This window comes from Hylobates moloch, unplaced genomic scaffold (genome assembly GCF_009828535.3).
Source record: "Hylobates moloch isolate HMO894 unplaced genomic scaffold, HMol_V3 SCAFFOLD_9, whole genome shotgun sequence".
NCBI classification, from domain to species: Eukaryota; Metazoa; Chordata; class Mammalia; order Primates; family Hylobatidae; genus Hylobates; species Hylobates moloch.
In genome coordinates this window covers 110087014-110159102 of record NW_026652284.1, presented here as the reverse complement: position 1 = coordinate 110159102, position 72089 = coordinate 110087014, and the positions used below count along the sequence as shown (strand labels likewise).

The 72089-nt window shown below is 40.3% G+C and overlaps 1 protein-coding gene across 1 annotated transcript; it reads left to right on the top strand.

Annotated features, from left to right (window-relative positions):
- The first annotated feature begins 22286 nt into the window (after positions 1–22286).
- GSDMC (gasdermin C) lies at positions 22287–71670 on the top strand. Its single transcript, XM_032758502.2, has 14 exons — positions 22287–22905; positions 35737–35960; positions 37025–37208; positions 47987–48152; positions 51060–51165; positions 59307–59351; positions 67087–67209; positions 67760–67801; positions 68016–68045; positions 68337–68363; positions 69325–69464; positions 69775–69904; positions 70361–70434; positions 71144–71670. Exons 2-14 carry the CDS (start codon positions 35741–35743, stop codon positions 71381–71383), a joined length of 1527 nt encoding a protein of 508 aa, XP_032614393.1. The 5' UTR covers positions 22287–22905; positions 35737–35740; the 3' UTR covers positions 71384–71670.
- The last annotated feature ends 419 nt before the right edge of the window (positions 71671–72089 follow it).

Genomic DNA, 72089 nt, shown 5'->3' with positions numbered 1-72089 from the left:
TTTCTAATCCCAGCTACTTAGGAGGCTGAGGGGGATTGCTGGAGATCAAGATTGTTCAAAAACAATCCGGTCAACATAGCAAGACCCTGTGTTAGTCCATTTTGCACTGCTGTAAAGGAAAACCTGAGACTGGGTAATTTGTAAAGAAAATTGTTTTATTTGTCTCACGGTTCATGCATGGGACAAGCATCTGCTTGTCTTCTGGTGAGGTGTCAGGGAGCTTTTTATCAAGTTGGAAGGTGAAAAGGGAGCAGGTGTGTCACATGGCTAGAGAGGGACCAAGAAATATGCCAAGCTCCTTTAAACAACCAGCTCTTGAATGAACTAATACAAGGAGAACTCACTCATCACCAAGGGGATGGCACTAAGCCATTCGTGAGGGATCCGTCCTCCTAATCCAACATTTCTCACCAGGCCCCACCTTCAACATTGAGGGTCACATTTCAACATAAGATTCGGAGGGGACACACATCCAAACCATATCATTCCACCCCTCATTCCCCAAATCACACATCCTTCTATGGCAAAATACAATAATCTCTTCCCAGTAGTCCTCAAAAGTGTCAACTTGTTTCAGCATCAACTCAAAAGTCCAGAATCTCATCTGAAACTCAAGGCATGTGCCTTCCACCTATGAGCCTCTAAGATCAAAACCAAGTTATCTTCTCCCAAGATACAATGGTGGCACAGGCATTGGGTAAACATTTCCATTCTAAAGGGAGAAATCAATCAAAAGAAAGGGGCAATAGGCCCCACACAAATTTGAAATCCAACAGGGCGGGCTTTAAACCCTAAAGCTCCAAAATAATCCTTGACTCCATGGCGTGCATCATAGTGTGAGGGGTGAGCTCCCAAGGGTTTGGCCAGCTCTGCTCCTGTGGCTTTTCCAGACTGATGTCAGAAGCTGCCAGCAGCTCTACCATCCTAGAGTCTGGAGGGCAGTGGCTCTGTTCCTACAGCTGCACTAAGCAGTGTTCCAGTATGGACTCTCTGTGGGGGTTCCAACCCCACATCTCCCCTTGGCACTGCCCTAGCTGAGTCATTCTGCAGGGGCTTTGCCCCTGTGCCAGGCTTCTGTCTGAGCACCTAGGCTTTCTCATACATCCTCTGAAATCTAGGTGGAAGCTGCCAAGCCTCCTTTACTCTTGTATTGTCTGATCCTGCAGACTTAACACGCCATGGAAGCTAACAAGGCTTACAGCATCTTGCATTCTCCAAAGTGGCAGTCTAAGCTGTATCAGGAGCCCTTTGAGCCAAGGCTGGAGCTGGAGGAGTGGGGATGGGGGGGGGGAACAAGTTTCCCAAGGTGGCACAGCACATTGGGGCCCTGGGCCTGGCCCCTGAAACCATTCAGTCCTTTTAGGCCTCTGGACTTGTGATTGAGGGCAGTCTAGAAGATTCTGAAAATGTCTTACGGTCTTTTTCCCCATCATCTTGGCTAGTAACACTTGGCTCCCTTTTAGTCATGCAAATCTCTCTAGCAAGTGGTTGTTCTGCAACCTTCTTAGATTTCTGTCTTGCAAATCCTATTTCCTTCTCTAACACAGCCTGGTGGCAAATTTTCCAAACTTTTATCCCCTGTTTCCCTTTTAAATGTAAGTTCCAACTTTAAGTCACTCATTTGCTCCCATACTTGATCATTGGCTGTTAGAGGCAGCTGGGCTACATCTCGAATACTCCCTGCTTAGAAATCCCTAGGACATGTACATAATGTAGCCAAGTTCTTTGCTAGGGCATAACAAGGTGACCTTTGCTTCAGTTCTCATTAAGTTTCTAATTTCCATCTGAGACCTCATCAGCCTAGCCTTCACTGTCCATCAGCATTCTGGTCACAACCACTTAACAAGTCTTTAAGAAGTTCCAAATTTTTCCTTGTCTTTCTTTCTTCTTCTGAGCCCTCCAAACTTGTGTAATCTCTGCCCACTACCCAGTTTCAAGGCTACTTTCACATTTTCAAATATTTTTATAGCAATGTCCCATCCCTCAACGTCAATTTCCTGTGTTAGTCCATTTTACATTGTTATAAAGAAATAACTGTAATTTATAAATAAAAAGGGTTTATTTGGCGCATGATTCTGCAGGCTGTATAAGCATGGCACCAGCTTCTGCTTGGCTTCTAGTGAGGCCTCAGGAAGCTTTTATTCATGGCAGGAGGTAAAAGGGGAGCAGGTGTGTCACATGGTGAGAGAGGGAGTGAGAGGAAGAGAGAGGAAGAGGTGCCAGGCTTTTTTAAACAAGTAGCACTCATGTAAACAAATAGTGAGGACTCAATCATCATCAACCTGGTGACACTAAGCCATTCACAAGGGATCCACCTTCATTATCCAATACCTCCCACTAAGTTCCACCTCCAAATTAGGGATCACAGTTCAACATTTGGAGGGGATGTGTATCCAAACCATATCAGACCCCACTTCTGAAAAATTCTTTTAAAATTAACCGGTGTGGTGGTGTGTACCCATAATTCCTGCTACTGTGGATCCTGAGGCAGGAGGATCACTGGATCCCAAGAGTTCAAGGCTGCAGTGAGCTCTGATTGTGCCGCTGCACTCCAGCCTGAGTGACAAAGATGTTATATCTTAAAAAGACGTAAACTCTGACACGAAGAATGTAAAGTGTGGTGATGAGAGGTAAGTGTCAAGTTTTATTATCCAATTAAAGTTATATTGTTACCAGCCTATAATCCACAGTTATAGTTATAAAATGTTTTATGTGATCCTTGTGGTAATAACCACAAAGAAAATACCTATACAATACTATGCAGCCATAAAAAATGATGAGTTCGTGTCCTTTGTAGGGACATGGATGAAGCTGGAAACCATCATTCTCAGCAAACTATCGCAGGGACAAAAAACCAAACACTGCATGTTCTCACTCATAGGTGGGAATTGAACAATGAGAACACATGGACACAGGAAGGGGAACATCACACACTGCCTATTGTGGGGTGGGGGGAGCGGGGAGGGATAGCATTAGGAGATATTATGTTAAATGATGAGTTAATGGGTGCAGCACACCAACATGTCACATGTATACGTACGTAACAAACCTGCACATTGTGCACATGTGCCCTAAAACTTAAAGTATAATAAAAAAAAAGAAAATACCTATAGAAAATATACACAGAAGAGAAAAGAACCAAAGTATACCACTTCAGCTGAGCAGCTGCCCTGTGTGAAAGAATACAGGGCTTCTGCCTCCTTCTCACAAAGCCCAGTCCACCATTTCAAGGAGGTGGAAACCTAAAGCTAAATATCAAAATAATCTCAAACGAGAGTAATGTTTTATTTGGCTTAAGTGCCTTTGTTTATGGGGCTTGGAATTAAAAGACCTCAGTGGGGCTTGTGCCTCTTGCAGGACTAACTCACCAACCTTTTCGAGTCCTCTTCTAGGAGTAACTCACCAACTAACCTTGGGAAGGTCATTTCACTTCCCAGTTACTTTTCTTTCGTTTCTAAAGCTCTTAAGTGTGGACAAATGACACATAAAATACATTGTGTAGTATTTAATATTATAACACACACACATACACACACACACACACACTCTCACAAACTTTCTATGTCCCTAGCACACTCTTTAAGTGAATACATATTTGATAAATGAATTTGGTTAAGTTAATTTAAAGTATTATAGTTGGTTATTGTGAGTGACTTAGGTAAATCACATGTGCTTGAAGATTTTTCAGTCTCATGCCATAAAACATTTCTGCTCAGGATGTTATAGCATTTGGGGTACTTTAACTGCAGAGGTTTGTTGCTGGTGGTTCCTTATTTTTTTTTTCCAGCTATAAAACCAAACATGTACGTAGTATAGCAGCCACCCCTTTAGATCTTCTGGAATCCATTATTTACCCAAAGCAAAATGTAGTATCACATAATTAAAATTTCAATTTTATCAATACTGAATAATCTCATATATTAAAGCACTCTAAATGAGAATGTTAGAATATAGTCTCAGGACAGGAGTCAGGTTTTCATGGCACCCAAGAAGTGGGAAATAATTACCCCACCCCTCTGACCTCCCAGAAACAGGTCCTGATGAGGATCCAGTCCCTGCTTGGAAGTGAGGCTGGGCTGGCTTGCCCTTGGTGTCCCCATTCCTCTTTAGGGTGGCTCTGTGTTTTTCTTTTTTGAAACAGAATTTTGTTCTCTCTCCCAGGCTGGAGTACAGTGGCACTACCACAGCTTACTGCAGCCTTGATCTTCTGGGCTCAAGGGATCCTCCCACCTCAGCCTCTTGAGTAGCTGGGACCACAGGGATGTACCACCATGCCGGGCTAATTAAAAAAAAATTGTAGAGACGGAGTCTTGCCACATTTGATCAGGCTCATCTTGAACTCCTGGGCCCCAGCAATCCTCTCACCTTGACCTCCCAAATTACTGGGATTACAGGTGTGAGCCACCACACTTGGTCAGTGGCTCTGTATCTTGACATAAGTATTCCAAGGATGGACATTTGCTGAAATCAATCATACTGCTCTTGGCATTTAGTACAAGAGTGCTGATCAGTTCTGTGGCCTCTGTTACCACATACAGGTTCTCCCTTCTCTTATGCACTGCTCCAGAAAAAATGGTTCTTGGTCCATCAATCCAGCAGTTTCCTGGGATATAAGGCAGGAGGAAAAGAGTACGAGTTGAGGAAGAACACCTTCTTATTTGTTCTGAATTACACATCTCCTCAGGTGCTGGACATTGCGCAGTGCCTTTGGAAGTTGACAGGTGAACCCTCAATAGGTAGGAAAATCAATTAACTTTGTAACTGGCTGAAAAACATTACATCTCCTGCATCCCGTTTACTAAAAGAATCTCATGCCTTATTTTTTTCATATTTAAAGTTTTGACCTCAGGGTTACTTATTTCTTTTAGTGCTAGCTAATAAAATTTATCATATAAATTGAGCCTCTTTCAATATTAAGAAAAATCTAAAAGAAATCTTGTGGATGACCAGTGAGCACCAGGTGAATTTGTTGGAAGTGGCAAAGAGAAGGAGAATTTTCCTTCCAACAGGTAAACATATGCCTGTCTAATGCCACTGTAGTTAAGATCAAGCTGGCCAAACTGTCTGATTTGTATTCATCAACTAGAAGACTGCTTTATATATGTGTGTAAATTGCCTGCTTGGTGCTGCAAAACCCATGCTTTTCAAGCATTTATGCAAAGTTGCTGTGACTGATATAGGACAAGGCTATAACCTTCACGAAGATGGGCATGAAATGGTTAAATATAAAAACCCAGAAGCCTCACTGTTGTGCCAACTAGACCATAATCCTCTGGAAACATCAGCACAGGACTGAAGAGATGTAGACATGATCATCAGTAGTTGGGATGGGCAGGAGAGCCAAGGCCCTGGGGAACGCCTCTGAATTCCTTCCACGTGGAGCTCTGTGTACCAGGAATTAACTGCACAGATTATGGAATCCAGTCTTGCAACAACCTTTATTTTAAAGATAAAGAGAAAGGAGATTTGTAAAAAGGACAACTTACCCAAACCCATGTTTTCTCAGTTGTTCCCCTTAGCCTTATGGAGTAAGTGAAGTTCCCCTAAGACGGGAAACTGTAGGACAGGAAGGTCACAACTGTAAGTTTTCTGGAAAATCCTCTAACTTGACACTCAAATGGCAACATTCATTCACTGACAGTGTTTCAAACCATTTTTATTTCACTTTCGTGCTCTGTCTTGTTCCTTCCCATTAGTAGCTGGAATAAGTCCTAAGTCCTAAGCTGCGTCCTAGCAGGATGGTCTCTAGGGAACAGAGATGAGATAACTAGGCTGTGAGTCCTTGCCAGGATCAAGGCAGACCAGTGAGCACCTAGTGAATTTACTGGAAGTGGCAAAGAGAAGGAGGAAGGCCCAGCCTTCCTGGCTCCTGCTTGTCTCTTCATCCTCTTTCTGTTCCCTAACGACCAACCACGTTGCTCTTCTTCCTGCCCCTTACCAGGCCAGGCTTGTGCCCATCTGAGGCCTTTTCCACTCGCTTTTCTTCACTGGGGAATGCTGTTTGCCAGTTTTTGTCATGCCTGTCTTCTTATCATTCATGTCCTACTCAAACTTAGAGGTGAGCACCTTGTGATAGTACCCTCACTGCCAACTCTCTCTTTACCATTTAATTTTATGTATTTTGTCAACAACTTTTTTTTTTCTTCTAAAGATGGGGTCTTTCTCTTCCTCTGTCACCCAGACTGGAGTCCAGCAGTGGCAAGATCATAGCTCACTGTAACCTCAACTCCTGGGCTCAAACAATCCTGCCAAGCAGCTAGGACTTACAGGAGGATGACACTACACCCAGCTAATTTTTCTGTGTTTATTTTTAGAGATGGCATCTCACTGTGTTGCTCAGGCTGGTCTTGAACTCCTGGCTTCAATCAATCCTTTTGCCTTGGCCTCCTAAAGCACCAGAATTATAGGTGTGAGCCACCACACTCAGCCTATAACTCTTATTAGTCCTTGAAACTGTCATATTTATTCTTTTTTAAAAAACATGTGGCTTGTCTGGCTCCCATACTAAAAGGCAAGCTTTTTGGGTCTGGGATTCTGTCTCATTAACCTCTATATCTAGACAAAGACTACCTCCTTGACCACACTTTAGGCAGGTTCCTCTGAGCCCTCTTCTCAAGTAGACCTCAACTTTGGGCTTCTGTGTTGTCCTGTATTGCCCAGTTTTAGAAAAAGAAAATCCTGTTGAGTGGGTTTAGCCAGAATTCCCACCCTAAATACCTGATCACCCTCAAATCTGATCAGATTCCTTATTCTCCCACCATTCCCCAGGTGATATTTGATCACCTTGGCCTGCCTGCAGCAAGAATTCTCCAAGGTCAGTTTACCAAAAATTACCCTACCTTCATAGTAATTTTCCATTCACTGACCCACCATGCTGCTTTGGTTAACTCCCTACTTTTCCTTGTTGTGTTCAGTATTGAGCAGAGTTCTATCTATCTTACCTCTTACTGCACTAGTTCCTAAATAAATTACTTTTGCTGCCCCTTTAACTGCTGTCCAGTTCTGATTTTCTTTGACGATGCCAAATAGGCTTGCCAGGAGTGAAGCAGAGGCTGTTGTAGAGATAAATAACAAGAGGGTGCTATTTATACACTTAGCATGATTCCTTGCAGAAGAAACTTGGAGTTTTCTTCTCATGCTTTCCAAGAGTGCTGTTTCCTTAACAAGATGCTGTGTCCCAAATAGGAGAATCAGACATTCTTAGCTGCTGCTACATGTTTAGTTTCCCATATATTATCCTTTATACCCATCCTCTGGGATGTTGTAGGATGCTTTGGGGTGGAGAATAAGAAAATGTGTCAGTAACTTTCTTGGCTATTTATTATGATGATCATAATACTAAACCTCTTTTGTTCTAAGCCTAATCAAAAAGTACTGATGGTTTGTTGGACTGTGAAATTTTTCAGAATAAAAATGGAGTCACTTGCATTAAAAACTCTGACAAATGGAGCAGGAAAAGGCCATGACAGGAGGGATTCATGCAGGAATGCCTGATAACAAGAACTGTCACAAAAGACTCTGCAAAACCACAACCTGGGGAGGCAGAGAAAGATGGCAGAACAGAAGCCTCCACCAATTGTACTCCCTGCAGGAACACCAAATTTAACAGCTATATACATAAACAAGCACCTTTATAAGAACCAAAATTCAGGTGAGCAATCACAGTACCTGGTTTTAACATCATATTGCTAAAAGATGCACTGAAGAGAATAGGAAAGACAGTCTTGAATTGCTGACACCACCCCTTCTCCATCACCCCAGCAATGGCAGGCTGTGTGGTACAGAGAGAGAATCTGTGCTTGGAGGAGGGAGACTGCAGCGATCGTGGGGCTTTGCACTGGAAAGCAGTGCTGTCAACACTAGGCAGAATTCGGTCAGTGTTCTCAGAGGGAGCATTTAGACCTGCCTTAGCCAGAGGGGGATCACCCATCCCAGCAGTCAGAACTTGAGTTTCAGCAAGGCTCACCATGGTCTAAAATGCTCTGGGGTTCTACATAAACTTTAAAAGCTGAAGGGGTCACAAGGACTGCAATTCCTAGGTAAGTCCTGGTGCTGAGTGTGTTTCAGAGCCAGTGGACTTGGGGGAGCATGTGACCTAGTGAGACGCCAGCCAGGGAACCTAATGGAATGCTTATGTCCCTCCTCCCCCAACCCCAGGCAGTGCAACTTGTAGCTCTAAAAGAGACCCCTTCCTTCCACTTGAGGGGAGGAAAGAGTAAAGAGGACTTTGTCTTGCAACTTGGATACCACCTCAGCCACAGACGGATAGGGCACCGGGCAGAGTTGTGGGGCCCCCATTCAAGACGCTAGCTCACGGACAACATTTCTAGACACACCCTGGCACAGAAGGGAAACTGCTCCCTTGAAAGGAAGGACCCAGTCCTGGCAAGATTTATCACTAAATGACTAAAGATCCCTTGGGTCCTGAATAATATAATCAGCAGCAGTAACCAGTTAGTACATGCTGTGGGCCTTGGGTGAGACTCTGAGATGTGCTAGGTTCAGGTGTGACTCAGTACATTTACAGTTATAGTAGCTATGAGGAGAGACCCCCTTCTGCTTGAGAAAAGCAAAAAGAAGAGTAAAGATGACTTTGTCTTGAGCTTAGGTACCAGCTTGGCTGCAGTGGAGAAGAGCACCAAGCAGGCTCTTTAGGTCCCTAAGTACAGATCTTGGCTGTTGGATGAGATCTCTGAACCTACCAGAGGGGAGCCCACTGCCCTGAAGAGTAAGGCCCAGGCCTGGCAGCATTCACCATGAGCTTACTGAAGAACTCTTGGGCCTTAAGTGAACATTGACAGTACCCTGGCAGTATTCTCTGGGGCCTGTGGTGGTAGACATGGGGAGAAACTCCTCTGTCTATGGAAAGAGAAGGGAAGAGTGGGAAGGATAGGGTGGTTTCCGCTCCAGCTCAGCTGCAGTAGAATAGAGCACCAGGTAGATTTCTTCAGGCCCTGGCTTCTGGATAGCATCTCTGGGCCTGGATAGGGCTCTGGGCAAGACCCAGTGCAGTCCCAGTGGTGGTAGCCACAGAGGTGATTGTGTGGTATGGTTTGGATCTGTGTCCGCCTCCCAAATCTCATGTTGAATTGTAATCCCCAGTATTGGAGGATGGGTCTGGTGGGAGGTGAGTGGATTATGAGGGCAGATTTCCCCATTGCTTTTCTCCTGATAGTGAGTTCTCACAATATCTGGTTGTTTAGAAGTGTGTAGCACCTCCTCCTCCTCTCTCTTCCTCCTGCTCTGGCCATGTAAGATATGCCTCCTTCCTCTTTGCCTTCTGCCATGATTGTAGGTTTCCTGAGGCATTCCCTAGCCATGCTTCCTGTGAAGTCTGTGAAACTGTGAGTCAATTAAACCTCTTTTCTTTATAAATTACCCAGTCTCAAGTAGTTATAGCAATGAGAGAATGGACTAATACAGAAAATTGTTACATAGGAGTGGGGCATTGCTATAAAGATACCTGAAAATGTGGAAGTGACATTAGAACTGGGTAACAGGCAGAGGGTGGAACAGTTTGGAGGGCTCAGAAGAAGAAAGAAAGATGAGGGAAAGTTCAGAACTTCCTAGAGACTTATTAAATTGTTGTGACCAAAATGCTGATAGTACTGATAGTGATATGAACAATGAAGTCCAGGCTAAGGTGGTCTTAGATGGAGATGAGGAACTTATTGGGAACTAGAACAAAGGTCAGTTTTGTTATGTATTAGCAAAGAGGTTAGAGGTATTGTGCCCCTGCCCTAAAGATTTGAACTTGAAAGATGATTTAGGGTATCTGGTGGAAGAAATTTTTAAGCTGCAAAGTGTTCAAGATGTGGCCTGGCTGCATCTAATAGCATTTGCTTTTATGTATGAGCAAACAGATGATCTGAAACTGGAAGTTATATTTGAAAGGAAGCACAGCATAAAAGTTTGGGAAATTTGCAGCCTAACCATGTGATAGAAAAGAAAAATCCATTTTCAGGGGAGGTGATCAAGCTGGCTGCAGAAATTTGCATAAGTAAAGAGGAGCAGGAATGTTAGTAGCCAACATAATGGAGAAAAGGCCTGCAAGGTATTTCAGAGACCTCCGTGGCAGCCCCTCCCATTACAGGCCTGGAGGCCTAGAAAAGAAGAATGGTTTCATGGGCCAGGACCAGGGTTCTGCTGCCCTGCACAACCTCAGGATGCTGCTCCCTGTGTCCCAGCTGTTCCAGCTCCAGCCTTAGCTAAAGGGGTCCCAGATATGTCTCAGGCCACTGCTCCAAAGGGTTCAAGCTGTAAGCCTTAGCAGCTTCCGTGTGGTGTTGTCTACAGGTGTGCAGAAGGCAATGGTTAAGGCTTGGGAGACTCCACCTAGATTTCAGAGAAGGTGTGGAAATGCCTGAATGTCCAAGCAGAAGTCTGCTGCAGGGGTGGCGCCCTCATGGAGAACTTCTATTACAGGAGTGCAGAAGGGAAATGTGGGGTTGAGGCCCTCACACAAAGTCCCCACTGGGGCACTGCCTAGTGGACCTGTGAGGAGAGGACAACCATCCTCCAGAACCCAGAATGGTGGATCCACTGATAGCTTGCACTGTGCACCTGGAAAAGCAGCAGGCACTGCACTCAATGCCATGAAAGCACCCATGGGGGCTGTACCCTGCAGAGCCACAGGGGCAGAGCTGCCCAAGGCCTTGGGAGCCCCCCCTTACATCACTGTGGCCTGGATTAGAGACATGGAGTCAAAGGAGATTCTTTTGGAGCTTTAAGATTTAATGCCTGCCCTACTGGGTTTTGGTCTTGCATGGGGGCCTTTAGCCCCTTTGTTCTGGTCAATTTCTACCTTTTGTAATGGGAGTATTTAGCCAATGCCTGCACCCCCATTTTATCTTGGCAGTAAATAACCTGCTTTTTATTTCATTGGCTCATAGGTGGAAGGGATTTGCCTTGTCTCAGATGAGACTTTGGACTATGGACTTGGGGGATTGTTGAGAAGGAAGGATTGTATTTTGCAATGTGAGAAGGATATGAGATTTGGGAGGCATCAGGGACAGAATAATATGGTTTGGATTTGTGTCCCTGCCCAAATCTCATGTCTAATTTTAATTCCCAGCATTGGAGGAGGGGCCTTGTGGGAGGTAATTGGGTCATGGGGGTAGAATTTCCCCTTGCTGTTCTCATGTTAGTGAGTGAGTTGAGTTATGAGATTTGGTTGTTTATAAGTGTGTATCACCTCCCCCTTCTCTCTCTTCCCACTGCTCTGGCCATGTAAGACTTTATCTCACAGGGTTCTTTGGGGAGGGCTGCCAGTGGGATTGTGGAAGGACCACAGGGTAAAGGAAACTTCCAGCTGAACTTTGTAATAATTTTGGCTGAGCATGAATTTTCCAGGGTAAAATCCAGGGGTGGGGGGCAAACAGGAAGTGCAGATTTGAGCACAGAAGCCATGGCATGTGGGTAGGGGTGAAGCCTGAAAGCCCCACTTGCTTTCTCAGCAGGAAGGCTTGTAGCCTGAGGCAAGAACTCAACCCTGCACACAGACTGCCTGGATATAAACCTGGTGATTTGGTGGGGCACGGTGAGAGTGAGACTGACCTTGCTGGCTGCATGAGAGCTGGCTGAGGCCCATCATGGCTGGCTTTCCCCCACTTCTCTGGTGACATGTATGATGCAGCAGAGGCAGCCATAATCCCCCTGGGAACATAACCTCATTGGCCTGAGAACCACCAACCCCACAGTGGCTGCAGCAAGTCCTGCCCAAGGAGAGTCTGAACTCAGACATGCTTAACCCTGCCCCCAACTGATGGTCTTTCTCTACCTGCCCTGGGAGCCAAACACAAAAGATATAATCTCTTGGAAGCTCTATGGCTCTGCTCATTGCCTGAGAAACCCAAATGCTTATCCAGACAGGCTTGTATCCCTGCTATACTACCACAGTTGATGCTGTCTTAAAAGCACCACCTCCTCGCTGGTGGTCAACCAACTCAAGACTTTAGAGCAACTCATAAAAGAAAACTCCTGCTCCAAGAAAGGAGAAAACAACACCTAATTCCACTACCTGCAACATCCTGGATAACCACATGTCCTGAGTCTGTCCATGTGACAGCTTCACTGCTAGCACAACCTCCATTTGAGAAAACCAGCACACTAAAAAAACTACAACCAAGGACCCTCACAGAGTTAACTTCACTCCCCTGTTACCTCCACCAGAGCAGGTGCTGGTACCCATGGCTGAGAGACCTAAAGACAAATCACATCCCAGGACTCTTTGCGCACACTCCCCAGTACCAGCCCGGAGCCTAGTAGCCCCATTGGGTGGCTAGACCCAGAAGAGCAATACTAATCACTGCAGTCTGGCTCTTAAGAAGCCCCATCCCTAGGGGAAGAGGGAGAGCACCAAATCAAAGTATTACTCTATGGGACAAAAGAATCTGAACAGCAGCCCTTGAGCCTCAGATCTTTCCTCTGATATAGTCCTAGAAAAACAGTTCTGGTAATATGACAGAACAAGGATCTTTACCACCACCAAATGGTCACATGAGCTCCTCAGCAATGAATCCAAACCAAGAAGATATCTCCGAATTGCCAGAAAAGAAATTCAGAAGGTTGATTATTAAGCTACTCAAGGAGGCACCAGAGAAAGGTGAAAGCCAACTTAAATAAATTAAAAAGGCCGAGCACGGTGGCACACACGTGCATTCCCAACACTTTGGGAGGCCAAAGTGGGTGGATCACCTGATATCAGGAGTTCGCAACCAGCCTGACTAACATGATGAAACCCCATCTCTACTTAATACAAAAAAATTAGCCAGGTGTGGTGGTGCATGTGTGTAATTTGAGCTACTTGGGAGGCTGAGACAGGAGAATCGCTTGTACCTGGGGGACAGAAATTGCAGTGAGCCGAGATCATGCCATTACACTCCAGCCTGGGCAAAAAGAGTGAAAGTCCAAAACTCCATCTCAAAAAAAAAAAAAAGAAATTAAAAAAAAATTATAGGATACGGATTTAAAAACTCCAGAGAAATAGATTGCATAAAAAAGAATCACAACTTCTGGAAATGAAAAACACACTTACAAAAATGCAAAATACACTGGAAAGTTTCAACAATAGAATCAAACAAGTGGAAGGAAGAACTTCAGAGCTTGAAGACAAGGCTTTCAAATGAACCCAATTCAACAGAGACAAAGAAAAAAGAATAAAAAAAAGAACAAAGACTCCAAGAAGTTTAAGATTACGTTAAGTGACCAAACCTAAGAATAATTGGTGTTCCTGAGGAAGAAGAAAAATCTAAAAGTTTGGGAAACTTATTTGAGGGAATAATTGAAAAAGCTTCTCTGGCCTTGCTAGAGATCTAGACATCTAAATACAACAAGCCCAAAGAACACCCAGGAAATTCATTGCAAAAAGATCATCACCTAGGCACATATTCATCAGGTTATCTAAAATCAAGATGAAGGAAAGAACCTTAAAATCTGTGAGGAAAAAGCATCAGGTTACCTATAAAGGAAAGCCTATCAGATTAACAGCAGATTTCTCAGCAGAAACCCTACAATCTAGAACAGATTGGGGTCCTATCTTCAGCCTCCTTAAACAAAACAATTATCAGCCAAGAGTTTCTTTTTTTTTTTTTTTGAGACAGAGTCTCACTCTGTTGCCCAGATTGGAGTGCAGTGGTGTGATCTTGGCTCACTGCAACCTCTGCCTCCTGGGTTCAAGTGATTCTCCTGCCTTAGCCTCCTGAGTAGCTGAGATTACAGGCATGCACCACCATGCCTAGCTAAGTTTTGTATTTTTAGTAGAGATGGGGTTTTGCCATGTTGGCCAGGCTGGTCTCAAACTCTTGACCTCAGGTGATCCTCCTGCCTCAGCCTCCCAAAGTGCTGGGATTACAAGGGTGAGCCACGTGCCCAGCCCAGCCAAGAGTTTTATATTCCATGAAACTAAGTTTCATAAATGAAGGAAAGATACAGTCTTTTCCAGACAAACAAATGCTGAGAGAACTCACCACTACCAAGCCAGCACTGTAAGAACAGCTAAAAGCAGCCCTAAATCTTGAAACAAATCCTCAAAATATACCAAAATAGAACCTCCTTAAAGCATAAATCTCACAGGACCTATACAACAATAACATAATGAAGAAAAGAGGTATTCAGTCAAAAACTAGCATGATGAATCGAACAGTACCTCACATCTCCATACTAATGTTGAATACAAATGGACTAAATGCTTCACTTAAAAAATACAGAATGGCAGATGGATAAGAATTCACCAACCAAATATCTGCTGTCTTCAACAGACTCACCTAACAGATAAGGACTCACATAAACTTAAGGTAAAGGGGTGGAAAAAGATATTCCATGCAAATGAACAGCAAAAACAAGCAGCAGTAGGTTATCAGACAAAACAAACTTTAAAGCAATAGCAGTTAAAAAAGACAAAGAGGGACATTATATAATGATAAAAGAACTAGTCCAACAGGAAATTATCACAGTCTTAAATATATATGCATCTAACACTGGAGCTTCCAAATATATAAAACAATTACCACTAGACCTAAGAAATGAGATAGAAGGCAATACAATACTAGTGGGTGACTTCAATACTCTACTGACATCACTAGATGGGTCATCAAGACAGAAAGTCAACAAAGAAACAATGGACTTACACTATAACTTGGAACAAATGGACTTAACAGATATTTACAGAACATTTTACCCAACACTGCAGAATATACATTCTATTCATCAACACATGGAACATTCTCCAAGATAGACCATGTGATAAGCCACAAGTCTCAATACATTTAAGAAAAATCGAAATTATATCAAGTAGTTACTCAGACCACAGTGGAATAAAATTGGAAATCCACTCCAAAAGGAACCCTCAAAACCATGCAAATGCATGGAAATTAAAAAAATTCTAAACAAACTAATACAGAAGGGTGGGAGGGAGTGTGGGGCAAAAGAGTACACACTGGATACAGTGGACACTGCTCAGGTGTCTTAAAGTGACTCACCTAACACATAAGGACTCACATAAACTTAAGGTAAAGGGGTGAAAAAAGATATTCCATGTGAATGAACAGCAAAAGCAAGCAAAAGTAGCTATTCTTTTATTAGAAAAAACAAACTTTAAAGCAACAGCAGTTGCTTTTGGGTGCACCAAAATTTCAGAAATCACACTAAATTTCAGAAACTACCACTAAAGAATTTATTCATGTAACCAAACACCACCTATTCCCCAAAAACAATAGAAATAATAAAAAACCTCAAAGGGATATCAGAGAACTTCCCAGATCTAGGAAAGTTAACAATATTCACGTACAAGAAAGTTATAGAAAATCTAGCAGATTTAATCCAAAAAAGACTACCTTAAGTCATCTCATAATCAAACTCCCAAAGGTCAAGTATAAAGAAAGCAAAGTTAAAGCAGCAAGAGAAAAGAAAAAAAATAACATAACTATGGTGCTCCAATACTCCAATACATCTGGAAGCAGACTTTTCATTGGAAACCTTACAGGCCAGTAGAGAGTGACATGACATTAAAAGTGCTGAAGGAAAAACACTTTTACGCTAGAATAGTATATCCAGCAAAAATATCCTTCAAGGATGAAGGAGAATTGAAAACTTTCCCAGACAAACAAAAGCTGAGGGATTTCACCAACACCAGACCTGTCCTACAAGAAAAATTAAAGAGGGTTCTTCAATCTAAAAGAAAACGATGTTAATGAGCAAGAAGAAATCATCTGAAGGTACAAAACTCAATGGTAGTAGTAAGTACACATAAAAACACAGAATATTATAACTGTAATTGTGGCGTGTAAACTATTCATATCTTAAGTAGGAAAACAAAAGATCAACTGATCAAAAATTACTACAACAACTTTTCAAGATAGAGTATAATAGGACATAAAGAGACACAAAAAAAGTTAAAAAGTGGGGAGACAAAGTTAAAGTGTATAGTTTTCATTGGTTTTATTTTTGCTTGTTTGTTTATGCAATCAGTGTTGTCATCAGTTTAAAATAATGGGTTGTAAGATAGTATTTGGAAGCCTCAGGGTAACTTCAAATCTAAAAACATACAATGGATATTCTAAAAAAAAAAAGAGCAAGAAACTAAAACATACCATTAGAGAAAATCACCTTCACTAAAAATAAGAGAGGAAGGAAGGAAAGAAGGAACAGAATTTCACGAAACAAGCAGAAAACAAATAACAAAATGGCATGAGTAAGTCTGTACTTATCACTAATAACACTGAATGTAAATGATCTAAACTCCCCAGTGAGAAGATGTAGATTAGCTGAATGGATTTAAAAACAAAACAACAACAACAAAAAGTCTGGGCATGGTGGCTTACGCCTGTAATCCAAGCACTTTGGGAGGCTGAGGTGGGTGGATCACTTGAGGTCAGGAGTTTGAGGCTAGCCTGGCCAACATGGTGAAACCCTGTATCTACTAAAAATACAAAAATTAGCCGGGTGTGCTGGTGCAAGCCTGTAACCCCAGCTACTTGGGAGGCTGAGGTACGAAAATCACTTGAACCCAGGAGGTGGAGGTTGCAGTGAGCTGAGATCACACCACTGCACTCCAGCCTGGGCAACAGAGTGAGACTCTGTCTCAAAACAACAACAACAACAACAACAACAACAACAACAACAACAACAAAAAACAAAAACCCCCAAAAACCAAAAAACCAAGCACCAATGATCTGTTGCCTTCAGGAAACACACTTCACCTATAAAGACACACCTAGAGGGAAAATAAAGGTTGGAAAAAGATATACCATGCCAGTGGAAACCAAAAAAGGTCAGGAATAGCTATCCTATATCAGACAAAATAGATTTCAAGACACATACTGTATCAAGAGACAAATAAGGTCAGTATACAATGACAAAGGGGTCAATTCACCAGGAAGATATAACAATTCCAAATATATATGCACTCAACATGGGAGTACCCTGATATGTAAAGGAAATATTATTAGCACCAAAGAGAGAGTTACACCCTAGTACAATAACAGCTGGAGACTTCAACCCACAACTTTTAATATTGGACAGATTTCCTAGACAGAAACTCAACAAAGAAACATTAGACTTCATCTGCACTGTAGAACAAATGAACCTAATAGGTATTTACAGAATACCTATCATTCAGTGGCTGCAGAATACACGTTTTTCTCCTCATCAAATGGCTCATTCTCAAGAAAAGACCATATATTAGGTCACAAAACAAGTTGTAAACCATTAAAAGAAGTTGAAATAATATCAAGTGTCTTCTCTGACCACAATGGAATAAAACTAGAATTCCATAACAAGAAGAATTTTGGAAACTATACAAACACATGGAAATTAAACAATGTGCTCCTGAATGACTAGTAAGTCAATAAAGGGATTAAGAAGGAAATTGAAAATTTTTTTGAAATGAATGATAATGGAAACACAATATACCCAAAGCTATGGGATATGGTAAAAGAAGTAATAAGAGAAAAATGTATAGCTATAAGGGCCTACATCAAAAAATAAGAGAAACTTTAGATAAACTACCTAATGATACATCTTAAAGAACTAGAAAAGCAAGAGCAAACCCAACCCAAAGTTAGTAGAAGAATTGAAATATTAAATATCAAATTGGAAAGAAATTATATTGAAAAGAAGAAAACAATACAAAAGATTAAAAAATGAAAAGTCATTTTTTTAAGAAGATAAAATTGACCCATTTTCTATTATTATAATTAATATTTTTTGAGATGGAGTCTTGCTCTGTTGCCCAGGCTGAAGTGCAGTGGTGTGATCTTGGCTCACTGCAACCTCCACCTCTTAGGTTCAAGTGATTCTCCTGCCTCAGCCTCCTGAGTAGCTGGGATTACAGGTGCATGCCACCATACCTGGCTAATTTTTGTATTTTTAGTAGAGATGGGGTTTCACCACTTTGGCCAGGCTGGTCTCGAACTCCTGACCTCAAGTGATCTGCCCGCCTTGGCCTCCCAAAGTGCTAGGACTACAGGTGTGAGCCACCACACCTGGCCAAACTTGACCCATTTTTAGCCAGACTAACTGAAAAAAAGAGAGAAGACCAAAATAAATGGAATCGGAAATCAAAAATGAGACATTACAACTGATACCACAGAAATTCAAAGGATCATTAGAGGCTACTATAAGCAACTATATGCCAATAAATTGGAAAACCTAGAAGCAATTGATACATTCCTAGACTCATACAACCTAGCAAGATCGAACCAGGAAGAAATCCAAAACCTGAGTAGGCCAATAATAAGTAATGTGATCAAAGCTATAATAAAAAGTCTCTCAGCAAAAAAAGCCCAGGACCCATCAGCTTCCCTCCTGATTTTTTTTTCAAATTAATATCAATTCTTTCAAACTATTTCAAAAAATAGAGGAGGCGGGAATATGTCTAAACCTATTCTATGAGGCCAGTAATACCCTGATACCAAAATCAGACAGAGATTCATCAAAAAAAAAAAAAAAAGAAAACTACAAGCCAACAGCTTTGATGAATATTGACGGAAACATCAACAAAACATGAGCAAACTGAATTCACCAACACATTAGAAAGATCATTCATCAAGACCAAGTGGGATTTAGCCTAGGGATGTAAGGATGGTTCAATGAACACAAATCAATCAATGTGATACATCATATCCATAGAATAAAGGACAAAAACCACATGATCATTTCAATTGGCATTGAAAAACAATTTGAATAAATAAATTCAATAGCTCTTCATGATAAAAATTCTAAAAAACTGGATGTAGAAAAAACATACTTCAACATAATAAAATCCATATACTACAGACTCATACCTAGTATTATACTGAATGGGGAAAAACTGAAAGCCTTTTCTGTAAGATCGGGAACACAAGAAGGATGTCCACTTTTACCACTATTATTCAACATACTACTGGAACTACTAGTTAGAGCAATCAGACAAGAGAAAAAAGTAAAGGGCATCCAAATTGGAAAGGAAGAAGTCAAATTATCCTTGTTTGTGGATGATGTGGTCTTATATATGGAACAACCTAAAGATTCCAACAAAAAACGCTGTTAGAAGTGATAAATAAATTAAAGTTGCCAGATAAAAAATCAACATCCAAAAATCAGTAGCACTTCTATATGCCAACAGAGAAGAATCTGAAAAAGAAATCAAGAAAGTAATCCCATTTACAAGAGCTACAAATAAAATTAAATTCCTGGGAATTAATTTAACTGAAGAAGTGAAAAATCTCTTCAATGAAAACTATAAAACAATTGATGGAAGAGACTGAAGAGGATACAAAAAATGGAAAGGTATTCCATGTCCATGGATTGGAAGAATCAATATTGTTAAAATGTCTATACTACCCAAAGCAATCTTCAGATTCTATACAATCTCTATCAAACTACCATGACATTCTTCACAGAAAGAGAAAAATCAATCCTAAAATTTATATGGAAACACAAAAGGCCCAGAATAACCGAAACTGTCCTGAGCAAAAAGAACACAACTCAAGGAATCACATTACTTGACTTCAAATTATACTACAGAGTTATAGTAACAAAAAGAGCATGGTATTGCCACAAAAACAGACACATAGACCAATGAAAAAAGAATAGAGAACCCAGAAACAAATCCCTACACCTACAGTGAACTCATTTTTTTACAAAGTTGCCAAGACTATACATTGGGGAAAAGACAGTCTCTTCAATAAATGGTGTTGCAAAAACTAGATATCCACATGCAGAAGACTGAAACGAGACCCTTATCTCTCACTATATACAATAATTAAATTAAAATAAATTAAAGAATTGAATCTAAGGACTAAAATTATGAAACTCCTACAATAAAACACTGGGGAAACTCTCCAGGACATTGGAATGGGCAAACATTTCTTGAGTAATACCCCACAAGCACAAGCAGCCAAAGCAAAAATGGACAAATGCAACCACATCAAAGTAAAAAGCTTCCTTCCAGCAAAGAACAATCAACAACAGAAGAAGAAAACTCAAAGAATGGGAGAAAATATTTGCATACTAAACATCTGATAAAGGATTTGTAAGCAGAACACACAAGGAGCTCAAACAACTCTATAGGAAAAAATCTAATAAACCAATTAAAATATGGGCAAAAGTTCCAAATAGACATTTCTTGAAAGATGACATACAAATGGCAAACATGCATATGAAAAGGTGCACGACATTATTGATCATCAGAGAAATGCCAATCAAAACTACAATGAGATGTCATCTCACATCTGTTAAAATGGATTTTATCCAAAAGACAGGCAATAACAGGCTGGAGAGGATGTGGAGAAAAGGGGACCCTTGGACAGTGTTTGTGGGAATGTAAATTAGTACAACTACTATGGAGAACAGTTTGGGCCTTCCTCAAAAAAAACTGAAAATAGAACTATCTCATGGTGCAGCAAATCTACTGCTAAGTATATACCCCCACAATAGGTAATCAGTATATCGAAGAGATATCTGCACTCCCATGTTTATTGCAGTTCCGTTCACAATAGCCAAGATTTGGAAGCAATCCAAGTGTCCATCAACAAATGAATGAATTAAAAAATGGTACGTGTACATAATGGAGTACTATTCAGCTATAAAAAGAATGAGATCCTGTCATTTGCAACAACATAGATGGAACTGGAGGTCATTATGTCAAGTGAAATGAGCCAAGCACAGAAAGACAAACTTTACATGTTCTTATTTGTGAAAGCTAAAAATTAAAACAACTGAACTTATGGAGATAGAGAATAGAATGATGGTTACCAGGGGCTGGGATGGGTAGTGGGGTGGGTGTGCAGGGGTAGGGGGAATGGTTAATGAATCCAAAATTTTAGAATGAATAAGATCTAATGTCTGATAGCACAACAGGGTGACTATAGTCAATAATAATTTAATTGCACATTTAAAAATAACTAAAAGAGTATAATTATATTGTAAAACAAGAAATAAATATCCGAGATGAGGGATACCTCATTTACCCTGGTGTGATTATTATACATTGTATGCCTGTATTAAAATCTCCCATATATCCCATAAATAAATGTATACATCTATGTACCCACAAAAATTAAAGACAAAACAAAACCAAAAACTACAGCCTTGCACAAAGGCTATTGCAACCTTAAACAAAAAATACTTCTGCCAGGACATCTGCCCACCAACTGCCTGTCTAACCTTGGACTGGTGCCACCTTTTTTACTGATCCTTGTAACCAAAGATAATTGATTCAAAACAGTTGTGTAGTCCTTCTTATTTTTCTTTTTAAAACTTTTTTCTTCCTTTACCTGTCTGAATACACACATAGTTTGTGATGGCATGCATTTTCCCATTGCAATGCTCATTCTTGAATAAATATCACTTTATTTTAGAGAGCTTTTCTTTATCTGTTATTTAGGTTGATGTGACTCATATAACTGTTCCCAAACAGCTAAGGTACTTTTCTCTGACTTCTGGAATACCCAATAGCAGGTTGGGGCCTGTAGAATGTTGGTACACAGAAGGGTTATGTATGTAATTATAATTTTATATTTCAAGTCTATAGTTTTTACAATGAAAATTATAGAATGTGAAAGTTAATTTGGTACATCATGTCAGGTGGTGATATGCAGAAGTGCAGTCAGAGCTCTGTCCCAAGTGAAGTGCATATCAGGCTCTTATAGTGGAAAGGGAAGGTATAAGACTTTTATGAATATTAAAAGAAAACAAAAGTAAAGTAAATGCATTGTGAAATACTGTCAGCTGAAAGGAATGTTGCTGTATTGAGTGTCAGTTCCAGGAAGTTACTCAAAACTTAAAGGTGTAGCAATCCTGTTTATACAGTTTCTCCTTCTATAGGCACTCTAATTCATCTTGAAACCCATAGGGAGTAACTGGAAAGGACGTGGGTTTCAGGCAAGTTTTTAATTCTTTTCACAAATCCCCTTTTTATTTATCTTTAAAATAAAGATTGTTGTAAGATTGGATTTAGATAATACATCCAGTAATACATTGGATTTAGATAGTACTTAACACAGAGGAGGCATTAAGCACAGTAATTCCTGTTGTACAGAGCTCCACATGTAGGCAGTTCAGAGGTGCTTCCCAGGGCCCTGGCACTAGTGCCTGTCCCTCCTGCTGAAGTTGCCTTTCCTGGTGTCCAATGATTGAATTCTAAATTCAGCACATATACCAGAGGAATATGAGCCAAAGAAGTTGTTCCAGCTATAGTTGCTGGGAATCCATGAATCAAAGACTTGCTCAGCTAGTTCTGTATGTGAAAGGAAATGGGTGTGACTCTGAAGAAGCCTTTTTAATTCTGATTCAGGAGATACATAATTAGATGCCACTTGATTTTGTTCCACAGACTTTTTGCTGAGAAGGACTTGAGAGCTAAGGTTCTGTGATCCAGAACTAGTTCCAGACTCACTCTTCTGGAGATGAAGAGGGCCCTCCTGTGCTTATTTTTCCAGGATACTGCATTGGAAATTGAGTCAGGGACCCTTTGGTGAGAAGAGAACAGTGAGCAGAATCACATTGATCTGGTCCTGGAGTTTGTCTGACGATTTCTGCTTGACAGCAGGAGGTCTGAAGATTGGAAGGGGCTCTACTCAATCGTGCTATTTCTCTCTCTCTCTTTTTTTTTTTTGAGACAGAGTTGCCCAGGCTGGAGTGCAGTGGCGCGATCTCAGCTCACTGCAGCCTCTGCCTCCCGGGTTCGAGCAATTCTCTGCCTCAGCCTCCCAAGTAGCTGGGATTACAGGTGCCCTCCACCATTCCTGGCTAATTTTTGTATTTTCAGTAGAGACGGGGTTTCACCATCTTGGCCAGGCTGATCTTGAACTCCAGACTTTGTGATCCATTGGCCTCAGCTTCTCAAAGTGCTGGGATTACAGACGTGAGCCACCGCGCCCGGCCAGTCGTGCTATTTCTCTGCAGGACAAAAGGATATATAATCTGGTAAGTCCTAATGGGATCAGGGGATGAAAAAGAAACGATACTATCATCAGCGACAAAAATGTTCAGGATGGGTTTGTGAAATGAGTTGAATATTTTTTTTTCCTACATAGTTTGACTGAAAAGGAAGTTAAGTTCTTCTTAATAATGGAGAATTCCTGATAGCATGGAAGGCTAAGGAATGTATCTTTGATACATTATTATATAGGTCCAGTCTTAGAGAAGCTTCTTATGTTCTCATTATTCTCTGTTGTCCAGTGACCTCTTACGTGGCCCATATCAGACAAAATTGAAATGGTCACATCAGGACTTTTACATGAACTGTTGAAAATTCTGTCTCTCTTCATTATTGAACATATTTAGAATGTTCAGAAACTGAATTCCATGTAATTAGGAAGTCCTATTCCTATTTGTTATAATTGTAACAATACAATTATACTGTTTTAGTTATTTTTAACTGTACAATTATTGACTATAGTCACCTTGTGCTATCAAATACTAGATCTTATTCAGAAATACTTGATCCTTGGGTTCATGCCATTCTCCTGTCTCAGCCTCCCGAGTAGCTGGGACTACAGGCGCCCGCCACCACATCCAGCTAATTTTTTTGTATTTTTAGTAGAGATAGGGTTTCACCATGTTAGCCAGGATGGTCTCGATCTCCTGACCTCGTGATCCCCCCACCTTGGCCTCCCAAAGTTCTGGGATTACAAGCGTGAGCCATCGCGTTCGGCCTGAAGTCTCTAGCTATTATTGATTGCATTGGGGTCTAACCTCTAATGTGAATCTAAATCTATTTTGTCTGATATAAGTATAGCTATTCCTGCTCTTTTTTGGTTTCCATTGACACGAATATATTTTCCATTCCTATGTTTTTATTCCATGTGTATCTTTATAGGAGAAGTGTATTTCTTGTAGGTAACAGATCATTGGGTCTTGTTTTTTTAATTAATTCAACCACTCTATGTCTTTAGATTGGACAGTTTAGTTCATTTACATTTAATGTTATTACTAATAAATGAGGACTTTAGGCATTTTATTTTTTGTTTTCTGGTTGTTTTGTGATCTTCTGTTTCTTCTTCATTTTCCTCTTCCTTTTAGTGAAGGTAATCCTCACTGATGGTATATTTTAATTTCTCGCTTTTCATTTTTTGCTTATTCATTGTATGTTTTTAGATTTGAAATTACTATGAGACTTGCAAATGCTGTCTTATAACTCATTATTTTAAATGGATGACAACTTAACAGTGATTGCATAAACAAACACAAACAGAAAACTAATAAAAACTCTACACTTTAACTTCATCTGCCTGCTTTTTAACTGTTTGTTGTTTCTCTTTATGTCCTATGGTACTATGTCTTGAAAGCTGTAGTTGTTTTTGATTGGTTTATCGTTTGGCCTTTCTACTTAAGGTAAGAGTAGTTTACACACCACAATTACAGTGTTATAATATTCTGTGTTTTTCTGTGTGCTTCCTACTACCATTGAGTTTAGTACCTTCAGATGATTTCTTCTTGCTCATTAACATCCTTTTCTTTCAGACCGAACAACTCCCTTTAGTATTTCTTGTAAGACAGGTTTGGTGTTGATGAAATCTCTCAGTTTTTGTCTGTCTGGGAAGGTCTTTATTTCTCTTTCATCCTTGAAGCATATATATATTTTTATTTTGCCAGATATATTATTCTAGGGTAAAAGTTTCTTTTTCCCTTCAGCACTTTAAATATGTCATGCCACTGTCTCTTGGCCTATAAGGTTTCCAGTGAAAAGTCCGCTACTAGACGTATTGGAATTTTATTGTTTGTTATTTTTTCTTTTCTTTCGCCACTTTAGGATTCTTACTTTATACTTAATATTTGGGAGTTTGATTATCAAATGCCTGAGGTAGTCTTCTTTGGGTTAAATCTGCTGGGTGTTCTATTACCTTCTTGTACCTTGTACTTGAATATTGGTATTTTACTCTAGGTTTGGGAAGTTCTCCCTTTGCATAAACTTTCTATACGTATCTGTTTCTCAATCTTCTCTTTAAGGCCAGTAACTCTTAGATTTGCCCTTTTGAGGCTATTTTCTACATCTTGTAGCTTGCTTCATTCTTTTTTCTTTTGCCTCCTTTGACTGTATATTTTCAAATAGCCTGTTTTCAAGATCACAAATTCTTCCTTCCGTTTGATCAATTCTGTTATTAAGAGAGGCTTGTGCATTCTTCTGTAGGTCAATGTATTTTTCAACTCCAGAATTTCTGCTTCTTTTTAATTATTTCAATTTCCTTAAAAAATTTATCTGATAGAATTCTGAATTCCTTTTATGTGTTATCTTGAATTCCTTTGAGTGTCCTCAAAACAGCTATTTTGAATTCTTTGTTTGAATTATTACATATTTCTGTCCCTCTGGGATTGGTCCCTGGTGCCTTATTTAGTCCATTTGGTAAGGTGATGTTTTCCTGAATAGTCTTTTTTTAAATTCAAAATTACGTTTCATTGCAGAATTTAAAAATAATTTTCCTTATAGCCTTCCTGGACTGGAGACTTACATTTTCTTTCTTTCTTTTTTAAATTATATATACATTTTCTTTTTTTATATTTTTATTTTAAGTTCAGGGGTACATGTGTAGGTTTGTGGTATAGGTAAACTTGTGTCACGGGAGTTTGTTGTACAAATTATTTTATCACCCAAGTATTAAGCCTAGTACCCATTCATTATTTTTCCTGATCCTCTCCCTCCTCCCACCCTCCATACTCTACCTTCCAGTAGGCCCCTGTGTGTGTTGGTCCCCTCCATGAGTCTATGTGTTCTCATCATTTAGCTCCCACTTATAAGTGAAAACATGTGGTATTTGGTTTTCTGTTTCTGTGTTAGTTTACTAAGGATAATGGCCGCCAGCTCCATTGGGAGCTGTTCTTGATCTTATTCTTTTTTTGGCTACATAGTATTCCATGAGGTATATGTACCACATTTTCTTTATCCAGTCCACAATTGATGGGCAGTTAGGTTTATTCCATGTCTTTGCTATTGTGAATAGTCCTGCAGTGAACACACGCACGCATGTGGCTTCATTATAAAACGGCATCTATTCCTTTGGGTATATACCCAGCAATGAGCTTGCTGGGTCAGATGGTATTTCTGTCTTTAGGACTTTGAGGAATCACCAAACTGTCTTTCACAGTGGTTGAACTAATTTACATTCCCATCAACAGTGTATAAGCATTCCTTTTTCTCCACAACCTTGCCAGCATCTGTTATTTTTTGACTTTTTATTAATAGCCATTCAGACTTGTGTGAGATGATATCTCATTGTGGTTTTGATTTGCATTTCTCTAACGATCAGTGATGTTGAGCTTTTTTCTTAATATGATTGTTGGCCACATGTATGTCTTCTTTTGGAAGGTGCCTCTTCATGTCATTTGCCCACTTTTTAATGCTTTTTTTTCTTGTAAATTGGCTCAAGTTCCTTATAGATGCTGGATATTAGAACTTGTCAGATGCATAGTTTGCAAAAATTTTCTCCCTTTCTGTAGGTTACCTGTTCACTCTGTTCATAGCTTCTTTTGCTGTGCAGAAGCTTTTAAGTTTAATCAGATCTCATTTATCAATTTTTGCTTTTATTGCAATTGCTTTTGGCATCATCATGAAATCTTTGCCAGTTCCTATGTCCAGAATGGTATTGCCTAGATTGTCTTCTAGTGTTTTATTTTTATAGTTTTGGGTTTTACATTTCAGTCTTTTATTCATCTTGAGTTGATTTTTATATATGGTGTAAGGAAATGGTCCATTTTCACTCTTCTGCGTATGGCTAGCCAGGTATCCCAGCACCATTTATTGAATGAAGAAGACATATATGCAGCCAGCAATGCAATCTTTCCCCATTGCTTGTCTTTTACATCCATCTGATCTGTGAAAACCCCAACAAAAGCGAGCAATGGGGAAAGACTGCATTGTTGGCTGCATGTGTGTCTTTTTCATTCAATAAATTGTGCTGGGATACCTGGCTAAACATACGCAGAAGAGTGAAACTGTACCATTTCCTTACACCATATACAAAAATCAACTCAAGATGAATAAAATACTTAAATGTAAACCCCAAAACTATAAAAATAAAACACTAGAAGACAATCTAGGCAATATCATTCTGGACATAGGAACTGGCAAAGATTTCTTGATGATGTCAAAAGCAATTGCAGCAAAAGCAAAAATTGATAAATGAGATCTAATTAAACTTAAGAGCTTCTGCACAGCAAAAGAAGCTATGAACAGAGTGAACAGGTAACCTACAGAATGGGAGAAAATTTTTGCAAACTATGCATCTGACAAAGGTCTAATATCCAGCATCTATAAGGAACTTGAGCCAATTTACAAGAAAAAGAAAACATTAAAAAGTGGGCAAACGACATGAAGAGGCACCTTCCAAAAAGAAGACATACATGTGGCCAACAATCATATTAAAAAAAAAGCTCAACATCACTGATCGTTAGAGAAATGCAAATCAAAACCACAATGAGATATCATCTCACACAAGTCTGAATGACTATTAATAAAAAGTCAAAAAATAACAGATGCTGGCAAGGTTGTGGAGAAAAAGGAATGCTTATACACTGTTGATGGGAATGTAAATTAGTTCAACCACTGTGAAAGACAGTTTGGTGGTTCCTCAAAGTCCTAAAGACAGAAATACCATCTGACCCAGCAAGCTCATTGCTGGGTGTATACCCAAAGGAATAGATGCCGTTTTATAATGAAGACACATGCGTGCGTGTGTTCACTGCAGGACTATTCACAATAGCAAAGACATGGAATAAATCTAACTGCCCATCAATTGTGGACTGGATAAAGAAATTGTGGTACGTATACCTCATGGAATACTATGTAGCCAAAAAAAGAACAAGATCAAGAACAGCTCCCAATGGAGCTGGCGGCCATTATCCTTAGTAAACTAACACAGAAACAGAAAACCAAATACCACATGTTTTCACTTATAAGTGGGAACTAAATGATGAGAATACATAGACTCATGGAAGGGACCAACACACACTGGGGCCTACTGGAAGGTAGAGTATGGAGGGTGGGAGGAGGGAGAGGATCAGGAAAAATAATGAGTAGGTACTAGGCTTAATACCTGGTGAAGAAATAATCTGTACAAGAAACCTCAGTGACAGGAGTTTACCTGTATAACAAACCTGCACATGTGTGCCTGAGCATAAAATAACAGTTAAAAAAATAAAATAATTGCTCTCTCTAAAAGAAAGAAAAACTTCCCTGACCTTTTAGTTGTCATGATCAAAAACCAAAATCTTTTTACCACAGGTTTTGACAGCATCAGGCACCATTCATTTATGGTATCACTCATGATTTATGAATATGCATGGGTTTATTAGTAAAATCATTTAGTGAATATTTGTCTTTATCACTATGCTGTAAGCCCCAAGAAATTAGAGACGATTCTTACTTTGCTCACCACTGTATTGCCAATCCTGAGAGAGGGCCTACCATGTAATGGGTGCTTATTAAATGTTTGCTGAATGAATGAATAAACAGATGAATCAACAAACCGATTAGCAAGTAACCAGTTTCCCTGGAATTGTAGCAAACCATCCTTTTCTTTTCTTTTTAAAAATCTTTTTTTTAGCATTTTATTAGATAATTTCACATCTGCACAGCTATCCTATTTTTTTTAAATTTTGCTTTAGTTCTAGGGTACATGTGCACAGCGTGCAGGTTTGTTACATATGTATACATGCGCCATGTTGGTGTGCTGCACCCATTAGCTCGTCATCTACATTAGGTATTTCTCTTAATGCTATCCCTCCCACTCTCCCCCCACCCCACGACAGGCCCCAGTGTGTGATGTTCCCTGCCCTGTGTCCAACTGTTCTCATTGTTCAATTCCCACCTATGAGTGAGAACATGCAGTGTTTGGTTTTCTGTCCTTTGAATAGTTTGCTCAGAATGATGGTTTACAGCTTCATCCATGTCCCTACAAAGGACATGAACTCATTCGTTTTTATGGCTGCATAGTATTCCATGGTGTATATGTGCCACATTTTCTTTATGCAGTCTATCATTGATGGACATTTGGGTTGGTTCCAAGTCTTTGCTATTGTGAATAGTGCCACAATAAACATACGTATGCATGTGTCTTTATAGCAGCATGATTTATAATCCTTTGGGTATATACCCAGTAATGGGATCAGGGGGTCAAATGGTATTTCTAGTTCTAGATCCTTGTGGAATTGCCACACTGTCTTCCACAATGGTTGAACTAATTTACACTCACACCAACAGTGTAAAAGCATTCCTATTTCTCCACATCCTCTCCAGCACCTGTTGTTTCCTGACTTTTTAATGATCACCATTCTAACTAGTATGAAATGGTATCTCATTGTGGTTTTGATTTACATTTCTCTGATGACCAGTGATGATGAGCATTTTTTCATGTGTCTGTTGGCTGCATAAATGTCTTCTTTTGAGAAGTGTCTGTTCACATCCTTTGCCCACTTTTTGATGGGGTTGTTTGATTTTTTCTTGTAAATTTGTTTAAGTTCTTTGTAGGTTGTGGACATTAGCCCTTTGTCAGATGGGTAGATTGCAAAAATTTTCTCCCATTCTGTAGGTTGCCTGTTCACTCTGATGGTAGTTTCTTTTGCTGTGCAGAAGCTCTTTAGTTTAATTAGATCCCATTTGTTTCTTTTGGCTTTTGTTGCCATTGCTTTTGGTGTTTTAGTCATAAAGTCCTTGCCCATGCCTGTGTCCTGAATGGTGTTGCCTAGGTTTTCTTCTAGGGTTTTTATGGTTTTAGGTCTAACATTTAAGTCTTTAATCCATCTTGAATTAATTTTTGTATAAGGTGTAAGGAAGGGATGCAGTTTCAGCTTTTTACATATAGCTAGCTAATCAGTTTTCCCAGCACCATTTATTAAATAGGGAATCCTTTCCCCATTGCTTGTTTTTGTCAGGTTTGTCAAAGATCAGATCTTTGTAGATGTGTGGTGTTATTGCTGAGGCCTCTGTTCTGTTCCATTGGTCTATATCTCTGTTTTGGTACCAGTACCATGCTGTTTTGATTACTGTAGACTTGTAGTATAGTTTGAAGTCAGGTAGTGTGATGCCTCCAGCTTTGTTCTTTTGGCTTAGGATTGTCTTGGAAATGCAGGCTCTTTTTTGGTTCCATATGAACTTTATAGTAGTTTTTTCCAAGTCGGTGAAGAAAGTCATTGGTAGCTTGATGGGGATGGCATTGAAGCTATAAATTACCTTGGGCAGTATGGCCATTTTCACGATATTGATTCTTCCTATCCATGAGCATGGAATGTTCTTCCATTTGTTTGTGTCCTCTTTTATTTCATTGAGCAGTGGTTTGTAGTTCTCCTTGAAGAGGTCCTTCACATCCCTTGTAAGTTGAATTCCTAGGTATTTTATTTTCTTTGAAGCAATTGTGAATGGGAGTTCACTCATGATTTGGCTCTCTGTTTGTCTGTTATTGGTGTATAGGAATGCTTTTGATTTTTGCACACTGATTTTGTATCTTGAGATTTTGCTGAAGTTGCTTATCAGCTTAAGGAGATTTTGGGCTGAGACAATGGAGTTTTCTAAATACACAATCATGTGATCTGCAAACAGGGACAATTTGACGTCCTCTTTTCCTAACTGAATACCCTTTATTTCTTTCTCCTGCCTGATTCGCCTGGCCAGAACTTCCAACATTATGCTGAATGGGAGTGGTGAGAGAGGGCGTACCTGTCTTATGCCAGTTTTCAAAGGGAATGCTTCTAGTTTTTGCCCATTCAGTATGATATTGGCTGTGGGACTGTCATAAACAGCTCCTATTATTTTGAGATACGTCCCATCAATACCTAGTTTATTGAGAGTTTTTAACATGAAGGCCTGTTAAATTTTGTCGAAAGCCTTTTCTGCATCTATTGAGATAATCATGTGGTTTTGTCTTTGGTTCTGTTTATGTGGTGGATTACCTTTATTGATTTGCCGGTGTTGAAACAGCCTTGCATCCCAGGGATGAAACCAACTTGATCATGGTGGATAAGCTTTTTCATGTGCTGCTGGATTCGGTTTGCCAGTATTTTACTGAGGATTTTCACATCGATGTTCATCAGGGATATTGGTCTAAAATTCTCTTTTTTTGTTGTGTCTCTGCCAGGCTTTGGTATCAGGGTGATGCTGGCCTCATAAAATGAGTTAGGGAGGATTCTATCTTTTTCTATTGATTGTAATAGTTTCAGAAGGAGTGGCATGAGCTCCTCTTTGTACCTCTGGTAGAATTTGGCTGTGAATCCGCCTGGTCCTGGACTTTTTTTTGGTTGATAGGCTATTAATTATTGCCTCGATTTCAGAGCCTGTTATTGGTCTATTCAAGGATTCAACTTCTTCCTGGTTTAGTCTTGGGAGGGTGTATGTGTCCAGGAATTTATCCATTTCTTCTAGATTTTCTAGTTTACTTGTGTAGAGGTGTTTACAGTATTCTCTGATGGTAGTTTGTATTTCTGTGGGATCGGTGGTAATATCACCTTTATCATTTTTTATTGCATCTATTTGATTCTTCTCTCCTTTCTTCTTTATTAGTCTTGCTAGCAGTTATCTATTCTGTTGATCTTTTCAAAAAACCAGCTCCTGGATTCACTGATTTTTTTTGAAGGGTTTTTTGTATCTCTATCTCCTTCAGTTCTGCTCTGATCTTAGTTATTTCTTGCCTTCTGCTAGCTTTTGAATTTGTTTGCTCTTGCTTCTCTAGTTTTTTTAATTGTGATGTTAGGGTGTTGATTTTAGATCTTTCCTGCTTTCTCTTGTGGGCATTTAGTGCTATAAATTTCCCTCTACACACTGCTTTGTGTCCCAGAGATTCTGATATGTTGTGTCTTTTTTCTCATTGGTTTCAAAGAACATCTTTATTTCTGCCTTCATTTCATTATTTACCCAGTAGTCATTCAGGAGCAGGTTGTTCAGTTTCCATGTAGTTGTGCGGTTTTGGGTGAGTTTCTTAATCCTGAGTTCTAATTTGATTGCACTGTGGTCTGAGAGACAGTTTGTTGTGATTTCTGTTCTTTTACATTTGCTGAGGAGTGCTTTACTTCCAACTACGTGGTCAATTTTGGAATAAGTGCGATGTGGTGCTGAGAAGAATGTCTGTTCTGTTGATTTGGGGTGGAGAGTTCTGTGGATGTCTATTAGGTCTGCTTGGTGCAGAGCTGAGTTCAAGTCCTGGATATTCTTGTTAACCTTCTGTCTCATTGATCTGTCTAATATTGACAGTGGGGTGTTAAAGTCTCCCATTATTGTTGTGTGGGAGTCTAAGTCTCTTTTTAGGTCTCTGAGGACTTGCCTTATGAGTCTGGGTGCTCCTGTATTGGGTGCATATATATTTAGGATAGTTAGCTCTTCTTGTTGAATTGATCCCTTTACCATTATGTAATGTCCTTCTTTGTCTCTTTTGATCATTGTTGGTTTAAAGTCTGTGTTATCAGAGACTAGGATTGCAACCCCTGCTTTTTTTTTGTTTTCCATTTGCTGGGTAGATCTTCCTCCTTCTTTTATTTTGAGCCTATGTGTGTCCCTGCACATGAGATGGGTCTCCTGAATACAGCACACTGATGGATCTTGACTCTTTATCCAATTTGCCAGTGTGTGTCTTTTAATTGGCACATTTAGCCCATTTACATTTAAGGTTAATATTGTTATGTGTGAATTTTATCCTGTCATTATGATGTCAGCTGGTTATTTTGCTCATTAGTTTATGCAGTTTCTTCCTAGTATTGGTGGTCTTTACAAGTTGGCATGTTTTTGCAGTGGCTGGTACCAGTTGTTCCTTTCCATGTTTAGTGCTTCCTTCAGGAGCTCTTGGAAGGCAGGCCTGGTGGTGACAAAATCTCTCTCAGCATTTGCTTGTCTATAAAGGATTTTATTTCTCCTTCACTTATGAAGCTTTGTTTGGCTGGATATGAAATTCTGGGTTGAAAATTATTTTCATTAAGAATGTTGAATATTGGCCCCCACTCTCTTCTGGCTTGTGGAGTTTCTGCCAAGAGATCCACTATTAGTCTGCTGGGCTTCCTTCTGTGGGTAACCCTACCTTTCTCTCTGGCTGCCCTTAACATCTTTTTCCTTCATTTCAACCTTGGTGAATCTGACAATTATGTGTCTTGGGGTTGCTCTTCTTGAGGAGTATCTTTGTAGTGTTCTCTGTATTTCTTGAATTTGAACGTTGGCATGCTTTGCTAGGTTGGGGAAGTTCTCCTGGATAATATCCTGAAGAGTGTTTTCCAACTTGGTTCCATTCTCCCTGTCACTTTCAGGTACACCAATCTAATGTAGATTTGGTCTTTTCACATAGTCCCATGTTTCTTGGAGGCTTTGTTCATTTCTTTTTACTCTTTTTTCTCTAAACTTCTCACTTCATTTCATTCATTTGATCTTCAATCACTGATACCCTTTCTTCCACCAGATTGAATCGGTTACTGAAGCTTGTACATGTGTCACGTAGTTCTTGTGCCATGGTTTTCAGCTCCATCAGGTCATTTAAGGTCTTCTCTACACTGTTGATTCTAGTTAGCCATTCATCTAATCTTTTTTCAAGGTTTTTAACTTCCTTGTGATGGGCTCGAGCATCCTCCTTTAGCTCGGAGAAGTTTGTTATTACCGACCTTCTGAAGCCTACTTCTGTGAACTCGTCAGAGTTATTCTCCATCCAGCTTTGTTCCATTGTTGGCAAGGAGCTGCAATCCTTTCGAGGAGAAGAGGCACTCTGGTTTTTAGAATTTTCAGCTTTTCTGCTCTGGTTTCTCCCCATATTTGTGGTTTTATCTACCTTTGGCCTTTGATGTTGGTGACCTACAGATGGGGTTTTGATGTGGATGTCCTTTTTGTTGATGTTGATGCTATTCCTTTCTGTCTGTTAGTTTTCCTTCTAACAGTCAGGTCCCTCAGCTGCAGGTCTGTTGGAGTTTGCCCACTCCAGACCCTGTTTGCCTGGGTATCACCAGTGAAGGCTGCAGAACAGCAAATATTGCTGCCTGATCCTTCCTCTGGAAGCTTCGTCTCAGAGGGGCACCCGGCCGTATGAGGTGTCAGTCAGCCCCTATGGGCAGGTGTCTCCCAGTTAGGTTACACGGGGGTCAGGGACCCACTTGAGGAGGCAGTCTATCCATTCTCAGAGCTCAAACTCCGTGCTGGGAGAACCACTGCTCTCTTCAGAGCTGTCAGACAGGGATGCTTAAGTCTGCAGAAGTTTCTGCTGCCTTTTGTTCAGCTATGCCTTGCCCCCAGGGGTGGAGTCTACAGAAGCAAACAGGCCTTGTTGAGCTGAGGTGGACTCCACCTAGTTCAAGCTTCCCGGTGTCTTTGTTTACCTACTCAAGCCTCAGCAATGGCGGATGCCCCTCTGCCAGCCCAGGCTGCTGCCTGGCAGTTCAATCTTGGACTACTGCAGTAGCTGTGAGCAAGGCTCCATGAGCATGGGACCTGCTGAGCCAGGCGTGGGATATAATCTCCTGGTGTGCCATTTTCTAAGACCGTTGGAAAAGTGCAGTATTAGGGTGGGAGTGTCCCGATTTTCCAGGTACTGTCTGTCATGGCTTCCCTTGGCTAGGAAAGGGAAATCCCCTGACCCCTTGCACTTCCCTGGTGAGGTGATGCCCTGCCCTGCTTCGGCTCACCCTGCGTGGGCTGCACCCACTGTGCAACTAGTCCCAGTGAGATGAACCAGGTACCTCAGTTGGAAATGCAGAAATCACCTGTCTTCTGTGTCAATCATGCTGGGAGCTGCAGACTGGAGCTGTTCTTATTTGGCTATCTTGGAACGATCCTTGCAAACCATCCTTTTCATATATGTTGTCTTTACCTTCAGTGTAGACTAGGATCTGATCAATTCTCATCACTTTGAGTGCAATGCCCTCGTCTAACCTGTCATTAATGATTACCTGTATTATCACAAAACTGCCCTAACTAGACTCCTCACTTCTGCCTGAACTCCCTTACTGCAGGCTAATGTCAACCTAGCCACCATAGACATCTCTCTTCAAAAGATGCATCAGATTTGTCACTTGTGTGCTCAAATCCCTCCAAAGGCTTTTAATCTCACTTCAAGTAAAAGAGAGTGATGAAAATGACCAAGAGGGGTTCTTCTGACCTCATCTTCTTTCCTTTCCACCTCACATATTCCAGGCATGCGTTGCTTCCAAATCTTTGCGCTTGCTGATTTCTCTATCTGGAATCCTTTTCTCCACATAATGTTCATTGTTTATACCCTGCCTCCTCTACATTATTGTTGAAATGTCACTTCTCAGTGTGGCTTTCTCTGTAAAACTGCAAACACCAACGTATTCTCTACCACTACTCATATCATCTTAACATAAGCCCCGCCTTCCCTCTGGCTCTTTAGTTGATGACAGTATTGAGCCCTTCCTTCTTCCTGTTATTTAGAGTATCCCTGAATTAGAGGTGAGGAGATACCCAGGCTTTCCTACTCCAACCATAAGGGGCAATGAATTTCACAGCAGTGCCTCAGTCAGAAGCCCAAATTGTCTTAAGAATCCCAAAGTTGGAAGCCAGGTGTGGTGGTGTGTGCCTATAATCCCAGATGCTAGGTAGGCTGAGATTGGAGAATCACTTGAGCCCAAGAGTTCAAGACCAGTCTGGGCAACATGGCAAGACCCCGTCCCAAAAACACAAAAAAATGAACTCAAAGTTGAGAACGTTATAATCTAGTCACTATTTTAAGTTAAGACCTGCTAATCTCATATGTAGATCTTTTCCTTTAGGGGAAATATCAATAATTGGTGAGAGTTTAACCATTTTCTTCCCCTCCCAACTGATGCTCTCCTTTCATCTCCTCCTAGCAACATGCCCTCCATGTTGGAACGCATTAGCAAAAATTTGGTCAAAGAGATTGGAAGCAAAGACCTGACACCTGTCAAATACCTATTGAGTGCCACCAAATTACATCAGTTTGTTATATTACGAAAGAAGAAGGATTCTCGTTCATCATTTTGGGAACAGTCTGACTATGTTCCAGTTGAATTCTCCCTCAATGACATCCTGGAGCCAAGTTCTTCAGTCCCAGGTATTGTCAGCCAGAGGCCAAGGAGGTGAGGGTTGAAAAACATGGGTGGTCAGAAAAAGATGGCCCACCATCCAAAGATAACTGAGCACCCAGAAAGGAGCTCTCATGACTAGCCTTGCCTATAGGCAAGGGGCAAGAAACAAAGACAAATTGAGAATCCTACTAATTATCTGGATGTAGGCATTCATTAGGTCATTTAATATTTGCATCAAGCTCATGAGGTGAGGATATTATCCCCATTTTACGTAAGAGTAAATAGAAGGTTATAAAATTATCTGTTCAAAATTACGTACCTGGGGACTGGCACTGTGGCTCATGCCTATAATCCCAGCACTTTGGGAGACCAAGGCGGGCAGATCACTTGAGGCCAGGAGTTCGAGACCAGTCTGGCCAACATGCTGAAACCCTGTCTCTATTAAAAATACAAAAAAAAAAAAAAATTATCCAGGCATGGGTGGTACACTCTTGTAGTCCCAGCTACTCGGGAGGCTGAGGCTCAATAATTGCTTGAGCCCAGAAGGCGGAGGTTGCAGTGAGCTGAGACTGCACCAATGCACTCCCACTTGGATGACAGAGTGAGACTCTGTCTCAAAACAACAACAACAACAACAAAAACCAAACAAAAAACAGTTACGTCCCTGGGAACTGGTAGAACTGGGATCCAAACCCAGGTCTGTCTGGCTCCACATCCCAAACATTTTCTGCCCCCGTGTGCTTCCCTCTGCGGCTGGGTGCTGTGCCTGCTGCAGAGGAGACAGTGTGCCTGAAACGATGATCCCAGGTGTCTTCCAGACACTGTACATTTGACAACACTATTTTTCAGGGTGAAGATTTTATCTCTGTCACACAATGCCCATTTAAACATTTGAATATTTTCCATCTGTAGTAATTTACATTCAAACATTAATTGATCAATTAGTTTTCAACAGAGTTTAAATGAGTGGGAGGATTGGGGCTAAATAGGTCTTTGTTATTTCATTTTGCACACCAGCTATTCTTGGCTAAGCCTTTGAATTCTTGAATGAATTCTTGGCTAAACCTATGGTCATCTTTTCTTTCCCCAGAAACTGTTGTGACAGGACCGTTCCACTTCAGTGACATTATGATCCAGAAGCATAAGGCTGACGTGGGTGTGAATGTTGGTGTAGAAGTGAGTGTGTCAGGGGAGGCCTCTGTGGACCATGGATGCTCCCTCGAGTTTCAGATTGTTACCATCCCATCTCCAAACCTGGAAGACTTTCAAAAAAGGTGAGGACATGGGAGAGGAAGGGGATGGATCATCAGTATCCCAGAGGGTGCTTTCCTTGAACACAAAAATACATCTGGCAAGTCTTGTTGCAGGGATGAAAATCAAGATGATGACATCCCAGATTTTGCTACTCTTCTTGAGTATTCATACCTTCCTTTACTCAAGTAATAGCTTTTAGTTACCTAACGAATACTTATTAGAGCAGTAACTACCCACTACTGTGTTGTTATATGTTGGGGATAGAATGAAAACAAGACAGATGTAAACACCTGTCATAAATCACCTTACTTTTAGTGGAGACAAGGGATGGGCAGGGAGTAAGAAAATAAGCAATAAAAAATAAATTAACAAAGTATTAATTTAAGTGAGACAAAGACTCTAAAACTATTTAAATAACATGTACATCACTGTATTGGGATTTATTTTTATTTTTTTCGGCTCTATTGAGATATAGTTGACAAAATTGTGTGAATTTAAGGTGTACAATGTGATGATTTGATGTATGTATATATTGTAAAAAGACCACAATAAAGTCAGTTAACATATCTATTACTTTACCTAGCTATCATTTTTTTGTGGTGAGAACATTTAATATCTACTCTCTTAGCAAATTTCAGATACACAATGTAGTATTGTTAATTATAGTCTGTGTTCCCTTTGACCAACGTGCCCCATTTCCCTGATTTCCTAACCCCTGCTAACCACCATTATATTTTGTTTCTATAAGTTTGACTTTTTTAGGTTCTACACATATATGAGATTATACAGTATTTGTATTTCTCTGTTTGACTTTTATTTAGCATAATGCCATCAAGGTTTATCCATGTTGTTGCAAAGCAGGGTTTCTTTCTTTTTTATGGCTGAATAATATTCCATTGTATACACATACCACAATTTCTTTTTCCATTCATCTGTTGACAGGCACTTAAGTTGTTTTGGTGTCTTGGTTTCTGTGAATAATGCTGCAATGAACATGGAAGTGCAGATATGTCTTTGAGCTACTGATTTAGTTTTCGTTGGCTGTATACCTAGAAATGGGATTGCTGGATCATATGGTAGTTCTAGTTTTAGTTTTTTGAAGAACCAACATACTGTTTTCCATATGGCTCTACCAATTACATTCCCACTAATAACATACAAGGATTTCCTTTAATGCACATCTTTGCCAACACTTATCTTTTTGTTAAAAGCCATCCAAACAGATGTGAAGTTATATCTCATTGTGGTTTTGATTTGTATGTCCCTGATAAGTAATTTTGAGCACCATTTCATGTGCCTGTTAGCTTGTTTGTATGTCTTTTTTGTAGAAAATATCTATTTAGGTCCTTTGCCCATTTTTTAAATCAAGATTTTTGTTTTTGTTTTTGTTTTTGCAATTTAGCCGTATGAGTTCCTTATATATTTTAGATATTAACCCTTTATCAGGCATATGGTTTGCAAATATTTTTGACCATTCTGTAGGTTGCATTTTCACTCTGTTGATTGTTTCCTTTGCTGTGCAGAAACTTTTTAGTTTGCTAGAGTACCACTTATTTTTTCTTTTCTTTTTTTTTTTTTTTTTTTTTTTTGCTTCTGTTGCTTTTGGTGTCATATCAAACAAATTGTTGCCATAACCAATCTTGAGGACCTTTCCCCCTGTATTTTCTTCTGAAAATGTTTTAAGGTTCCAGGTCTTATATACAGGTTTCTAATCTACTTTGAGTTGATCTTTGTATATAAAGTAAGGACCTAGTTTCAGTCTTTTGCATGTGAATATCCAGTTTTTTCAACACCATTTTTTGAAGACGCTATCCTTTATCTATTCTTGTCACGCTTCTCAGATATTAGTTGATCATACACGTATGAGTTTATTTCTTGGCCCTCTACTTGATTCCACTAGTTTATATGTCTTTTTATGCAAGTGCCATAAATTTTAACTTCTATAGCTTTGTAATATACTTTGAAATCAGGAAGTATGGGGTGTCTAGCTTTGTTCTTTCTTGAGAATGCTTTAGCTATTCTGGGTCTTTCCATAGGAGTTTTAAGATCGTGTTTCTATTTCTGTGAAGATTGTCATTGGTATTTTGATAAGAATTGCATTGAATCTGTAAATTGCTTTGAGTAGTATGACATTTTAATAATATTAATTCTTCTTATCCATGAGCACAAATATTTTGCTGTTTATTTTTGTCTTCTTTAGTTTCTTTCATTAATTTTGTAGTTTTTCAGTATATGGATCTTTCGCCTCCTTGGTGAAATGTATTCACAAGTATTTTATTATTTTTGAAGCTATTATAAACGGATTTTTTTTTTTGAGACAGAGTCTCACTCTGTCTCCCAGGCTGGAGTGCAATGGCATAATCTTGGCTCGCTGCAACCTCTGCCTCCCAGGTTCAAGCAATTCTCCTGCCTCAGCCTCCCAAGTAGCTGGGATTACAGGCGCCCGCCACAAGGCCCAGCTAATGTTTTGTATTTTTAGTAGAGACGGGGTTTTGCCATGTTGGCCAGGCTGGTCTCAAACTCCTGACCTCAGGTGATCCACCCGCCTCAGCCTCCCAAAGAGCTGGAATTACAGGTGAGAGCCACCATGCCTGGCCTATAAACTGGTTTTTAAAGATAGTTCATTGTTAATTTGTAGAAATACAATTAATTTTTAATGTTGATTTTGTATCCAGCAACTTGACCACATTTACTAGTTCTAACATTTTAAAAATGAAGTTTTTAGGATTTTCGATGTAGAAGATAGTGTCATCTGTAAACAGAGGCAATTTTACCTCTTTCTTTCCTATTTAGGCTCCTTTTATTTATTTCTTTTTCCCTAATTTCACTGGCAAGCATTTCCAGTGCCATACTGAATAGAAATGGTGAAGGTGGACATTCTTGTTTTGTTCCTTATTTTAAAGGAAAAGCTTTCAGCTTTTCAACATTGAGCATAATGTTAGCTGTGGACTTTATTATGACCATGTATAGCCTTCATTATGTTAAGGTACATTTCTTCTATATCCAATTTGCTGAGAGTTTTTATCATGAAAGGATGATGAATTTCATCAAATGCTTTTTCTGCATCTACTGAGCTGATCATATGGTTTTTGTCCTTGATTATGTTAATGTGGTGTAGTATATTTATTGATTTGCAAATGTTGAACTATCCTTTCATTCCAGGCATAAATTCCACTTGATCGTGGTGTATGATCCTTTTAATGTGCTGTTAAATTTGGTTTGCTAAAATTTTGTTAAGGACTTTTGCATCTATGTTTATCAGATATATTGGCCTGTAATTTTCTTTTCTTGTAATGTCCTTATCTGGCTTTGGTATTAGAGTAATGCTGGCCTTGCACAATGAGTTTGAATTATTCTTTCCTCTTCAATTTTTTGGTTTGAGCCGGATTGATATTAACCTTCTTTAAATGTTTAGTAGAATTCACCAGTGAAAGCATTTGGTCATGGGCATAATTTTTCGGAGCTTTTTTGATTACTGATTCAATCACCTTACTTGTTAATGATATGTTTATATTTTATATTTCTTCATGACTCAATCTTGATAGATCATATGTTTCTAGGAATTTATCCATTTCTCTTAGATACTCCAGTTTGTTGGTATATAATTATTGATAATAGGCTCTCATGATCTTTTTTATTTCTGTGGCATCATTTGTAATGTCTCTTTTTAACTATAATTTTATTTATTCGAGTTCTTCTTTCTTGGTTTGTCTAGCTAAGGGTTTGTCAATTTTAAAGTTTTTTCAAAAAACCCCTCAGTTTTATTACCTTATCTTTTCTGTTGTTTTTCTGTTTTCCATTTAATTTACTCTGCTCTATTCTTTTTTTTTTTGGTGTGTGTGTTTTTTTTTGAGATGGAGTCTTGCTCTGTTGCCCAGGCTGGAGTGCAGTGCTGCGATCTCTGCTCACTGCATGCTCTGCCTCCTGGGTTCATGCCATTCTCCTGCCTCAGCCTCCCGAGCAGCTGGGACTACAGGCACCTGCCAACATGCCTGGATAATTTTTTGTATTTTTATTAGAGACAGGGTTTCACCGTGTTAGCCAGGATGGTCTCGATCTCCTGACCTCGTGATCTGCCCACCTTGGCCTCCTAAAGTGCTGGGATTACAGGTGTGAGCCACTGCGCCTGGCCTGTTCTTCTTTTCTAGTTCTTTAAGGTATAAAGTTAGGTTGTTGGTTTGAATTCTATTTTCTTAATGTAGGTGTTTATAAACTTTCCACTTAGAACTGCTTTTGTTGTATCCCATAGGTTTTGGTATGTTGTGTTTTCATTTTTGTTTGTCTGAGATATTTTTTGAATTCCCTTTTGATTTCTTCTTTGACCTGCTGGTTGTTCAGTTTAATTTCCACATATTTGTGAGTTTTCTGAAATTCCTTGTTATTATTTCTACTTTTGTGCCATTGTTATTGGAAAAGATACTTGAAATAATTTCTGTCTTCTTAAATTAGAACTGCTTTTGTTGTATCACATAAGTTTTAGTATGTTGTGTTTTCATTTTTGTTTGTCTCAGATATTTTTTGAATTCCCTTTTGATTTCTTCTTTGACCCACTTGTTGTTCAGTTTAATTTCCACATATTTGTGAATTTTCTGAAATTCCTTGTTATTATTTCTAGTTTTGTGCCATTGTTATTGGAAAAGATACTTGAAATAATTTCTGTCTTCTTAAATTTGTTAAGACTTGTTTTGTGGCCTAACATATGATCTATCTTGGAGAATGTTCCATGTGCTCTGGAGAAGAATTTGTATTCTGCTGCTGTTAGATGGAATGTTCTCTATATGTCTGTTAGGTTCATTTGGTTTATAATGTTTTTCAAGTCTTATATTTCTGCATTGATTTTTTTTTTTCTGGATGATATGGCCATTAGTAAGAGTGGGTATTAAAGTCTCTTACTAATTTTGTATTGCTGTTTATTTCTCCTTTAAGTTATGTTAATATTTGATTTATATATTTATGTGCTCTGATGTTTGGTGCATATTTATAGTAGTATCATTATATAATGGCATCCTTCTATCTTGTTACAGTTTTGACTTAAGTCCATTTTATCTGACATATATGTATATATATGAATATACACATATACGTATATATATAAATATACACATATACGTATATATATAAATATACAAATATATGTATATATAAATATACACATATACATATATAAATATACACATATACATATATAAATATACACATATACATATATATAATATATATATAAATAAAATATGTGTGTGTGTGTCTGTGTAAGTACGGCCACCCTTGTTGTTTTTTGGTCATCTTTTGCATTAGAATTTCTTTTTCCATCTCTTCCCTTTCAGCCTGTGTGTCCTTAAAGCTAACATGAATCTCTTTTCGGCAGCAAGTCATTGGATCTTGCTTTCTTATATATATTATCCACCTCTGTCTTTAGTTTGGAAAATTTAATCTGTTTACATTTAATATAATTATTGATAGATAAGTACTTGCTATTGTCATTTTAATTGTTTTATGACTTTTATAGTTTTTTTCTTTCCTTCTTTCTCACCTGCCATCTTCCTTTGTGATTTGATTACTTTTTGTGGTAGTATGCTTGAGTCCTTTCTCTTAATCTTTTGCATATCTACTACAGGTTTTTCCTTTGTCATTACAATGAGGCTTACATAAAATATCTTATAGTTATAATATCCTATTTTATGCTGATAACAACTTAATTTTGGGGGGATTAATTTTTTTTGAGGGGTTTAACCTATTTGGGACATTTTTGAGACAGTCTCACTCTGTTGCCTAGGCTGAAGTGCAGTGGCACAATCTCAGCTAACTGCAACCTCTGCCTCCTAGGTTTAAGCAATTCTCATGCCTCAGCCTCCCAAGTACATGGGACTATAGGTGTGTGCCACCACAACTGGCAAATTTTTTGTATTTTTAGTAGAGACAGAGTTTTGCCATATTAGCCAGGCTGGTCTTGAACTCCTGGCTTCAAGTAGTCTGCCTGCCTTGGACACCCAAAGTGTTGAGATTACAGGCATGAGCCACTGTGCCTGGCCTTCAGCTTAATTTTGATTGCATAAAAAGCATTATGCCTTTACTTCTTCCCCTCATTGATATTTTAGGTTATTGATATTAAGATTCACATATTTTTATATTGTATATCTAATAACAAATTATTGTAGAGTTATTTTTAATATACTTAAAATATTTTTATACCATAGTTGGAAATCATTTATATACCACATTTAGAATATTACAGAATTCTGACTCTGATTATATATTTTCCTTTACTGATGAATTTTACACATTCATGTGTTTTATGTTGTTAATTAACGTATTTTCATTTCAACTTGAAGAACTCCCTTTTGCATTTCTTGTAAGGCAGATCTCGTGGTGAACTTCCTCAGCTTTTGTTTGGGAAAGTCTTTATCTCTCTTTTGTCTCTGAAGAATAGCTGAGTTTTGTATTCTTGTTTGGCAGTTTCTGTGGTTTGAATGTCCTCTCCAAAACTCCTAATGAAATTTAATTGCCATTGTACCAGTATTAAGAGATGGGGCTTTTAAGAGGTGATTGGGCCATAAGTGCTCTGCCCTGATGAATGGATTAATATCATTATCTTGGGAGTTGGGTAGTTTTTGTGGGAGTGGGCTCTTGACAAAAGGGTGAAGTTCAACCCTTGTATTCTCTTTGTCTTGTGTGTTTGCTTCTGCTTTTCACCATCTTCCATGAGATAACATTCACCAAATGCTGGTGCAATGCTCTGAGGACTTCCCAGCCTCCAGAATCATGAGCCAAATAAACTTCAGTTATATATAATTTAGCCAGTCTGTCATATTCTCTTATAGCAACAGAAAACAGACCAAGACAGCAGTTTTTTTTCTTTCGGTATCTTGAATATATCATCCTTTCCTAGCCAGATTTCTCCTAAGAAATTTGCTGATTGTCTTATAGATACTCCCCTGTTTGTAATGAGTAGCTTTTCTCGTTCCTCTCAGTATTTTCTCTTTATTTTTGACTTTTGATAATTTAATTATAACGTGACTTGGTGTAGACCATTTTGGGTTCAACCTATTTGGGAAATTTTTAGTGTCACAAATCTTGATGCCCACTTCTCTCTCAAAATTTGAGAGTTTCCTTTTTTTCCTTTCCTCTCCTCTCCTCTCCTCTCCTCTCCTCTCCTCTCCTCTCCTCTCCTCTCCCTCTCCTCTCCTCTCCTCTCCTCTCCTCTCCTCTCCTCTGTGACAGGGTCTTGTTCTGTCACTCAGGCTGGAGCACAGTGGCACGATCCTGGCTCACTGCAGCCTCTACTTCCTGGGCTGAAGTGATCCTCACACCTCAGCTTCCTGAGTAGCTAGGACTACAGGTGTGTGCCACCAACCTGCTTAAATTTTTTTTTTTGGAGAGATGTGGTCTCAATATTATGCTCAGCCTGGTTTTGAACTCCTGGACACAAGTGATCCTCCAACCTTGATTTCCCAAAGTGCTGGGATTATAGGTAAGAGCCACTGGCCCTGGCTGTCATTATTTCTACAAATAAGCTTTTTATGTCTTTCTCACTCTTTTATGTTTCTGGAGAATATTATATTTTGTTTCACTTGATGGCATCCCATAAGTGCCATACATTTTTTTTCACTCTGCATTCTGTTTTCTTTTTATCCCTCTGACTGGGTAATTTCAAATTGTCTTTGAGTCCACTAATTCTTCCTTTTGCTTGATTGAATCTGCTGTTGAAACTTTCCTAAACTTTTTTCAGTTTAGTTATTGTATTCTTTGTAGGATTTAAAAAAAATGGTTTCTATTTCTTTGTGGAACTAATTTTGTGTATTGTTTTCTTAATTTTGTTTAGTTGTCTATCTATATTTTCTTGTAGTTCATTGAACTTCTGAATTCTTTGTCAGTTTGTTTATAGATCTCCCATGTCTTTTTTTTTTCACCTGATTTTTTAACCTCATTTTTAAATTATTTTTTAAAAAATTTTATTATTATTATACTTTAAGTTTTAGGGTACATGTGCACAACATGCAGGTTTGTTACATATGTATACATGTGCCATGTTGGCGTGCTGCACCCATTAACTCGTCATTTATCATTAGGTATATCTCCTAATGCTATCCCTCCCCACTCCCCCCACCCCACAACAGTCCCCGGTGTGTGATGTTCCCCTTCCTGTGTCCATGTGTTCTCTTTCTTCAACTCCCACCTATGAGTGAGATCATGCGGTGTTTGTTTTTTTGTCCTTGTGATAGTAGATCTCCCATTTCTTTAGAGTCAGTCATTGGAGCTTTATTAGTTTCCTTTGGTGATATAACATTTTCCTGATACCTCATAATCCTTGTATCTTGCATTTCTTTTTGTGCTTTTGAGGCAGCAGCCACCTCTTCTAGCCTTAACAGGTTCATACGAGTAGAGACAGACCTTCACCAGTCAGTCCAACCTTTGGTTCTAGATGGATTGGCTGTTAGTGTTCATGAATAAGTGTGGCTTGCTGCTCACACTCTCTAGTTGATGTGGCCACTGCCCACACTCTGAGGTGGAACTGCTGGCTGTGCCCCATGGTTGGGCTGGATCACTGGCTGGGTTCCGTGATCAGGATGAGCTGTTGGCTGGGCTCTGCATTCAGGCAGGGCTACTGGCTGGGCTCCTCCATAGGGTGGGGATTTTGACTGGCTTTGTGGCCAAGTAGGACCACTGGCTGGACCCCACAATCACCTCTTGTCAGATGGTTGCAGCCTGTGCTTCTTGTGGTACTGTTGTTTAGGGTATATAATTGGGCAGGGCTTCAGGCTGGGCTCTGAAATTTTCCCTGGTTGGGTGGGGGCCCATGAAGTGCTGCCTGACTGGGTATGATGCTGGCTGAATGCCACGTTCAGATGGAGCCACAGACTAGGTTTTGTAATTGGCGGTGGTCTCAGGCTGTGCTTTGTAGTTGGGCAGGCCACAGGCTGGGCTCCATGTTTGGGTAGGGGCACAGGCTGAACTGTGTGTTTGTGCTGGGTCACTGGCTGGGAACTTGATCCAGGTAGGGCTACTCACTTTGCTCCACGGTCAGTCAGGGTCACTATGAACTCCCAGATTGGCTAGGTTTGTAGCCTGTGTCCCACATTTGGGTGTGGTTGCAGGCAGAGCTTCAAGGCTGTGTTGGGTTCTTGACCAGGCTCCTTCATAAGGCAGAGTAACAGACTGCTCCACAGTTAGGCAGAGTCACCAGCTTGACTTCCTGCTTGAGTGGTGCCTGGGGCTGGGCTCTGAATTTGGAAAGGGTCACTGTTTGGACTTCCTGGTCGGGCCAGGCCAGAGGCTGTGCTCTGCAGTTAGGTGTGGTTGCCGGCTGGCCTCCCTATTTGGGCAAAGTCTTAGGGTGGGCCCTGAGGCTGGGCAGAGTTTTTGTGGAGGATCCTGGGTCGGTTGGGGCCAGAGGCTGTGCTCCACAGTTAGGCAGGGTTGCTGGCCGGCTTTCCTGTCTCACAAGGAACTTAGGTTGGGCTCTGAGGCTGACCTCCACAGGGAGGCTATACCACTGGTTAAGGATGCAAGCCAGACAGAAACTACCTACCATACTTTCTGGCCAGACAAGTTTGTTGGCTTGGGTCTGCAGGCAGGTGAGCTGCTGGCTGGTCTCTCTGATTGGGTGCCACTGCTAGTAGGAATGCAGTGTCACTGCCAAGATCCATGCTGAGGCCTTGACCACTTCTTTGCTTCTAGGTGACCCCAAGTGGTCTAGTCCTGCTGATTCCCTCAATGTTCTCTGTGACATGGGACAGAGCTGGACCTCCTAGGATGCGCTTTGGAATGCTGTTTGAAGCTGGATATATACTTTGGCTCTCTTTTTCCCGTTGAAGAGATCATGGATCCAGGGGAACTCCATTCATGTTGTGATGGCGCTTGGGAAGGGGTGATGCTGCCGAAGTAAAACTCTTACCCTTCTAATAAAGGGTGAAACACCAAGCTTGGTGTTTTCAGGATAAGGGGCGAGGTCAGTGAGTTGGAAGCTTAGACAATCAGGATAAAGGAGATATAACATGAAGCTTAGAAGATAAGTAGGGGTCATATAACATAGCATCTAAGGGCATAGTAAGAAGACAGAAATGACAAAACCTAATATTGTGTGCTCAGTAACCTCCTCTACTGAAAAGCAAATTAAGAATCCCTCAATATTCCACATGACTGTTATCTAGGACACCGACTCCATGGGTGCCTTGAGTAGAATCAAGGTTGAGCCTCAGAAAGAACTGAAATAGAAATGAACTCTATCTTCAGTACTTCAAACCATTCATATATCCCTGGAAACTACATCATCAAGTCAGCCCTACCAATCCACCCACCAAGGACAGTAAATCCGTAATGGTCATGAAATCATCCAGAGTCTTCTCTGCTTCATTCCACTTTATCTATCTGCTTCCCAGCCCACCCTGATTGTGCTAATGGACACGTTCGGTGTGAATACCCAGCTTTGACAACAGGACCTCCGAAAGACTGTTCTTAATCATCTGAACCTGTCTGCTTCTAGCCCTTTTTTTTCTGAGAGACCCTAGCGCTAAAATTCTATAAATTACCCCTTAACAGGACCAGTATAATTTAGTAAAATGCAGATGCCTTTAACAATATGGTACATATACTCTCACACCCAAACCACCATCAATGGGATCTCCTCTATCCTATATATCAGATAAAACATTCTGCTGCCCTAACACCCACTGGGGACTCACCTGTCAGGGTCCAAAGGCATTGCACCCCTCCCAGGTCTTGAGGAGAAGGGCACCCAGAGTAACCTGAAAAGGCATCACTTTCCCACTCTGACTCTCCTCCTCCTTCCTTAAATCCCCAGGAAACTGTTGGATCCAGAGCCATCATTTCTGAAGGAGTGCCGGAGGAGAGGGGACAACCTGTACGTGGTGACAGAGGCTGTTGAACTGATCAACAATACTGTGCTGTACGACAGCAGTAGTGTGAATATTTTAGGGAAAATTTCTCTTTGGATTACCTATGGCAAGGTATAAAGTTGTCCTGAAGTGGGATTGAAATTCAAAAAATACAGCCAGTCCTGGCAGCCAAGCTTCTTTTCCTAGGGGGCTCTGGACTCTATTTCTAGGGATTACAAGGGATGGAGTCATTATTTCCCACTTCTTACATGTCAATGTATCCTGACTTCTGATCTGAGAGTATATTCTAATATCCTCCGTTACAGTGTTTTACTATACGGGGTCATACAGTATTGACAAAATCAGAAATATATTTAATTATTTAGTATTGTGTTTTGCTTTGGGTAAATGATAAATTCTGCAGAATTCAAATGAGTGGCCACTGTGTTATATACAGTCTAGTTTTATGGCTGGAAGAAATGAGGGACCACTAACACCAAACCCCGGTTGTTAAAGTACTTTTAAACTCTAAGGTAACCTGATAAGAAATATTTCAACGAGGGAGATCAAAGTATCTTTTCAAGCACATGTGACTTACATGAGTCATTCACAATAACCAAGTATAATAATTTTTAATATAAATAAATTCATTTATCAACTATTCAGATTAAGTATGGGTCAAGGGCTTATAAAGTTTATATGTGTTATAATGTGCTTTTACACTATGTCTGTGTAGTTTGTCCTTACTTAAGAGTGTTAGAAACTAAAGAAGAAACCTGATATGTGTACTAAGTTTCCCAGTGCCAATGAGTTACTGCTAAAAAGTGGACAAATGGTAACGGACCCTGGAAAGCAGGAATAGTGGATCCCCACCTGCAGCAGGGAAGGAAGTCTAGAAACAAGAACCCCCAAAAGATTCAGGAATCGGAGGCACTAGCTACCTCTGAAGATAGGGTGTAGGTGGGACTGAAAGTAAGAATATTGATTGGAAATCTTTTTAATTTTTTAAAAAATGTTTGTGGGTATATAGTAGATGTATACATTCATGGGGTACATGAGATATTTTGATATAGGCATACAATGTGTAATAATCACTTCAGGGAATTATAAGGAACACTCAGAGCCCAAATCCCTTCCCACCTCTGCATAGCCAGGCACCTAATCTCACCCACTCTGGCAGAAGACCTTCTTGAAAACTTATTCCCTGTGGGTTCTAGATTTAGGGAGACTAGTTACAGTGAAGGGTGGGAGTGAGGAGCCATATTGGAAAAGGAAAATAAGTGCAAGTCCTCATTGAGAGTGGGGACATTGAGCCCATTTCCCCATTCAGCTCCAGGCATCATGTCTCTATCCTTTCAACCCCCACAACACGCAGCCTAGGTGGGACATTGAAGAATTATTTCCTAAGAAAATTAACCAGTACAAAAGAAATAACTAAAAAAGCACCAACAACTGGAGACTCCAAAGAGATAGTTTAATCCCTGCCTGGTTGCCCCAAAGTGAAACCTCTACTCAGCATGCCCTGCCAATGCACACTTTACAGCTTTCATGCTTCATTCGTTAGCAAAACAGAAAAAAAGTCACAGATACTTGAGGAAAGCCTAAAACACAAAACAAAAACACTTTGCAATTAGGAAATTAGAGGAAACAAAAACACCATAGGAAGGTAAGAAATACTTGATCCCCTTAAAGAGATAGTATTTTATTTTCATGAAAGAATAATGCTCTGTAAAAAGGGTATTTATAGCTCTTCGAAATGAAAAATAGAGTAGTAGCAATTTATTATTCTTTTTCTTAAATAGAAGAGTCAAAAAGCAAAATCGAAGAAATTTCCAGGAAAAAAGTAAGCAAAAAGACAGGAAAATATTCATTAAAAAAATTTGGAGGCTAGGCACAGTGGCTCATGCCTGTAATCCTAGCACTTTGGGAGGCTCATGCAGGTGGATTGCCTGAGCTCAGGAGTTCAAAACCAGCCTGGGCAACATAGTGAGATCTTGTCTCTACAAAATATAAAGAAAAAGTTAGCCAGGTGCAGTGGCACATGCCTGTAGTTCCAGCTACTTGGGAGGCTGAGGTGGGAGAATTGCTTGAGCCTGGGAAGTTACGGCTGTTGTGAGCCATGATTGTGCCACTGCATTCCAGCCTGGGCGACAGAATGAGACACGGTCTCAATTAAAACAAAAGAAAACTTGAAGAACAGTCAAGGAGATTTAACTACTCCTGAATAATACGAGTTCCAGAAGGGGAGAACAAAGACATAATGCAATGTGGAAAATCTTTCAGGAGGAAATACAAGGAAGGTTCTGAGACCCAAAGAATGTGTTTCCAGAATGAAAGTGTCCACTGAAGGCATGGTTTCTTGAGTCAACATAGATCCACCCCACAAAACATAAGTGTGAATTTTCAGAACACTTACCTCAAAAAGACAACCATAAATATTTCTAAAAGGGAAATAAAGTCGTATTCCAGAGAATTCCAGCCAAGAATTCGATGGCCAGTCAAAATATCAATCAAGCGTGAGAGGTACAATAAAAATGTCTTTAGATGTACAAGGTCTCAAAAACATGTGTCCCCCATCTCCTCTGGAGAGAAAGAGTAAAGAGACAGAGAAGGCACAGGGACATCACATTAACTGATAAAGGAAAGATCAGGATGGGGAAAAGCAGTTATCCCCAAGAATAAACAATGAATATTAACTTAAACATTGGGATGTTAATATTTTAGGAAGATGGGAGAAGGGAAATAAGGAATGAGGAAAGAGAAGGAAAACAAATTCAACATAATCAAAAAGAGAGAATAAATAGTTAAATCTGGAAAGAAATAAAAACATTGCAATATCAACATGAAATTGAGAAATGGGAAGATGAGCACAGGATGAAATAAGGAAGAAAGAGCAGTGATTGGAAATCAGAAGTCAGCAGTAGGGACGATGAGAGCAGGGAATGCTGGTGTTTTTCCTAATGAGCTTTCTAGAGCCATCTGACTTTTAAAATTACATTATATACATTTGATACTGCATTGTCTGGTTTCTTTCCCCAGGGTCAAGGCCAAGGAGAGAGTCTCAGAGTGAAGAAGAAGGCACTGACTCTGCAGAAAGGCATGGTGATGGCTTATAAGAGAAAGCAGCTGGTTATCAAGGAGAAAGGTGGGAGCAAGCAGAGCTCAGCAAGGCAGATGGTGGTGGAGGGGAGCGTCTGCTTCTCCTGAGAGAGAAATGAGAGGAAAATAACCATAATATGCAACCTTTGCTGCTCTGCCTATCCAAGGAGAAGCGTGCACATTTCTTACTGTCCAGGGCACACACCCATCTCACCACACAGAGGCACCTCCAAGCATGGCCTGGCTGAAATGCTGCTATTGGCAGAGACAGCCTCGTACGTGGAAAGTAATCCAACTTGTTCATCTTGGATTTTTTTTTTCTTTTTTCTTTTATTATTATACTTTAGGTTTTAGGGTACATGTGCACAATGTGCAGATTTGTTACATATGTAGCCATGTGCCATGTTGATTTCCTGCACCCATTAACTCGTCATTTAGCATTAGGTATATCTCTCCCACCCCACAAATCCCGGAGTGATGTCCTTCTGTGTCCATGATTTTCAATTCCACCATGATGAGAAAACGGTGATAGTTTACTGAGAATGATGTTTTCCACTTTCATCCATGTCCCTACAAAGGACATGAACTCATCATTTTTTATGGCTGCATAGTATTCCATGGTGTATATGTGCCACATTTTCTTAATCCAGTCTATCGTTGTTGGACATTTGGGTTGGTTCCAACTCTTTGCTATTGTGAATAGTGCCACAGTAAACATATGTGTGCATGTGTCTTTATAGCAGCATGATTTATAGTCCTTTGGGTATATACCCAGTAATGGAATGGCTGGGTCAAATGGTATTTCTATTTCTAGATCCCTGAGGAATCACCACACTGACTTCCAACAGTGTAAAAGTGTTCCTATTTCTCCACATCCTCTCCAGCACCTGTTGTTTCCTGATTTGTTAATGATGGCCATTCTAACTGGTGTGAGATGGTATCTCACTGTGGTTTTGATTTGCATTTCTCTGATGGCCAGTGATGATGAGCATTTCTTCATGTGTTTTTTGGCTGCATAAATGTCTTCTTTTGAGAAGTGTCTGTTCATGTCCCCTGCCCACTTTTTGATGGGGTTGTTTGTTTTTTTCTTGTAAATTTGTTTGAGTTCATTGTAGATTCTGGATATTAGCCCTTTGTCAGATGAGTAGGTTGCAAAAATTTTCTCCCATTCTGTAGGTTGCTTGTTCACTCTGATGGTAGTTTCTTTTGCTGTGCAGAAGCTCTTTAGTTTAATTAGATCCCATTTGTCAATTTTGGCTTTTGTTGCCATTGCTTTTGGTGTTTTAGACATGAAGTCCTTGCCCACGCCTATGTCCTGAATGGTATTGCCTAGGTTTTCTTGTAGGATTTTAATGGTTTTAGGTCTAACATTTAAGTCTTTAATCCATCTTGAATTAATTTTTGTATAAGGTGTAAGGAAGGGATCCAGTTTCAGCTTTCTACATATGGCTAGCCAGTTTTCCCAGCACCATTTATTCAACAGGGAATCCTTTCCCCATTTCTTGTTTTTGTCAGGTTTGTCAAAGATCAGATAGTTGTAGATATGTGGCATCATTTCTGAGGGCTCTGTTCTGTTCCATTGATCTGTGTCTCTGTTGTGGTACCAGTACCATGCTGTTTTGGTTACTGTAGCCTTGTAGTATAGTTTGAAGTCAGGTAGCGTGATGCCTCCAGCTTTGTTCTTTTGGCTTAGGATTGACTTGGCGATGCGGGCTCTTTTTTGGTTCCATATGAACTTTAAAGTAGTTTTTTCCAATTCTGTGAAGAAAGTCATTGGTAGCTTGATGGGGATGGGGTTGAATCTATAAATTACTTTGGGCAGTATGGCCATTTTCACGATATTGATTCTTCCAACCCATGAGCATGGAATGTTCTTCCATTTGTTTGTATCTTCTTTTATTTCATTGAGCAGTGGTTTGTAGTTCTCCTTGAAGAGGTCCTTCACATCCCTTGTCAGTTGGATTCCTAGGTATTTTATTCTCTTTGAAGCAATTGTGAATGGGAGTTCACTCATGATTTGGCTCTCTGTTTGTCTGTTATTGGACAGACAGAATGCTTGTGATTTTTGAACATTGATTTTGTATCCTGAGACTTTGCTGAAGTTGCTAATCAGCTTAAGGAGATTTTGGGCTGAAACAATGGGGTTTTCTAGATATACAATCATGTCATCTGCAAACAGGGACAATTTTACTTCCCCTTTTCCTAATTGAATACCCTTTATTTCCTTCTCCTGCCTGATTGCTCTGGCCAGAACTTCCAGCACTATGTTGAATAGGAGCAGTGAGAGAGGGCATCCCTGTCTTGTGCCAGTTTTCAGAGGGAATGCTTCCAGTTTTTGCCCATTCAGTATGATATTGGCTGTGGGTTTGTCATAGATAGCTCTTATTATTTTGAGGTACGTCCCATCAATACCTAATTTATTGAGAGTTTTTAGCATGAAGGTTGTTGAATTTGGTCAAAGGCCTTTTCTGCATCTATTGAGGTAATCATGTGGTTTTTGTCTTTAGTTCTGTTTATATGCTGGATTACATTTATTGATTTGCGTATGTTGAACCAGCCTTGCATCCCAGGGATGAAGCCCACTTGATCATGGTGGATAAGCTTTTTGATGTGCTGCTGGATTTGGCTTGCCAGTATTTTATTGAGGATTTTTGCATCAATGTTCATCAAGGATATTGGTCTGAAATTCTCTTTTTTGGTTATGTCTGTGCCAGGCTTTGGTATCAGGACAATGCTGGCTTCATAAAATGTGTTAGGGAGGATTCCCTCTTTTTCTATCGATTGGAATAGTTTCAGAAGGAATGGTACCAGTTCCTCCTTGTACCTCTGGTAGAATTCGGCTGTGAATCCATCAGGTCCTGGACTCTTTTTGGTTGGTAAGCTATTGATTATTGCCACAATTTCAGAACCTGTTATTGGTCTATTCAGAGATTCAACTTCTTCCTGTTTTAGTCTTGGGAGGGTGTATTTGTCGAGGAATTTATCCATTTCTTCTAGATTTTCTAGTTTATTTGCATAGAGCTGTTTGTAGTATTCTCTGATGGTAGATTGTATTTCTGTGGGATCGGTGGTGATATCCTCTTTATCATTTTTTATTGCATCTATTTGATTCTTCTCTCTTTTCTTATTTATTAGTCTTGCTAGTGGTCTATCAATTTTGTTGATCTTTTCAAAAAACCAGCTCCTGGATTCATTAATTTTTTGAAGGGTTTTTTGTGTCTCTATTTCCTTCAGTTCTGCTCTGATTTTAGTTATTTCTAGCCTTCTGCTAGCTTTTGAATGTGTTTGCTCTTGCTTTTCTAGTTCTTTTAATTGTGGTGTTAGAATGTCAATTTTGGATCTTTCCTGCTTTCTCTTGTGGGCATTTAGTGCTATAAATTTCCCTCTACACACTGCTTTGAACGTGTCCCAGAGATTCTGGTATGTTGTGCCTTTGTTCTCATTGGTTTCAAAGAACATCTTTATTTCTGCCTTCATTTCATTATGTACCCAATAGTCATTCAGGAGCAGGTTGTTCAGTTTCCATGTAGTTGAGCAGTTTTGAGTGAGTTTCTTAATCCTGAGTTCTAGTTTGATTGCACTGTGGTCTGAGAGACAGTGTGTTATAATTTCTGTTCTTTTACATTTGCTGAGGAGAGCTTTACTTCCAACTATGTGGTCAATTTTGGAATAGGTGTGATGTGGTGCTGAAAAAAATGTATATTCTGTTGATTTGGGGTGGAGAGTTCTGTAGATGTCTATTAGGTCCACTTTGTGCAGAGCTGAGTTCAATTCCTGGATATCCTTGTTAACTTTCTGTCTCGTTGATCTGTCTAATGTTGACAGTGGGGTGTTAAAATCTCCCTTTATTGTTGTGTGGGAGTTTAAGTCCCTTTGTAGGTCACTCAGGACTTGCTTTATGAATCTGGGTGCTCCTGTGTTGGGTGCATATATATTTAGGATAGTTAGCTCTTCTTGTTGAATTGATCCCTTTACCATTATGTAATGGCCTTCTTTGTCTCTTTTGATCTTTGTTGGTTTAAAGTCTATTTTATCAGAGACTAGGATTGCAACCCCTGCCTTTTTTTGTTTTCCATTTGCTTGATAGATCTTCCTCCATCCCTTTATTTTGAGTCTATGTGTGTCTCTGCATGTGAGTTGTGTTTCCTGAATACAGCACACTGATGGGTCCTGACTCCTTATCCAGTTTGCCAGTCTGTGTCTTTTAATTGGAGCATTTAGCCCATTTACATTTAACATTAATATTGTTATGTGTGAATCTGATCCTGTCATTATGATGTTAGTTGGTTATTTTGCTCGTTAGTTGATGCAGTTTCTTCCTAGCTTTGATGGTCTTTACAATTTGGCTTGTTTTTGCATGGGCTGGTACTGGTTGTTCCTTTCCATGTTTAGTGCTTCCTTCAGGAGCTCTTTTAGGGCAGGCCTGGTGGTGACAAAATCACTCAGCGTTTGCTTGTCTGTAAAGTATTTTATTTCTCCTTCACTTATGAAGCTTAGTTTGGCTGGATAGGAAATTCTGGGTTGAAAATTCTTTTCTTTAAGAATGTTGAATATCGGCCCCCACTCTCTTCTGGTTTGTAGAGTTTCTGCCGAGAGATCGGCTGTTAGTCTGATGGGCTTCCCTTTGTGGGTAACCCGACCTTTCTCTCTGGCTGCCCTTAACATTTTTTCCTTCATTTCAACTTTGGTGAATCTGACAATTATGTGTCTTGGGGTTGCTCTTCTTGAGGAATATCTTTGTGGTGTTCTCTGTATTTCCTGAATCTGAATGTTGGCCTGCCTTGCTAGATTGGGGAAGTTCTCCTGGATAATATCTTGCAGAGTGTTTTCGAACTTGGTTCCATTCTCCCCGTCATTTTCAGGTACACCAATCAGACGTAGGTTTGGTCTTTTCACATAGTCCCAAATTTCTTGGAGGCTTTGTTCATTTCTTTTTATTCTTTTTTCTCTAAACTTCCCTTCTCGCTTCATTTCATTCATTTCATCTTCCATCAGCGATACCCTTTCTCCCAGTTGATCGCATCTGCTACTGAGGCTTCTGCAATGTTCGTGTAGTTCTCGATACTTGGCTTTCAGCTCCATCAGCTCCTTTAAGCCCTTCTCTCCATTGGTTATTCTAGTTATCCATTCTTCTAATTTTTTTTCAAAGTTTTTAACTTCTTTGCTATTGTTTTGAATTTCCTCCCGTAGCTCAGAGTAGTTTGATCGTCTGAAGCCTTCTTCTCTCAACTCGTCAAAGTCATCCTCTATCCAGCTTTGTTCCGCTGCTGGTGAGGAACTGTGTTCCTTTGGAGGAGGAGAGGTGCTCTGCTTTTTAGAGTTTCCAGTTTTTCTGCTCTGTTTTTCCCCCATCTTTGTGGTTTTATCTACTTTTGGTCTTTGATGATGGTGATGTACAGATGGGTTTTTGGTGTGGATGTCCTTTCTGTTTGTTAGTTTTCCTTCTACCAGACAGGACCCTCAGCTGCAGGTCTGTTGGAGTTTACTAGAGGTCCACTCCAGACCCTGTTTGGCTAGGTGTCAGCAGCGGTGGCTGCAGAACAGCGGATTTTCGTGAGACCACAAATTCAGCTGTCTGATAGTTCCTCTGGAAGTTTTGTTTCAGAGGAGTACCCGGCCGAGTGAGGTGTCAGTCTGTCCCTACTGGGGGGGTGCCTCCCAGTTAGGCTGCTCAGGGGTGAGGGACCCACTTTAGGAGGCAGTCTGTCCGTTCTCAGATCTCCAGCTGCGTGCTGGGAGAACCACTACTCTCTTCAAAGCTGTCAGTCAGACAGGGACATTTAAGTCTGTGGAGGTTCCTGCTGACTTTTTGTTTGTCTGTGCCCTGCCCCCAGAGGTGGAGCCTACAGAAGCAGGCAGGCCTCCTTGAGCTGTGGTAGGCTCCACGCAGTTCAAGCTTCCTGGCTGCTTTGTTTACCTAAGCAAGCCTGGGCAATGGTGGGCGCCCCTCCCCCAGCCTTGCTGCTGCCTTGCAGCTTGATCTCAGACTGCTGTGCTAGCAAGCAGCGAGACTCTGTGGGCATAAGACCTTCAGAGCCAGGTGTGGGACACAATCTCCTAGTGTGCCATTTTCCAGGCCCGTTGGAAAAGCGCAGTATTAGGGTGGGACTGACCCGATATTCCAGGTGCTGTCTGTTACCCCTTTCTTTGGCTAGGAAAGGGAACTCCCTGACCCCTTGCGCTTCCCGAGTGAGGAAATGCCTCGCCCTGCTTCGGCTCGCGCACAGTGCGCTTCACCGACTGTCCTGTACCCACTGTTTGGCACTCCCTAGTGAGATGAAACCGGTACCTCCAACAGAAATGCAGAAATCACCTGTCTTCTGTGTCGCTCAGGCTGGGAGCTGTAGACCGTAGCTGTTCCTATTCGGCCATCTTGTCTCCACCCTCTCATCTTGGATTGTTGTGAGCACTGGGCAAATTCCAACCTTAATCCTAACCATCCTTATTCACTTAAGTACCGTCAGCAACTCATCAGCCACAGAGGCTTACCCAAGGTTACCCACAACCCCACATTAAGGTCCTATGAGGTAAAAACATCACTATCACAAACAAAACTGCAGACACAATGCCCTAAGAACATAAGCCCAAATTTTATCTACATCTTTCCCTCCTTCATCAGCTTCAAAATGCACAGGTCCTGACCACACACACTTTGGGTTTAGACTCCATGTGGGCAGAAGCGTCTGTGTCAGTTGCATACCTGGGTGCGATGGTGAGTGCTGGGAACACATCTAGCTCTCAGTGTCCTTGTTCTCTCCCTTCCCAAATGCTGAGTCCCAGCTAGAGCTCATTCTAATACAGATGGAGCTCAGCTCCTCCTTCTTGCACACTCACTCTCACCCTCTACGGCCTATAGTATCCTCACTGCAACATGGTCAAGGGAGTGTCCTGATGTCAGTTACCTCCCATCAGTGGCCATAGACAGAATGAGGCTGAACTCTCTCCAGTCTTTCAGTTAGAGGACTCTGGCTTCTGGAAAGACTGACCATATCCAAAGCAGCTCTCTAATGAGGAGAAGGGGTGAGAATGGGATTTCCACTCTCAGGAGAGGTCAGAGACTCCTGCTGAGGGCACCAGGAGGTGGTGGCACTATCAAAGGTCATGGTGAATGATAAGATGATTTTAACATAGAAGGAAAAGAAAAGGAGCACTAGTTTCAAAATATCATCATCATCAACAACAAACAAAAAATGATGTGGTCAGATAAAAGAAGACCCCACAGAACATGATGCTGTAGTATCCAGATAGAATCAAGTCTGTATTCATTGGTGACTGAAGCAAGTTGGATTCATTGGAGAATAAACTATAGTGGTTCAAGTGTGAATGCAAAGAGGGGAAGTGAGGACCCAGTGTGTAGATGATTCTTGAAGGAAGTTGGCTGTGAGGGGACAATAGGTGGGAGGAGGTGATAACTAAAGGAGGACACTTAGCTTTGGGAAGGGGGTTTATGAGATGGTGAAGACTTGAGCCTGTTGTCAGGCTAGGGGAAAGATCCTGATGAACTGGAAAGGGTGAAGATGAATTGGTGTCAGTTACATTGCTGGACATGTATCTCCATTCCTTGCATCAGCTAGGGAGAGAAGATCTCATTTCCATTTTACAGATGAGGCGTCTGACATAGAGGAGCACCACTCTCCCCGCTAGTAGTCAGAACATGACTTGCAGTCAGTGCTGTGAGGTTAGCTTTTCCTCTAACTTCATTCAGTTCACACTTTTCAACCCTTATACAATCTTTTTGTCTTCTTCATTGGCTCTTTCCCCTGTTGAACACTTACACTCTAGTGTTAGGTGAATTTCAGACCTCATCATATTTCTCTACATGGAATGTGAAATCATCCAAGAATATGCCAAATTGAGAGTGGTAAGTAAGGCAGATCAGTAAGAAAAGGGCAGCAAGAGGCAATCCTACCTAGTGAAGGTCAAAGGGAGCTGAGTTCCTTTACTCTACCAAGGTAATTTCCAAATGTTGGATGGCAAAATGATTACATAAATTGCTTATTTAAATGCAGGTTCCAGGGCACCCTTCAAAGTGATTCAGAAGGCACAGAGTGAGGCCAGTGGTCATATTTAACAGGCATCCCAGTGGTTTTGATACAAGAGGTTCCCTGGTCCAGGTTCAGGCTATGGGAAAGACTCAGGCAGGAATAACCTCAACTCTCCTAATGGAAGTTCTTCTTTTCCATTCAGCCATTCTCATCTCAGATGATGATGAACAGAGAACCTTTCAAGATGGTGAGTTCCAAAGCCTGGTCTTTTTATTTTTTTATTTTTGTGAGTACATAGGAGGGATATATATTTATAAGGTACATGAGGTGTTTTGTTACAGGCATGCAATGTGTAATAATCACATAATGGAAAATGGAGTATTCATCTCCTCAAGCATTTATCCTTCATGTTATAAGCAATCCAGTTATACTCTTAGTTTTTAAAAAATGTACAATTAAATTATTTTGACTGTAGTCACCCTGTTGTGCTATCAAATGCTAGGTATTATTCATTCTTTCTAGCTTTTTAAAATGTGCCCATTAACCATCCCTACCTCTCCCCCAGACCCCCCACCACCCTTCCCAGTCTCAGGTAGCATCCTTCTATCTATATGTGTTCAACTGTTTTGATTTTTACATCCCACAAGTAAGTGAAAACATAAGATGTTTGTCTTTCTATTCCTGACTTATTTCACTTAACATAATGAACTCCAGTTTCATTCATGTTTTTGCAAATAATAGAATCTCATTCCTTTTTTTTTAAACAGGTAAATAGTATACCATTGTGCAGATGTATGATATTTTCTTTATACATTTATCTGTTGATGGACAGTTAGTTTGCTTCTAAATCTTGACTATTGTGAACAATGTTGCAATGTTTCTTCTTAAATCTGTGTTTGATATACTGATTGCCTGCCTTTTGGTGTATATACCCAGCAGTGAGATTGCTGGATCATATGGTAACTCTAGTTTTCGTTTTTTGAGGAAGGTCCAAACTGTTCTCCAGAGTAGTTGTACTAAATTACATTCCCATCAACAGCATATGAGAGTCTCCTTTACTCTGCATCCTCCCTAGCATGTGTTAATTCCTGTCTTGGATATAAGCCATTTTAACGGGGGTGAGATGATACCTCATTGTAGTTTTGATTTGCATTTCTCAGATGATCAATGATGTTGAGCACATTTTCATATGTCTGTTTGCTATTTGTATATCTTCTTTTGAGAAATGTCTACTTACATCTTTTGCCCATTTTCAATCAGATTATTAGATTTGTTTCTATAGAGTCATTTGAGTTTCTTAAATATTCTGGTTATTAATCCCTTCTCAGATGGGTAGTTTGCAAATATTTTCTCCAATTCTGTGGGTTGTGTCTTCACTTTGTTGATTGTTTCCTTTCCTGTGAAGAAGCTTTTTAGCTTGATGCAATCCCATTTGTCTATTTTTGCTTTAGTTGCCAGTGCTTGTGGAGTATTTACTCAAGAAATCTTTGCCCAGACCATTGTCCTGAAGAGTTTCCTTAATGTTTTATTTTAGTAGTTTCATAGTTTGAGGCCTTAGATTTAAGTCTTTAAATGATTTTGATTTGATTTTTGTATATGGTAAGAGATAGGGGTCTAGTTTCATTCTCCTGGATATGGATATCCAGTTTTGCCAGCACCATTTATTGAAGAGACTGTCCTTTCTCCATTGTATGCTTGGCACCTTTGTCAAAGATGGTTCACTGTAGGTACATAGATTTGTTTCTAGGTTCTCTATTTTGTTCCATTGGTTATGTGTCCGTTTTTACGGCAGTACCATGTTGTTTTGGTTACTATAGCTCTGCAGTTTATTTTGAAGTCAGGTAATGTGATTCTTCTGGTTTTGTTCTTTTTGCTGAGGATAGCTTTGGCTATTGTGGGTCTTTTGTGCTTCCGTATGAATTTTAGAATTTTTTTTTCTTACTGTGAAGAATGTCATTGGTGTTTTGATAGGGATTGCATTGAATCTGTAGATTGCTTTGGGGAGTATGGACATTTTAACAATTTTAATTATTCCAATCCATGAACATGGAATGTCTTTTCACTTTTTTGGTGCCTTCTTCAATTTCTTTCATCAATTTTTTATAGTTTTTATTGTAGAGACCTTTCACTTCTTTGGTTAAGTAATTCCTAGATGTTTTATTTTATCCCTATTGTCAATGAGATTAATTTTTAAATTTCTATTTTAGAGTGTTCACTGTTGGCATATAGAAATGCTACTGATTTTTGTATGTTGATTTTATATTCCTCAACTTTACTGAATTTGTTTATCAGTTCTAATAGTTTTTTTAGTGGAGCCTTTATGGTTTTTCCAAATATAAGGTCATATCATCTGTGAACAAGGATGATTTGACTTCTTCCTTTCCAATTTGGATGCCCTTTAGTTCTTTCTCTTGTCTGATTGCTCTAGCTAAGACTTCCAGCACTGTGCTGAATAGCAATAGTTGAATGTGGACCTCCTTGTCATGTTTCAGATCTAAGAGGAAAGGCTTTCAATTTTTCCCCACTCAGTATGAAACTAGCTGTGGGTCTGTCATATGTGGATTTTATCGTGTTGAGGTATCTTTCTTCTATACCTGGTTTTTAAAGGGTTTTTATCATGAAGGGATGTTTAACTTTATGAAATACCTTTTTAGCATCAATGGAAATGATCATATGGTTTTTGTCCTTCATTCTGTTGATATAATGTATCACATTGATTGATTTGTGTATGTTCAACTATCTTTGCATCCCTGGGATAAATCTTACTTGCTCATGATGAATTCTTTTCTTTTCTGTTTTTGAGACAGGATTTTACATTGTTGCTCAGGCTGTAGTGGTAGTGGCATGAACATGGCTCACTGCAATCTCTGCCTCACATGCTGAAATGATCCTCTCAACTCAGCCCCCAAGTAGCTAGGACTACAGGCATGTGTCACCATGCCTGGCTAATTTTTGTATTTTTTTGTAGAGACATGGTCTCACCATGTTGCTGAGGCTGGTCTCAAACTCCTGAGCTCAAGTAATCTGCCCACCTTGGCCTCCCAAAATGCTGGGATTACAGATGTGAGCCATGACACCTGGCTGTAAATGACCTTGTTAATGTTTCATTGAATTCAGTTTGCTAGTATTTTGTTGAAAATTTTTGCATCAATATTCATCAGAGATATTGCCTATAGGTTTTTTTTCTTTTTCTTTTTTTTTTTTTGGTGTATCTTCATTTAGTTTTGGTATCTGGGTAATACTGGCCTCATAGAATGAGTTTTGAAGTATTCTCTCTTCTATTTTTTGGAATAGTTTGAGTAGGACTAGTATTGATATTTTGCTTTAAATGTTTGGTAGAATTCAGCAGTGAATCCATCAGGTCCTGGGCTTTGCTTTACTGGTAGACATTTTATTACAGCTTCTATCTCATTACTCATTAGTGATCTGTTCAGGTTCTAAATTTCTTCATGGTTTAATCTTGGTAGGTTCTCTGTGTCTGGGAATGTATCATTTTTCTCTAGATTTTCCAATTTATTGGCATATGGTTGCTCATAGTAGCCACTAATGATCCTTTAAATTTTTGCTGTATGAGTTGTAATGTCTCCTTTTTCATCTCTGATTTTATTTATTTGTGTCCTCTCCATTTTTTTTATTGGTGTGGCTAAAGTTTTGTCAATTTTGTATATCTTTTCAAAAAACCAACTTTTTGTTTCATTGATCTAACTTTTTGTTTCATTGATCTTTTGTATAGTTTTCTTCACTTTAATTTCATTTATTTCTACTCTGATCTTTATTATTTCTTTTTTTCTAATTTTGGGTTTGGTTTGATCTTGCTTTTCTAGTTCTTTAAGATGCATCATTAGGTAGTTTTTTATGAAGTTTTTCTTCTTTTTTGATGTAGGCACTTATAACTATCAATATGCCTCTTTGTACTGCTTTGCTTTGTCCCACAGCTTTTGGTATGTTGTGTTTCCATTCTCATTTGTTTCAAGAAATGTTTCAATTTCCTTATTAATGTTTTCCTTGACCCACTGGTCATTCAGGAGCATATTGTTTAGTTTCCATGTATTTGTATAGTTTCCAAAATTCCTCTTATTGTTGATTTCTAGTTTTATTCCATTGTGGTCAGAGAAGATGGTTGATATTATTTCAATATTTTAGAATGTTTTAACACTTGTTTTGTAACCTAACATATGGTGTATCATTGAGAATGATCCGTGTGCTGAGGAGAAAAAAATGTGTTCTGCAGCCTTTAGATGAAATGTTCTGTAGGTATCTATTAGGTCTATTTGTTCTATAGTGCAGAATACTTCTCATGTTTCTTTCTTGAGTTTCTTTCTGGGAGATCTGTTCAGTGCTGAAAGTAGGGTGTTGAGGTCTCCACCTATTACTGTCTCTTCAGCTCTAATAATCTCTCTTTAGCTCTCTCTCTCTTTAGCTCTAATAATATCTCTCTCTTTAGCTCTAATAATATTTGCTTTATATATCTGGGTACTCCAGTGTTGATGCATATATATTTACCATCATTATGTCCTGTTGCTAGATTGACCCCCTTATCTTTATATAATGACCTTTTTTGTCTCTCCTTACAGTTTTTGTCTTGAAATCTATTTTGTCTGACGTAAGTATAGCTATTCCTGCTTTTTTTTTTGGTTTCCATTAGCATGGAATATCTTTTTCCATCCCTTTATTTTCAGTCTATGTGTATCTTTATAGGTGAAGTGTGTTTCTTGTAGGCAACATATCATGGAATCTTTTTTTTAATCCATTCAGCCACTCTTCATCTTTTGATTGATGAGTTTAGCCCATTTACAATTAATGTTATGTTGATAAATAGGGATTTACTCCTGCCATTTTGTTATTTGTTTTCTGGCCTTCTTTTCTTCCTTTTTGCCTTCCTTTTAGTGAAGGTGATTTTTTCTCGTGGTGTTTTATTTTTTGCTTTTTGTTTTCTGTATCCATTGTAGGTTTTTTGATTTGAGGTTACTGTAAGACTTGCAAATACTGTCTCATAACCCATTATTTTAAACTGAAGAGAACTTTGATTGCATAAACAAATGAACTAATAGGCAAAAAGAAACCTAATAAAATAAAAACGCTATACTTTACCTCCTTCCCACTTTCTAACTTTTTGTTGTTTGTCTTTATGTCTTATTGTACTATGTCTTGAAAAGTTGTTGTAGTTGTTATTTTTGATTGATTCATCATTTAGTCTTTCTGCTTAAGAGTAGTTTACATGCCAAAATTGTAGTGTTAAAATGTTTGTTTTTCCATGTGCTTCCTATTACCAGTGAGTTTTGTATCTTTAGATGATTTCTTCTTGCTCATTAATGTCCTTTTCTTTCAGACTGAAGAACTCCCTTTAACATTTCTTATAAGATAGGTCTGGTGTTGATGAAATTACTCAGCTTTTGTTTGTCTGGAGATGTCTTTATTTCTCCTTCATCCTTGGAGGATATTTTTGCCAGTTATACTATTCTAGGATAAAAGTGTTTTTTCTTCAGCAATTTAAATATGTCATGCCATTCTCTCCTGGCCTGTAAGGTTTCCAGTGAAAAGTCTGCTGCCAGACATATTGCAGCTCCATTGTATGCTATTTGTTTCTTTTTCCTTGCTGCTTTTGGATCCTTTCTTTATCCTTGATCTTTGAGAGTTTGATTATGAGACACTTTGAGGTAGTCTGCTTTGGTTTAAATCTGCGTGGTGTTCTATAACTTACTTGTACTTGAATGTTGATATCTTTCTATAGATTTTGGAAATTCTTAATATTATTCCTTTGGATAAACTTTCTTACCCTATCTCTTTCTCTATGTCCTCTTTAAGGTCAACAACTTTTAGATTTGTCTTTCTGAGGCTATTTTCTAGATCATATGTGTCTGCTTCGTTGTTTTTTATTCTTTTTTCTTTTGGTTCCTCTGACTGTATATTTTCAAATAGGCTGTCTTCAAGCTCACTAATACTTCCTTATGCTTGATCGAGTCTATTATTAAGTGACTCTCAGGCATTCTTCAGTATGTCAATTGCATTTTTCAACTCCAGAATTTCTGCTTAATTCTTTTTAATTATTTCACTTTCTTTTTTAAATGTACCTGATAGAATTCTGAATTCCTTCTCATGTTATCTTGAATTTCTTTGAGTTTCTTCAAAATACTATTCTGAATTCTTTATCTGAAAGGTCACATGACTCTTTTTCTTACAGGATTTGTCCCTGGTGCCTTGTTTATTTCATTGGTGAGGTCATGTTTTCCTGGATGATCCTGATTCTTGTAGATGTTTTTTGGTATCTAGGCATTGATGAGTTAGGTATTTATTGTAGTCTTCTCAGTCTGGGCTTGTTTGTGCCTGTCCTTGAGAAGGCTTTCCAGGTGTTCAAAGGGACTTGAACTTTCTGTTTGATATCTCTGTGGTTGTTGCAGACTCACAGAGGTTCTGCTTTGGTGGTCTTGCATAAGATCCAGAAAAATTACCTGGATTTCCAGGCAGAGACTCTTGTTTTTTCCCCTTACTTTCTCCCAAACAAATGGGGTCTCTCTCTCTCTGTACTGAGCCTCCTGAAATTGGGAGTGCGGTGATGCAAGCAGCTCTGTGGCCACCAACACTGGCACTACACTGGATTAGATCTGAAGCCAGCACAGCACCCAAGGCCTGCTGTAACCACTACTTGGCTACCACCTTTGTTCATTCAAGGCCATAGGGCTCTACAATCAGCAGGTGACAAAGCCAGTGAGGTTTTTTCATTTCTCTTCAGAGCAGTGAGTTTTCCCAGGCCCTGGGTGGGTACAGAGATGCTGTTTGGGAGCTAGGGATTGAAGTAAAACATCTTATAAATTTACCTTATGTTCTATTCTACTGCTGCTAAGCTATCACTCAAATCACAAGACAAAGTTTTTCCCACTCTTCCCTCCCCTTTTCACAGGTAGAGGAGCTCTCTCTGTGGCCACCATTACCACTGGCCCATGAAGGGTTCTGCCAGGCCACTGCATATGTTTGCTGACAGCCCAAGGGCTCATCAGTCAGATTGTGGTAAATGGTGTCTGGCCTGGGTCTCGCCCTTTAGGGAAGTGGGCTCTCCTCTGGCCCAGGGCAGGTCCAGAAATGCTGTGGAAGACCCTTGGCCTGGTCCTAAGGGCCCCAAGAGCCTGCTTGGTGCACTACGCCACTGTGGCTGAACTGGTACCTAAGATGCAAGGCAAAGCCTCCTCTTTACTTTTCCCTCTGCTTTTCTCAAACAGAAGGAGTCTTTCACCATAGCCATCACAACTGGGAATATGCCGAGTCACACCTCTAGTTAGCACATCTCAGAGCCAAAGGCCCACTACATACCACCTGGGTACTGCTGCTGGTTATTTAGGGCCCATTGGTTCTTTATTCAGCAGATGATGAATTCTGCCAGGACTGTGTTCTTCCCTTCAAGGCAGTAGGTTCCCTTTTCACCCAGGGGTGTCTAGAGATGTTGCCCAGGAGCTAGGGCTTGGAATGGGGCCCTCACAACTCTACCCAGTCTCCTATCCTACTGTGGCTGAGATGGTATCCAAGATGCAGGACAGAATCCTCTGTACTCTTCACTCTCTTCCACTTAAACAAAGGCAATGAGCACTTTAATTGCTGTGAGTTGTACTGCCTGAGATTGGGGTAGCGCAAGCACCTTTTTTTAGTCACCCCAGCTGGTGTCTCTTTAGGTCACATGTCACTCTAGTCCTCTGGCTCTGAGCCCAGCTCAGCATTAGAAATTGCCTAAACATTGCAGTCCTTCTGTCCTAGACTGACCTTTAAGTTTACCAAGACTCCGGAGCACTTTGGCTGGCATTTGTGAGGCTTGCCAAGAAACTTGAGTTCTTAAAGAAGGAATGGGCAATTCCTCTTTGAGTGGGTCTTGTCCAAATGCTCCCTTTGTGCACTGGCACTGATTAGCCCAGCCTGGCTCTGCTCTCTGCTATGACAAGGCAGTACTGAGTTCAATGTAAAGTCACCCAGTCACTGTGCTCTCCCTCTCTCCCAAGAGTACAAAATTTCCCAGAGGCTAGGCTACTGTGCTGCGAGGAGTGAGGAGTGGCTACCATCATTTCATACCATCTCTCCAACCCTCTTCAATGCCTCATCCAGTGATATGAAGTTAAAACCAGGTACTGTGATTGCTCACCTGATTTTTGCTTCTATGTTGATGCTTTTCTTTGTGCAGATAGTTGTTAAAATTTGGTGTTTATGTGGGGTATATGAACCATGTAGGCTTCTATTGCACCATCTTGCTCATCCTCCTCTGGCAGTGTTTTTTTGCCTAGAACTTAGGCACTGCTGATCCCTGACCCCCTTTGGATTCCCACAAGAGCCCTGCTTGGGCTCAGCCCACACAGACCCACAGAGAACATTCCCCCAGTCATGCTCCTCCATTTCCTGCAACTGTCCCCTTCCTCTGACCCAGCCACTGTCCCCTGGGGCCACAGGGAAACCAGGCTTTCTCCTTTGAACATTGGGATAGGGTGTGAGTCTGTTGGGGAAAGAGGCTGCCTGGGGATCCATCTCTCTGGGGAAGTTTTTCCACTGAACTGATGGTCATGTGAGAAATAAGGGGAGGATAGAGGAGTTAGAGGTGAGACCAAGAGGGAAAGAAGTAGAAGAGGAAAAGTAGGGGTAGACTAATGTTTGGTGAGTAAACACTTTTCTTTCTCTTTCCAGAGCTATTTCTGACACAGCAATTTTTGAGTGGGCATTTGCCAAGTGAGTGGAATCTGGCCCTCCCCTTCCAGGACAATCTGCACAACAAAAAACCACCTGATTGCCTTTGGTGCTATTACCCAAGGTCTTGGGTTCTGGCTTCTTGGGAAAAGGGCAGGAACAGATAGAGAAGATGGGTTCAGGGAAAGAAGGGCAGAAGATTGGAGAAATCTAGTCTTTGAGCCTCTTTGGTGAGGAATTTCATTTCTCTTTTTAGAATACGAACAAGTTCGCATCCTCCCAGTAGGTAAGTGTGAGTTTGCTGGAGGTGGGGGGTGGAGATCCCATCCTGCACACATGGGGTAAGTAGGGCAGATTGCCCCTGCCTCGCCTTTGCCACCACCGCCTTTGGGCCTGGCCCTTGGTCATGTGGAATGGGAAGGGTCCAGAAAGCTGAGAACATGGAGGGATGAATGGGAATGGGGGCAGGAAGAAGTTAAGAGGGAGGAGGTGGTAGGAGAGCAGAACCCTCCAAAACATCTGAAAAGCAAATTTGGGGGGAGGAGGAAGTGAGATGATGATTTGATTCTCCTTCTAGGAAGAATAGAGGAACCCTTCTGGCAAAGTATTTATTAAGGGGGAATCTGGGGCTTCTGGGTGGGAGCTGCAAGTCTGAGCACCTAAGGTGGTGGTTTCTATGCAAGTCAGAAACTGAAGTCCACTTCCAAATTTGCACTTTGCTTGTGAAACAAACAAACATTTATCAAGGACTTATTGGACAACAAGAATTATTCTGAACCTGAAAATTATGGCTGTGAACCAAGCAGACAAATTCTTGCCTCTTTGGAGCTTCCAATCCAGTGATCTCTCATCTCAAGCAGATCACCCTGAGGGTGCCAGATGCCTCCTGGGAGAGACAGAGGTCCCCCAACATACACCCCTTGGTTAATTCTTCATAAATATTGAGGATACTGGCAAAATTGCATGATAATAAGGGTAGCTTATATGTGCCAAGTGCCTTACATACATAAACTCTCTCTCTCTCTTGTTTTTTTGAGATGGGGTCTTACCATGTTGACCAGGCTGGTCTTGAATTCCAGGCCTCAAGCAATCCCCCCATGTCAGCCTCCTGAAGTGCTGGGATTACAGGTGTGAGCAATCATGCTTGGCCTACATAAACTCTTTTAATCCTCATAACATCCCATAACATCTGGAAACTGATTCCAGAGCACCTGAGTTTTTTGCCTCTAAAGCCCAATGCTAGATTTTACAGTATTCCTGACATGTCCTAGAAATGACCACTTTGTCATTCTCTTCCATTTGTGATGATGTCTTTTCAGAATCTCAGTCTCTGCTCCCAGTACCCTATTTCCTCTTTTCAGAACACTGGATTGTCCATCTTTTTAGCTTCTTATGACAGCTCTATCCACAAAGCTCAAGCATGCCATTAGCAGAGACAATTTTGGTTAGCAGCTGAAAGGGATAGAGGAGTTTGGTTCATATTCGTGCAAACAGGCTGCCATTCCAAGGATGTTCTAATCAAAGACTTGTCCCCACTTTCTGGTCGGGTTGATGCCTGAGAGCAGATTTCAAGCATCTACAAGAGGAGGTTTTCCAGAAAATAAAGACACTGGCTCAGCTCTCAAAGGATGTTCAGGATGTCGTGTTCTATAGTATCCTGGCCATGCTCAGAGACAGAGGGGCTCTACAGGACCTGATGAACATGGTGAGGGGCTCCACATTTGCATAGGTCTGGTAAAAGCTGTAAATGGGATTGGTTAGGAGATATGACTCCCAAGTTACATGGAGGAGGAAGAATAAGCAAGATGCCAGGGGAATGAGAAAGACTGGAGACTCTGGCACCGGGCACAATGGGCCAGGAAGTGCCGCCCCCACTACTGAGGCTGCTTGGAATCCCCTGGGGGAGCTAGAGAACCCTCACCCCTACCCCTTGGTTATCACCAGTAGACACACACAAATTATATAACGTTACTGTTATTAGTATTATTATTAACAATAATACTTGTCTTCTATAGCTGGAATTGGACAGCTCAGGTCATTTGGATGGCCCTGGTGGTGCCATCCTAAAGAAACTTCAACAGGATTCAAACCATGCTTGGTTTAACCCAAAGGACCCCATTCTTTATCTCCTTGAAGCCATAATGGGTAAGGGTAATTAAAGGGAAGAATGGGAGAATCATAAGTTTGGTCCCCAGGCCCCCCAAAAAGCTGTGTTAGATGCCACGTCTCCAAAGCCCTTTGAATGCCATGATCTTTCGTCCTTACACCACAGCTCTCTCTAAGGTCAGAGGGCTCACTGTGATAACTTGCTGTATGATACAGCATGAGTTTAAGGCCTAGGAAGTCACCAGCTTATGTTCATCCACAGATCAATGGAGGTGGGTGATTCTAACCTTCAGCCCCTGAATCCCATCCTCTGGTCCCTCTTATTTAGCATCCTGGAGACCATTCTGAAGGGCTTCCCAGGGCAGGGAGCTTGACCTTCAAGTCTGATGGGTTTTATTCCTCTGCCTTGGAGTTATTCTCTCAGGGGGTCTCCTGCTTTTCGGTGGGAGGAAAAATCTTCACTACTGTCTTTCCTCACATGTCCCCCACCCTCAGTGCTGAGTGACTTCCAACAGGATTTGCTGGCCTGTTCTGTGGAGAAGAGGATCCTGCTTCAGCAACAGGAGCTGGTGAGAACTTCCCAGGGGCCAGAAGTTCAGGGAAGAGGGGGAGGGAACCAGAGATAAGAAGAATGATTCTGAGGAGAGAGATGATACAGGTTTATGCTGGGAGGGGAGTCCAGATCACAGGGTGGCCACTGGGGAATCCTTAGCTGCAGTGTCCTTCTGGAGACCTGGTCCAGTGGGTATAAGCCTCCCTCAGGAGGGTCTTAGTTTCCATGGCAATCCCTGCAGCATTCCCCAACAGGTCTAAAATAGCCATATAGGAGCACAGGACTTTGAGGTCTAACGGGATATAATATTCCTGCTTTAGTCACACTGTCACCATATGCTAATTACTCCTGCTCTAGTTATACTGTTATGATTTGCTAATTTCTCTGTTTTTCTCCCTCCAAGTAGATGTATATATAAATACATACCTTTATATGCATATACTATATACATACATACGTGCATATACTTTTAGAAATAAAAACACCACTATTCTACAAGGGGAGTTTTATTTTCACCATTTCATAGATGCGGAACCAATGCTCCCTGATTTCCAATAACTTGATCTGCAGATAATAGGTTATGACCAGCATGTTACTACTGGTCCTCTGGATCCCAAAGCTCTTGATCCTTTTATTATCCTGCATGGCCCCTGGATGCTGGGGCAGAAGCCTTCTCTTCCTGATCTTAAAGGCTGGTCTGTAGAACCTGATCATCTTTCTTCTAGGTAAGGAGCATCCTGGAGCCGAACTTCAGATACCCCTGGAGCATTCCCTTCACCCTCAAACCTGAGCTCCTCGCCCCACTCCAGAATGAGGGTTTGGCCATCACTTATGGCCTGCTGGAGGAGTGTGGCCTTAGGATGGAGCTGGATAACCCCAGGTCAACCTGGGATGTAGAAGCAAAGATGCCCCTGTCTGCCCTCTATGGGACTCTGTCATTGCTGCAGCAGCTGGCTGAGGCCTAAGCCCTCCCTGATGGGCAGTCAGTCCAGAGATGCTGGCCCTCGCCCAGTCTATGCTGTGAGTGTCCTTATGGGTGCAAGAGATAGGGCTGTGGCTCTTTGCGTTTCCAGGTGGAGTAGAGACAGTAATGGGTAGAGACTTTAGGAAATGTTTTGGGGTGGTGGAATACTCTATATATTGACAAGAGTTTATATATTTATCAAAACTCCTCAAACAGTATGTTAAAGACGTAAGCATTTCACTATGTATAAATTTTACTTCAAAATAATAAAAACAAATACTGACTCTAGTTAGTGGTGTACATTTTGAATTGTTTTGGGTGAAGTGTACCAATAACGGTAACTTACATTGAAATGCAGCAAAAAGTAAGTTGACTTGATGATGGACAGATACGTGACCAAGTAAATGTGATAAAATATTAGTAATTGGGGAATATGGGTGAAGGATATAGAAGAGGTTTTTTTTTCTTGAAACATTTTGTGAGTCTGAAATTGTTTCATATTAAATGTTAGCCCCACGTGTGTGTGTGTGTGTGTGTGTGTGTATGTGCATATTCCTCAATTATTAACATTTTGTCACATTTTCTTTGTCAGGTATCTGTCTCATTCTGTGCTGTGTCATTTGCTAACGCTACCTCGCCTCCTAAGCTGAAACCTGGGAGTCCGCCTTGACTCCTCTCTCTCCTTAATCCCTGATCAACACAGTCCA

Coding starts and splice junctions, on each gene's coding strand:
- GSDMC (XM_032758502.2), top strand. CDS start 35,741: ATGCCCTCCATGTTGGAACGCATTAGCAAAAATTTGGTCAAAGAGATT. Junction 69,905..70,360: donor TCTCCTTGAAGCCATAATGG/GTAAGGGTAATT, acceptor CCCCACCCTCAG/TGCTGAGTGACTTCCAACAG. Junction 70,435..71,143: donor TGCTTCAGCAACAGGAGCTG/GTGAGAACTTCC, acceptor TCTTTCTTCTAG/GTAAGGAGCATCCTGGAGCC.